The sequence below is a fragment of the Melitaea cinxia genome, chromosome 16, assembly GCF_905220565.1.
Source record: "Melitaea cinxia chromosome 16, ilMelCinx1.1, whole genome shotgun sequence".
Lineage (NCBI taxonomy): Eukaryota > Metazoa > Arthropoda > Insecta > Lepidoptera > Nymphalidae > Melitaea > Melitaea cinxia.
The window spans coordinates 16415574-16487662 of NC_059409.1; the positions used below are offsets into that span (position 1 = coordinate 16415574).

The window sequence follows — 72089 nt, forward strand, 5'->3', positions numbered from 1 at the left end:
AGAGCGCGCTTGACCTCTTAGTCGCCAAGGAGCACATGGAAGGCGTACCTGGTGCATGGCAGCGCCTTTACTTGGAACACTTACCTGCGGTACTGGTGCTGCATCTTAAGTGCTTCAAGCTTGACGCGAGAAGTTAAATATGTAAGATAGTTAAGAAAATTGATTTCTCCGTCGACCTGACTATCAATCCACGTATGTATAACAGGAATGGTCTCATCAACATCCACGTACGCCGAGCAACGCCAACGCCAGTACAAACTGCTTGCTGTTGTTCTTCACGCCGGGACAAAAGCAGGCAAAGGGCATTACCTCACAGATCCCTTTCACGGTCGAACTGGGTGGCTGAGGTGAGATAAATACTTTTTAATGAATCCCAATCAAAGTTTAGATATTTAAAGAGGCAACGTTTACTGCTTTATAATACTAGGATAACACTTTTAATAAAAGACTCAATGAAGTAGGTAATAAAAAATATGTTCCATTTTTCATCTAGGAATGTGTACAATTGTAATCACATTAGGCGTACCTATCTCTGTGGATGATCTCGACTGAGTAAACTAGGGGTCCGAATTTATAGTCCTTAAGTGAGTTGTAGAAACTTTAGTAATTGTTATTTAATAAAATATCTACCATTCCAGGTTCGATGACTCATCTGTAACTAGAGTGACACTCGCGCAAGTCCTGAGACCTCAAGCACCACGAGTGCCATATCTGTTAATTTACAGGCGTGGTGGATTAAGTAAGCTCTGATCCTTCTCCTACATGGGGAAAGAGGCCTATGCCCAGTAGTGGGACATTACAGGCTGAAGCGTAATTGTAACGGTAAGGAATTGAAAATACTTATACGTAAGCATTAGAATAAAATGAAAAAAGTTGTAATGAGTTTTATTAAATATTAAACAGATACACCCTGTTTTTCATTAAAATATACATTCGTCGGGAACCCACGCAGAGAATAAAAGATAATAAATTAATGAAAATTTTGCGGACCATTTGGCGCCCCTTTATGAGTAACGCCGGGCATGGTGTCCCCCTTGCCCCCCCTTACTACCCCAGTCAATTCATATATGGCCTGTGGTATAAAAAAAATATGAGGAGTAAAATCTACTGAACGAATGACCTCGTTACGTATCTCGTAACGCCATCTATCGGAACTCGATAGGATTCCGATAGACGACGACATTTTCTAATTATTTGATTCGTTTATTTATGATTTGATATAGTATTAATCTTTTTCTTAGATTAATAAGCCTTATCTGTGCCTATTTAGACAGTCGATGTTAAGGAGTAGGTAAACCTGAATCGTGTGTCGGAGCTGGCAAACACACTTTTTTTGTTGCAGTCGACTGATTGGGTGAGATTTCCGTTTCTTTGTGTAGCGCCCGACCGATAGCGTGTGAGAACAATAGGTAACGTAGGTAGGTAATTTATTGCGTACTATTTATCATTGCTTGGCATTTTACGAAAGGTATATAATATAAAGTTTTTATCTAAGAATGCAACGGAATATAAATTTTTGATCTCTTCCTCTAACACAAGTCTTAAATAAAACAAAAATATTGAAACCTTCTATTCAATTATCGACTTCCAAAAAGGAGGACGTTACTCAACTCGGAATTATCTTACTCCGACTACACGTAGGGGAGAGAGGGGCTTGTTGTAACACGGGTAAGTAGTAACAGGCTCTTTTCACTAGGATCTTAAACTTTATTAACGCATTTCTTTGACTCGATTTAACCTATAAACTGCGCTGCATCATGTTGCCATAGCCAGTGTCCCGCCAGCCGGCGCAATGAGCGAAATTGTGCACGCGCATCATTTTTGCCAGGTAATATAAAATTGTACTGTCGTAAAATTTTGGTTTGCATTATTAATATCGACTAATTTCAGACTATCTATATCTTATTTACATACAAATTTATCTATCTTTGATAATGTGTAACAGTTTTTAAGGTAGCTAAATTGTTTAAATAGTTATGTTGATAAATGTTAAAAATCATACCATGGGGTTAGTTGTAACAAAAACCTGGGGCTAGTTGTAACAAAATTCCAGGCTTGATGTAACGTGTTACAATATGCCCCGTTATGTTCTTCCAGAATGAGGGTGTATAAAAGAAAGTCAGAGCGGGCAACACAAAGCCAAGAAGTGTACGAGTTAGCGGCAGCTAAAGTTTTAGAAAAAAAATGCAGTATTCGGAAAGCTAGTCAGACTTTCGGATTATGTCACGTATCTCTTTATAGATACATATTGTCTGGTATGTGGTGAAGCTTACACAGATTCAAATAAAGAAGATTGGGTAGAGTGTATCATTTGTAAGATGTGGGCACATGTAGGATGTGTTACAGGAGACACTATTTCTTTTATTTGTATTGATTGTTGCTCAGATGAAGACTGAATTTAATTATAATGAAACCTACCAAATGTTGATTCTTATAAAAGTACAATACTTTGCTAGATAGATATTAAAAAGAGATAATTACGAAGCATACCTTACATATAAATAATTTAATTACTTACTGTGATATAAAAGTGCAATGATGATTATAAGTAGTGTTTAAGTACATAAAACAGTTAATTATTTCATTTTTAGGCGTTGATTACTTAAAAGTCTATTTGAGTTGATTTTTGATAAGAATTACATAATACCTACTTTAAAAAGGTGTCAATTTTGTTAAAAATAAACAAAGAATAAATGATTACAGGTATTAGTGTCGTTTTTTTTCTGTCGTTACTACTTGCCCCGGTAGATGTTACAACTTGCCCCAAGCACGAGGTAAGTTGTAACACCGCACTTCTTCTAGAAAATAATTGATTGTAAAATAATGACTAATAGTTATGGTATTATTTTTACTTTATTGGGTAGAGGAATAGTTACAGCATCCATCCATCTTTATTTAGTAGCAATATAATCAATAGATTTCAAGATATATTAGTTTTCATGAAAAATGTTACAACAAGCCCCTCTCTCCCCTACCTACTCTTATTTGCCCTAACTCTAGAGTGTGCTTTAAGGGCGTCACACACGGTGAAGATACTATCATATTTTATCTTAAGATATCTGGATATAAAATATTATAGTATCTTAAGGTATCACACACGGTTAAGTTACGATAATATATCCGCTTGAATCATTCTCTCGTCACTAGGGACGGAACGATATTTCGATACACAAATTGATTTTTCATAAATATTAATTAAGAATTTAATTGTTTTTATGATCGAACAATCATCAATAGTGGTCGGAAAAACGATAATTTATGAAAATGAATTAATCTGAACGACGGCCGACTTAAGGGTGAACATTTAATAAATAATAAACAAATAAAAGACGAACAAACAATTTTTACATTGGAACAATAACGAACAAACGACGAACAATTATTAAAAAAAAAAAAAAAAACAAAAATCGTAAAAAGTGGTGCCAGATTCAGTGAACCCTTTATCTCCATGTAGGATGATTGGAGCTTAATCCCTTTCGCAGCTCCAATGCGGTTATGTTTATTTATTTATTAATTTTGTGTACCAACGATTGTTTTAATGTTACTTACATCTAGAGTATAATATTTAATTTATTTGCGCTAATTGCGCAATCAGTCACAGGTATACACCACTTGCTTTCTTACATTATATATACATAAGAAATTTTACTACAAACTAAATTATGTGCTAAACACAAAGACTAATTAAAATAATTACAATGAAACCTCCAGACCCCACCGCGATCCACCAGGCCTCTCAGACGCCCGACGCTCCGAATACTTTACAGCAACCAAGTTGATCTATAAAAAACCCTATTTATATATCAATGAGCAACCATGGTAACGTTGGGCATCCAAAAAACCCAACAGATCGTTGGCGGATGTGTTTTTTTTTTTTTTTTTTATGTCACTAGGTCGGCAAACAAGCGTACGGCTCACCTGATGGTAAGCGATTACCGTAGCTTATAGACGCCTGCAACACTAGAAGCATCGCAAGCGCGTTGCCGACCCAATCCCCAATCCCCCCGGAGCTCTGGTCACCTTACTCACCAACAGGAACACAATACTGCTTGAAAACAGTATTATTTTGCTGTGATCTTCTGTAAGGTCGAGGTACTACCCCAGTCGGGCTGCTCCATATTTTGAGCAGGAAATTCCTGCTGTGCCCTACCTCAGTTGAATGAATGAATGTGTTTATATAAATTTATTTTTATTAGAGACCTACCTAACAAAAACTCGTCTTATGAATCAACTTTACAGCAAATTTTATCAAACTCCTTATTTGAAAGAGTTATGTTATTCAAATTCAAAAAATACAGAGGAATGTTTATACAAACATTTATACCTAGGTACCATTGCTGCCATTGCTGATTATCAACTTTTTTAAAAGTTTTAAATTCCTACTTGTTAAATTGAATTTTTACATTGCAATACTTACAAAATTGTCAAATTGTATAAAATATAAAGATAATGTTTAGTTTAACTAACTCTTACCAATAAAGCAAAAAAATTGCTGCATGACTGTGAACATTTTGTTCCATACATTGTTTTATGTATGGAATACTTCATAGAGTCGAGCGTGTTTTGTTTTTATTACAGTCGATTGGGCCAGGCTTGTTTCTTTGTACAGCTCCTGACCAACGGCGTGCGAGAACGACGACTATTCATCATTGCTTGAAACTGTACAAAAAACATATAATGTAAAGTTTTTGTTTACGAATACCTAACTCTGGTTTTGAGTGTGGTAAAAAAGATTGACATAAAACAAAAAATTTGATGGATTCAAATTATTTCTATTGTATTTTTTTTAAACAAATTTTGCACTTCCACTCTATTATAAAGGGTTGAGGATCATCATGATGATGACACCTGATAGCGTCGTTACTCATAGTAGGGGATATATCCACCAACCCGTATTGGAACAGCGTGGTAAATTAAGCTCTGATCCTTCTGCTATATTTTGAAAGAGGCCTATGCCCAGCTGTGGGATATTACAGGCTGAAGCGATTTACCCTACCTCAATAAAATCCCGATCTAATGCAGGTAGGTACTTCCCGAACCAACCGTGCCACTTACCAAGCTACTTGTATCAGTCTGAAGATCTGCGCCCCGTGCCGCCTTCTGAACCAGCGTTAAAGATCTATAGCCTCCACCGTCCGTGGGCCATGGGAACTCCAGGTTCTCCTCTCACCAGTCAATTAGGCCTCTGAGCCTGAGCAAGTGCTGAGTGCTGAGTTCAATGAGTTCGGTCCGCATTTAGTAGCCCCTCTCGAGCTTGGAGACTCGATCAATGTCGATACACTTCCACGAGCATCTGTGTCTGGGTAGCAATCAGTCCTGTGCCGTTAATAAATTACTTCTATAATACCTAATTATTTATTTATATGGCTATGATTTGTTACGCCATCTATTACGTTAATAGAACAATCGTTTATATTGTCACAAAACAAAATTATTTAAAAAAAACTCAAATAAAAATTTTAAATCCAACCTCATGAATCATTAAATGAAAACAAAATACTTTATAAGTTTATTTATGTGTTATGTTTGCATTTATACAACAAATAAATTTCATAATTATATTTTTGTGTAAGTCATCTAGCGTCAAAAAGCTAAACTACGAAGGTAATATAAATTACCTCGATGAATTAAAATATAAATTTAAAATACAGAAAAAAGCCACATTAAATGATAAATACTTAATAATAAACTTTTGAAAATTAAAAACGAGGGACGATTTTGATATTATACAAAGACAATCATGTATTCGTTTATGATTTATCTATGGTCGGCCATTTTGGTACTTGATAATTTGACTGTCCGTCGAATCACAGTGGATGTTATGTTTTTATCCTACCTTCATTATAAATAGAAAAATTGAATTTTTTACCACATCGGACGCGTGGCTCACCTATCGCCGCTGCTGCACACGAGCGAACTCCGCCATCCAATCCCTGTTTTGTGCAATACGATCAGCTGTCACGTATTTGACGTGTTGAACACAAACAAATCAGATAACCGAGGTGATATGCTGTTGGCAAGATGAACGGCACGTTTTACGACCAGCTGGGGGGTGTGGTTGGGTTGTTCGAGCAATGGGGCGCTTGTGAGCGGACGGTGGTAGCGTGTGCTCTTGCCCGAAGAGTCCCTTGGCCTGGCCTCAAGTTGGTTCAGAGGGCCGTCGAGGCGGCCCTGCAGAGCCATGTCGAGGACGAGCGGTCGGAGAGAGACGCCAATGATGAGACTTTCCTGGCGAGTCTCCTCGCCGCCCGAGCGGAAGATGATGACGAAGAAGGTAACATATAGCTAAAGAATGTATCTCTTATAATATTTACTAAATATAATAAACTAACTAATATATATAAATTACAGAGAAAAGTTTGTGTAATATTTATAATTATTCTTTGAATCAATTTCAAGTATACCTACTATATTTTATTAAAATAAAAATTCATAACTAAATAATTGTATTGTTTGGTAATACTAGAACATCTAATTTGTTAAACATTCATTTGAATCAATAAACTCAAAATTGAATATGTTTAATTACCCTATATTAGGCATTTTTTGTTTTTGTTAAATAAAAAGAAGGTATCAGAATGTATATTCTCCTTAAAAGCTATTATTGTTAGCAACCTGCTTATCATATTTTTATTTAGAAAAAACAATGTCTATATAATAAAAAATTGTTTTAAAATGTAACTGAGGTGGGGCACAGCTAGTAATATCCTGCTCAAAATCTGTAGCAGCCCGACTGGGGAGGAACTTCGACCTTACAGAAGATCACAGCTAAATAACACTATTTTCAAGCACTGTTGTGTTCTTGTGGTGAGTAAGGTGACCAAAGCTCCGGGAGAGGTTAGGGGTTTATTCGGCAATGTGCGATGCTTCTGTTGTTGCATGCGTCTATAAGCTACAGTAATTACCAACAAGGTGGTGAGCCGTATACTTGTTTTCCAACCTAGTGGTATTAAAGAAAAAATCCTATACTTTTATAAAGTCCAAGAAAATTTTCCATACAAAAATTTTCTAATCATGAATATGTTAATAAAAAAAGGAAAAGAAAAAATAATTAAACTATAAAAATATTCATTAATAACTGCTTCATACATAATAAATATCCATCGGAGAAATCTTACTACTATTATATATGCAAAGTTAGATGTTTATTTATTTAGAAGGCAAAGTATTTATTTACATAACATGTTTAAAATGAAATGAGAATATTACATACATCGTTTAAGACTATAATTTTTAAATACAATGAAAAGACGATGCAAGTTAGCTTATCAAACAAAACCTTATAATACTATTAAGATTTATTTATGTATGGGTTCTAAATGTTAAACTTTGAACTTAACTAAAAGTATTTTATTGAAGAACAAAGTAAAAAAAAACTATGTAATTATCGGCCAGTTTCAATACTCTATCTATCTCTGAATTTGCTTACTAGAGATGGAATTTCGAACTAGCCCAATCATACAAATTGTATCAAAAACCAGAGATAGATTATTTAAAACGGCTTTAAGTCACTAACTCACCAGTCAGATATTGCTTTGTCAAGTGTGTAAACTTTAAATAGAAAAATCTGGAAAACGAACCCCTAATAACCTACCTATATGAAATATTTAGCTATATTATGAGCTATTCTCATACCTACTAAAAAAGCAAAAAAATATTATAAAAAATCTGTCAAACGGTTTCAAAGGACTGCAGTCCCAAACACTGTGTTTGTATTAGATTTTGTATATTGAATTATGCCCTTTGCAAGAATGGTACATGAAGTTGTTATGTAAATTTACTTGTTATTAAAGTAATTTTTCAAAATATTAATGAAACTTTTTAACGTAATAAGGCGTTAATAAAGTTTACTTTTAATGTTGAAATGAATTCATTTGATATAGTAAATGTTACTCTATCAAAACCTTAAAACAATAATTCCTATAAAATCTAAAAAATGGCCTGAGAAACTGTTATTATTTGCATTTTGTAATTGCAGATAACATTAGTGCTGTTTTTGATTTCATAACTATACACTTATGATTTAAGTTCATAATGATTGAGTAACATGCTGATAGTTTTTAAATTGTAACTATCGAATTTCTGACAGATTCTTTGGAGAATCTATTAAACCAATGAGATCTTTATGTTAGCATTCAAATGGAATCTGTATATAGGAACTATTTGAGAAAAAAGTGTATGAAAAGTCTCCATAAATAATGAAACCACAAATAATATTAAGTAATAATTTTTAATAGAAACCACAAATAATATTAAGTAATAATTTTTAATAGAACCCTACTTATACTGTTTTTTTTTTTTTTTTTTTTTATTTTTAATTTGACATTTTAGTAATTTTATTGCTAGAGATCGAACTGAAAAACTGTTTCATCACATCAGTCTATCGCACCACACTCCACTGTCCACTACTGGACATAGACCTCCACAAGTTCGAGCCAAAAATGGCGTGAACTCATGTGTTTTGCCCATAGTCACCAACGCTGGGCAGGCGGGTTGGTGACCGCAGGGCTGGCTTTGTCACACCGAAGACGCTGCTGCCCATCTTCGGCCTGTGTATTTCAAAGCCAGCAGTTGGATGGTTATCCCGCCATCGGTCGGCTTTATAAGTTCCAAGGTGGAACTGTGTTATCCCTTAGTCGCCTCTTACGACCCTCACGGAAAGAGAGGGATGGCTATATTCTTTAATGTCGTAACCACACAGCATGAAAAACGGTTTATTTAATCATAATTATTATGCCATTCAGAATCTGTGTTATGTACAATAAAAAAAAAATTATATCTTGTGATCAAAGTCACAGAAGCAACTAGTTATAAAATAACATTGTTATTTTATAAGTACCTACTTAGTTTTGATAACATTAGTGTCAATTCTGTATTGATACAAAACAAACAGAACTAATTGACTTCTTTTTGTTTTAATAACAATATATTGATATCTTGAATGCCAGAATTTTAATATTCTATTTATATATTTGATAACGTTTCATTTTGCATCGTAGCCTTTGAGCTAGGAACATTTGTACTATATACAGGGTGTCTAGTAATTAATGGATAACCCCGCAGGTGCTTGTGGAGGGGCACGGGGCCAACCCAGAAAAAAATAAAAAATAAATCTATCTGCAACGGTCTAGGGGTAGGCACTAGCCCAAATTTTGAACAAAGGTGTCGAGATTTCGTACTTAATTTTTTTTTTTTTATAAATCCTAGACTGTTGCAGATAGATTTATTTTTTATTTTTTTCTGGGTTGGCACTGTGCCCCTCCATAATCACCTGCGGGGTTATCCATTAATTACCGGACATTCTGTATATATCAATATAATCTGTATATTATGTGTAGTTTTTTTTTTTAGTTATTTCACACTACAAAAATTTCTCGGTCACCTGTGTCATAATTTTTTTTTTAATTCAGTCATCGTTTGATAACATTAAAACGATAAGTCAATGCGATAACAAGTATTATATTCTGGATAAAATATGAATTTGTTCAGACGAGGAACGCCTCCGGCAACTGCTGACCCTGGTCCCGCTATTGCGTTCGGATAACGAGCGCGCGAAGAGCGTGTACGTGGGCGCCGTGCCCGCGCTCGTGCAGCGCTGCGTGGACGCGCCGCGCCGCACCGCCACGCCGGCGCTGTGCCGCCAGCTGCTCGTGTACCTGCTGGCGCACCCCGCGCTCGCGATGCACGACCAGAGGTATTGCGATTCGTTTTGGACAAAACCGTGTTCGCTTCAGCCTTAACTGGGGTAGGGCACGGCAGGAATTTCTTGCTCAAAATATGGAGCAGCCCGACTGGGGAAGTACCTTGACCTTACAGAAGATCAAGCTAAATAATACTGCTTTCAAGCAGTATTGTGTTTGTGTTGATGAGAGCTTAATCAACCACGCTGCTCCAATCGTCGGTTCTCCAACGGTCGTTATCAGGCGTACTTACATGATAACAACCGGGACCGACAGCTTAACGTGCTCTCAGAGGTGCGGTGGAGAGGCCCACTAGAACTAACAACCAGACCGGAAATAAATATTTGCATGAACACAAATATCCATTCGATTCTCCGAGCAGGAATCGAACCCGCGACTGTCGGTGTTAAAGCGCCACTAACACGGCACATACACCATTACACCAGAGCGGTCGTAAACAGTTTAATAACTTGGGGAAAGACGGTCGTGTGTTCTTAAGCTAAGCAGCCTAATGCTCTGGTCGTCTACCTGTTGGCTAACTCCGTGTCCGATCAGAGTTATCTGTCATGGTTATGGCAGATAAGCGATATGTTAGAGTGGTTTGTCTGCCTTAAGTCCGCACGCCGTTGACGTAGACAGTAAGGTTGGTTAAAATTTATAATATTAACCATTCCGTTTTCTTCTGTTGAAATATGGCCTATTACTCAGCGATAACATAGCAGTCTCTTGACTTTACAGGCAAACAATAAATTAAATCATTCCCTTTTGTGATATTGTTTACTTTACATACATACTTATAAATTTAAACTTAAACTATTCCAGTGCACTAACGCAATGGCTACGCTATTTAGAAAACCATATGTCAGGAAACAGAACGACGGAATCGGTGTGGCAGCAAAGGATAGACCCGTGCCTCCTACCAGACTCGAACATATGGGCGACCAACAACACTTTCAGACGGACCATCGGCAAGAACGTCGACTTTAGACGAATGCTAGACTCGGTAGACCAGACGCCTTATACGGATATTTTGCAAGAATCCTTCTCCAAGAACGGTAGAGATGTAGACCTTAGTATAGATGGAGATATCCTGAACTTTGACCCAGCGGTCGCCCAACCCAAGTCCCAAAGATCGAACAGTCTGACCCCGCCTTCGACTAATTTCACTCACATGTCATCATCCGCTGAGAATTTGAGTGATGAGCCCTTCGTCCAGAAACCTAGGAGCTTTTCTCTGTCCAGTGAGCACAGTTTGAGCCAGTTGCGACCGATCAGTATAATGTACGGTACGACGGGCAGCGAGACGAGGTTGGATGATCTCAGATCGAACAACTTTACGGAACATCCGGGTATGTCCACAGTGGCACAATGGCTCAAGAGCCTGAGGCTACATAAGTACGTGTGGCTGTTCACTAACATCACGTACGACCAAATGATGGCGATCGACGAGAAGTATCTAGAAAAATTAGGTAATAATCCTTTTAACCCGGTCCCTGTATTCAACAATCAATAAGTAAAGAAATCGCTTTTGACCGGACGTTCGTATAGGAACGGGCTTTTATTGAAGACGAATGACCCCAACTACCCATTATATTTCATTTGATAGCAACTGTTTTAATTTTCCTTAAACCATTGAATAAATAATGAATCAGCTACATCAGTTTTCTTATAAACATTACAAAAATAAATATATAAAGATTTTTCCTTATTGTGTCGTTAAAAACTTTGTTTGACGTCATTGGTCCTACTTGTAAACTAATTCACATTTTTTTGTAATTTGTAAATTTAGACAAAACTTTTTTTGTAATAAATAACATGATAATAATAAATTTACAGGTGTAACAAAAGGTGCTAGACACAAAATACTCTTATCAATAAAGAAGTTGAATGAACGGGGAGCCATATTGGAAGGTAATGTATTATAATAGTCCATAAGTGAGTCCATGTGAATGCGAGTGTGTGTGCTTGTACGTGTACGTGCGCGTGTGCGTGCGCGTGTGCGTGTGCATGCAAGTGGCCGTGAGTGCTTGCAAGTTCGTGTACGTACGCGTGCGAGTTTGTATGTGTGTACGCGTGTGGGTGTGCGTGCGCGTGTTATTGTACGTAGTCCGGTACCACATAACCAAGCCGAATGTACCTGTGTCCAGGTATCCAGGCGGAGTTGTCGTCGGGTGCGGGATGCGTGCTACGCGCGCTAGAGCGACTGCGCGGCGTACTGCTGTCGCCCATGCCGCCCGCCTCCGACCTGCCCGCCGCCGTAGTGGCCGCGCTCGACACTGGTAGCTACACCACACAACAACTGTCGCCAATGCTCGACACTGGTAGCTACACCACACAACACACAACATAACTGTCGCCCATGCTCGACACTGGTAGCTACACCACACAACACACAACATAACTGTCGCCCATGCTCGACACTGGTAGCTACACCACACAACAACTGTCGCCAATGCTCGACACTGGTAGCTACACCACACAACACACAACATAACTGTCGCCAATGCTCGACACTGGTAGCTACACCACACAACACACAACATAACTGTCGCCCATGCTCGACACTGGTAGCTACACCACACAATACACAACATAACTGTCGCCCATGCTCGACACTGGTAGCTACACCACACAACACACAACATAACTGTCGTCCATGCTCGACACTGGTAGCTACACCACACAACACACAACATAACTGTCGCCCATGCTCGACACTGGGAGCTACACCGCACAACACACAACATAACTGTCGCCCATGCTCGACACTGGTAGCTACACCACACAACATAACTGTCGCCCATGCTCGACACTGGTAGCTACACCACACAACACACAACATAACTGTCGCCCATGCTCGACACTGGTAGCTACACCGCACAACACACAACATAACTGTCGCCCATGCTCGACACTGGTAGCTACACCACACAACATAACTGTCGCCCATGCTCGACACTGGTAGCTACACCACACAATACACAACATAACTGTCGCCCATGCTCGACACTGGTAGCTACACCACACAACACACAACATAACTGTCGCCCATGCTCGACACTGGTAGCTATACCACACAACACACAACATAACTGTCGCCCATGCTCGACACTGGTAGCTACACCACACAACACACAACATAACTGTGTTTTACTGATCATAAGTTAACTGTGTTAAGAACAAAGGTTCTTGTAAGTTATTCGATTGACACAATTTCATCTATGTGGCGCGTCAGCTAATGAATGTATGCTTTACGTTTGCAAGTAGCGAGAGCGTCCCCGTCTCGCGTGTACTCCAGCGCGGCGCGCGTGGAGCCCGGTGCGCTCGACCCCGTGTCGCTGCACTGCTGGCTCATCGAGAAGGTCCGTACCCGCTGCACTACCTCTACTGCCTCACACTAACTGACAATGCCGTGTATTACCCCAAATTACCCTACATTGCCCCACATTACGCTACATTGTCCCACATTACCCCCACACTGCTCTACATTACCCCACACTACCCACATTACCCCACGCTACCACAAATTACCGCACCTTACCCCACCTTACACTACCTCTCACGGCCCCATACTACCCCCCACTACCCGAAACTACCCACACTGCCTGACTCTACCCCTTCTTTACTTCACCACTACCTCCGTACTACCCCATACTGCTACTGGGCCAGTGCTAAGTACCTTGGTAGTGCTGGGGTAAGTATTTCATACCTAAAATTCTACAACAGTCATCCCAAATGGAATGTAATGTGCGGTTGTGGCGCAGGCGCTGCACCACGAGTCGTTCAGCAGCCCCGAGCTGCAGGCGGCGCTCCGTCGGCTGCGGCACCGCCTGCCGCCGCGCCAGTTCTTCCACCTCGTGGGCGACGCGCCGCACCGCCGCCTCAAGCACAGGTCCGTGTGTGTGTTTGTATGTGTGACGCGTGTATTATCAGAGAAACAAACTATCTTGTCACTAGATTATAATGTTGTTCAATAATTTTATTTAGCGGAATAGTCTAACGACAAGAATGTTTCTTATCGTTAGACCATTCCGCTGCATTCCTATTGTGTAATTTGAACTCGCCCACCATGTTTCCACGGTACAATAATAATAAATAATAAATAAATAAATATTTACACAATACACACACCGTCGTCTGTTCTTAAAGTAAGCAACTTAATGCTTGTGTTATAGGTAACAGCCGACTGGTATATAGCTACATATTTTTTTTTTTTCGATAAACATACTTATAAATAATACATATATAAATATATAAATAAATATTTATATTACACCCAGACTCGGGGTGGGAATCGAACCCACAACCCTCGGAGCAGAAAGCAGGGTCACTACAAACTGCGCCAACGGGCTAGTCAATCTATATATACAATATGTCCGCCAGATGGCGCGCGCCGCAGGGCCCACTGCGCCGCTCGTGGGCGCCGCCCCCGCGCGGCAAGTCCCACTCGTACCCACCCTTCCCGCCCGCCCACGCGCTGCCCCGCCCGCCCCCGCCGCCCTCCGCCGACGACTACTCCGGCCTCGACGCGCTCTGCCTGCAGATGACCGAGCAGGCGATCAACTAGTGACCGCGGCGCCGGTGACGTGACCGCGGCGTTAAGTGACGTGACGTGACAGTGATACGGTGACGTGATGCTCAGTCGACGGTGACGCGCTGGTACTTGTTACGATAATGATGTGACGCACTGGCTTCTGTTACGTTGCACGTTAGCGATAGTGACGTGACGCGCTGTTAGGAAACTTTGTCGTGTCGATACTGTATCCGATGTATGATCCTCGTCGAGCGTCTTTCGTACCGATGACATGTTACGCAGAATGTCAATTATTTTACGTAAATGTAATTTATAAATCTCTCGTGTGAGAGGTTCGTACGATTTACCTATTTACTAGGTAATACCCGTGTTCCGACATTGTAACTTTGTTGAAAGTAACGAATTTTAAGTGAGCTTATTATTTACTGGATGGTGTGAGAAATATTTAAATTTAATGCACAGTTTGAGTGTTTTTCTTGATTGTAAAGATAATCTAACAACACTTGCAATATTTCTCCCATATCTAAACAATGACGGATTTGCAATATGTTGTTTTAAAGAGTCAAAATATATTAAATAATAATTTAATAGTAATACTGCAATAAAGCATCATATTTATGGCATGAATTATGAATATATACAATTTTAATTTAATTTAAATTAATTGCTATTTAATTATGATAATTTATAAATTATAAGGTTTGATGTTTTTTATTTATAAGTCTACGAGTACATTAAATGCAAAAACAATTTTTGTAAAATGAAATGTTTGTTAAAGCACATTCATTATCTGTGACATAACATAGACATAAGCATCTATTGATTAAGTTAAAGATAGTAAGAAACAATTACATCGACTGTATCCGCCTCGTGTCGAAATAGTTTAACGTGAAGATAATAACATGAACAATACACTTAAGTCTTCATATGATTGAAGAGATATTATAATTCACTTTTTACGTGAATTTTATGTAAATATCATGAAGTTTTTTTTATTAAAAAATATATTAGCTAAATGTATAAATGCTATATCCTAATTTCTTTGGTGCTACTCTGCAAGTTTATTTTTCAGTTAGTCATTAGTAATTACTTAGCTAGGGCTAGATACTGTTAATTTATAATTATGTTTAGTGACACTGGGTAATATAGCGGAGCTTATATTAGAATAACGGGCACAAAATGGCCTAAAATGATGTGAAAGGAGGTCGTTTGGATGTAGATTTTACGATATTTGTTGTCTGTGGAGTGTTTGTTGACATTTATTATCTGTTACAACTTGCACATTCGCACACGCGCTATTGTGCAGAACATAGAAATAGGCATATAAGTAATTGTTGACTGACTGCATAATTTATAAAGCTCATTTCCATAGATTATTAATTTTATTTCGTTTTTAATGACATATTTATACATTTGACTGGATCAAAAAGTTTGATTGGATTTTGTGCAATTTTTTTTTTACATTAGTCTAAAATATATTAATCATTGTAATGTTATTTTATTTAAGAGTATAAAAATTGTGTTGACAAATGTAATTATTGCAATAGTGAAATGAAATAACAATTCACTGGAAAGAACTTGTTTTATTTATTTAACTTTTTATTTAACAATATATTTACATTTGGCTATTGCTTGTTTTCTCGCTTTGTAACTTATTCTTCTGTGATAATGTACTGTAACAACATCAGTACTAATAAATATATAGATGGGAGATTGTGATCTTTTATTAGCTCCGGTTTTTATTACTATTCAGAAAGCTTCTCTTTATGCGTTCCTATCTTGTGTCTTGCCAAATCACTTTTTCTGTAGAACCCTCTGGAACATTTATCGCACTGAAAAGGTACAGTGTTACCGTGATGCTTCAAGACGTGAAAGTCTAACATTTGTTTTGAAGGGAACTTGACCGTACAGCCGTGGAGCATGCATTTGTATTTGTCTGTGTATTTATGTCTATAATTGATGTGTCTGACTAGAGTCTTTTGTTCTGCAAAACTTCTTGGACAAAAGTCACATTTAAGTGGACGCTCCCCCGTATGTTTCCACGTGTGCACTTCAATATTTGGAACATCTTTTAAACATATGTTGCAATATCCTGATTTTGATGAATGCAGTCGCTTGATGTGTAGAGTTAAACTGCCTTTGATTGTAAATTCCCGGCCACAGTAATTGCACGTGAACTTAATCATATCTGAATGTTTTTTAATATGCTTTCTGAGATTGTTTTTATATTTAAACGGTGCATTGCACGTTGGACATTTATATTTTTTAGTGCTAGTGTGTGATACACTGTGTTTTTTTACTTCTTCTTTACTACAAAATCTTTTATGGCATAAAGAGCATTGGTGTGGCTTCTCTCCTGTGTGACGTACTTGATGCCTATGGAGTGAGTTTATCTGTGTAAACCTCGCCGGACACTCTGAGCATGCATACGGAGTGTCTCCAGTATGAACCCGCATATGAACTTTAATATCATTCTTAGAATAGAAACTTTTACCGCAAACTTCACATGTAAATTTTCTCTCCCTTCCGTCTTTAATATGATTTCTTTCAGTGTGTCTTTTAAGACTACCGGTGTCTTTGTATTTCTTATCACAGAACCGACAACAGTACGGTCTTTCGTTTGTATGAGTTCTCATGTGAATTAAAAGAGTTGAAGGGTTTGGGCACTGACGACCACAGACGCGGCAAGAACACGATTGGGAATCTTTACTTTTCTTCCTTGTCTTACAAACTATATCAATATTTTCATTTTTATTTTTTAATTCCAAATTTGATTCACCATCTTCTTGTTTTATAACGGTATTTGACTCGTATAACTCGACTTCAACGTCAGGCATTGAATCGGCGTCTGGTTCTTCCTTTATTTCAATTTTGCTTTCTTTTTTCAAATATTTAGAATCAAATGATCTTAATTTTTTGTCTGTTTCTTCACATTTAAGAATAAAAGAGTAAGACGACTCCAGCTCCTTTTCGCAACATGTACAAATGTGTACAGGTAAGTCTTCTTCTTCAGAGATGTGAATATTTTTGCAACAGTGCATTATTTTTGCGCTTATTTGTGTACCCGAACTGTACTCGTATATGGAAGTAATACCTGTATTGATAAAGCATAGCCGACATATATTGTTCATTCTGCGAAACAGTTATTGATCTTTTTATTAAACCAATTAATTAAATTGGTTTAACAGATAAAAGTTAAAGAGATTTAGAGCTAGACACTTTTATTTACACGTTTCTAATTCTGAGTTATAATTTATATTTCTATGATTTGTGTAGTTACTCCAATTAGTAATAAAAATATCAGGACCCAAACCACAGAGTATAGTAATACTTAACATAGTTAATTGTACCTACCTATCTCTATGCTATCTCTTCTCTTGACAAGAGCATTTACTGATCAAAATCAAATTGACAATAAGAATAAAATGCCATGATTGAATAATAATCATATAAAACTAAGAATTACTTTTCGATGTTGTGTAGTATTATTTATTAAAATAAGTTTCAAACTGTTTTCTTTCGTAAGTAAATTGTTATGTTTGATATAATATGTACTCAGTACTGTTTTGCAATCAGAATAATAAATTAAATATTGATTATTTTTATTCAGTTTCAATCTATTTTAAGAAAAAAATAAAAGTAATAATAAATCATTAAATTAGATCAGTTACATAATAAAGAATAAATAGGTTTTAAATTTTAATACCAAAAATAAACAACGTATTACTGGCGATACTGACGATATACTTGACCACAGAATACAAATACCCCAAAATACCCTAACTACTTGACAATTGAACTTTTTTAAACGTCAAAAAATGTATCATGTTTGTTTATTTTCTTGAATTTTGTTTATTACTATTATTGTACCATAATCACAATAATTTTATGGAGTCTGTTTCAACGAGAGTTACTTAACTGAGTGTGCAGGCTCAATGGATTCTTTAATTTGTAGGATCTGTCTCGACAAGACCGGCACAATATCTGTTTTCGATAAAGAGGGTGATGATATTCAATACAGTGCGAAATTAATGCGATTAGTTAACAATATAATATCTGAAGATGACGGCTTACCGAGTATGATGTGTGACAGTTGTACACAAGATCTCTCTTTAGCCTATCAATTTGTACAAAAATGTGAAGCTTCCGACAAAGCGTTGCGTTGCCTCAGCGCACCGATCGAACTATATTCGGATTTGCAAACGAATATTGAACTGAATGTCAAAGAAGAAGATGTTAAAAACGAAATCGATGACTGCGACGACCGGGAAGATAGTTTATCTAATAGTTTTTTATTAGAAAACTGTTCTAAAGCGCTCTTTCAACAAGAAAAAGATTCACGTAAAGATGTTCAAATTAATATCGAAAGAAACGTAACTGTAGAATTTGAAAAGATGACAGACAATCAAGGTAGCAAGTGTAAAAGTTCTCTGCAAGAAGAAAATTATCAAAATGAAAACGATTCCAAGAATAATTCAGGCAAATGTAGGCGCAGGAAAATTAAAAGAGGTAAATTAGGCCCACTACAGTGTGTAATATGTGGGCTGATGACTAATGGTCCGTCTGCAATGGAGATCCATATGCGCTCTCATACTGGTGAGAGACCATTTGTTTGTACGTCTTGTGGGGCAAAATACAGTTCTAAAGGTTCATTAAAAAGACATATTGAAACGTCTCACTCAACAAGGGAAAGAAAATTCACTTGTGAAACCTGCGGTAGTAGCTTTTTTAGAAAAAATGATATTATTTCACATTTAAGAGTTCATACTGATGAGAGACCCTATGTATGTCCATTTTGCTCAAAAAGATTCCGACAAATAGCTACAAGAAATCGTCATCAGAAAATTCACACGGGGGAAAAACCATTTTCTTGCCATATTTGTAATAAAAAGTTTGCTTACAGGAGTCTAGTTAATAAACATCAAAGTGTTCACAGCGATGAAAGAAAATACTCGTGTCACTTGTGCAACAAATGTTTTAAATCAAGGACGGCACTAAATGTGCACATTGGCTTGCATTCTAATGAAAGACAAAATGTATGTAGTTTTTGTGGCATGGCATTTTCTGTCAAAGGTAATTTACAGACTCATATCCGACGAATACATTCCGAGAAATCTGGTCAGTGTACAATATGCCTCAAGACATTTTCAGACTTAGAAGTCCATATGCGCAAACATACAGGGGAAAAGCCCTACGTATGTGGGACGTGCAATGCAACTTTTGCCGTCAAAGGTAGTCTAACTCACCACATTATATTCAAACATGAAAACGCAGGGAAATTCAAATGTTCTATAGGAGATTGTACAAAGACATTTCCCACGGCAACTATGCTAGAATTCCATTTGTTGAAGCAGCATACAAACCACACACCGTACATCTGCCAGCATTGTCCGAGAAGATTTTTCCGTAACAGTGATCTCACGCGACATTTAAGGGCTAGTCATATGGATATTAACTTTAAACCATCTTTGAAAACCATTGTTACTAAACCTATTGTGTATAGTTAAGATCCTTTAAGACTGAGTGGACAAACTAAATACTAGTCAAGTGTATCTATGTATTGTTTAAACAATATTTGTAATGGGAAACATGAGTATTAGGTATTTTAAGTATTTATAATTATGTTATTTTTTTTCTCTCTTCCAAGGGCAATATTAGAAAATTATTTGTACAATTAGAAGTAGGGTAGGGTTAAATTTATATTACGCTAACAAGTAATTAATTTTTTTAAGGTATCTCATTGCATAAAAAAAACTTTTCAATGAAACATTTGTGGTAATAGATATGGTCAGGTAAAATCAAGAATTATCTTATTCAAGTAGGCTTCAGAAACACTTGAATCGTCATGTTCCAAATTTAAATTGTATTTTTTTAATTAATTCCACCAATAAGAAGCTATCACCGATTTTCCAGTTTTTTTTTTTTTTTTGTAGGTTCTTCAAATAAAAATTGGCAAGAAACTCCGATGTTACTCTATGAACTTTGTTTTATTACAAATTTATTCGTATCTTGCATGGAATACAGCACCACTAAACCCACACACCTTTGTCTTTAACTTTTAAATTCCTTTAAGTTTTAGCTTCAAATATATTTTCTGGCGACTGAGTCGAAATTTTATAATCGCGAATGCTGTGGAGCAATCAAGTCCGAATAGTCCAGTCAAGGAAGAATTGGAAATTTCGAATATAAAATCTCTAAGAAATCTGTAGTGTCACTGTGTTATTTACTTATGTTTATAAACATGGAAATAAAACATTCCCAGTACGCATGTTTTATTTGAAAATTAATTATCCCGAAACAGCCCTCTTCCTGTCTTCCAGACACGAGCCCCTCCAAATTCATTGGCGCGGAAATCCGCGCTCGAGTTTCAAACTGGCGTCAAAAATTTAACATCAGTAAAACAGTACGCGTCGGTATTGCAGCGCTAGACCAGGTGTATGTCCCTTTCTTTCTTTTTTCTACAGGTAACAATCGCCCTCTCACTCGCTCCAATTAAGCATACGCGAGGTGATACGACCGACGGCCAGAGGACGTTAGCCCGCGACCGGCCGCCGACGCGTCGACTCGCTTCGTCAATCGTTCCGCAACCGTGGCAGGTGTCGGTGCCGTGATGTGTGTACTGTGAAGTTTAGTGCCGAACTTTTTACTTCCATCCAACTCATATCGGATTGCACTTTGTGTTTCACCATGGGCGAAGTGAGTATCACCGTCGTCTGGAGTGTATTGTTTGAGAGTGTACGCTCATGTTTCTTGGTCCTGCGATTCTAATCGCGAGTTCGTAGGTCGTCGCCTCGGGATATGGTCCATGCCCCATAGCGTATGCGTGGTAGTAGAACGCCGCTCGTGCGTCCGATTTAATTGCACTTTCGTACGACTTATAATTGTGCAAGTTTTGGAATGTGTGCCGGGTCCAGACAGTAGAAAGCTTTATTACGAGGTCTTAAGTTATGTGGCGCTCGCTCGCATCGCATCCGCAGAGATTAACCGTGTACTGTTATACATCTGATAAGGCAGCGCGGCGATACATTATCTTCGATATTATTCCGTTTTTTATTTTGCGATCGAATAGCTCTTGTAATAAAAAATAATGGATACTTATCTCTTCCAAGTATTAATGACGATAATAACGTGACTATTGATTGTTTTCATTAAATTTATCAAGACCGCTTAGCAACTAAAACTGATTATTTAATAAAACACTTTTTTCGGATTTTATCGCGGTTTATTGTTAACTTTTGATTCCCGACGTTTCGGATACTTTACAGCAACCATGGTCACGGGAGGACTGGTTGCTGTAAAGTATCCGAAACGTCGGGAATCAAAAGTTAACAATAAACCGCGATAAAATCCGAAAAAAGTGTTTTATTAAATGAGTAAAATTCGCGTAAACATTAGAAAACAATATGTAAAACTGATTAATTACGCTTCCTAACGTAGAAGTATTATTTTGTATTATTCATGAATGAACCACTTTGAAACTACGTAAAGGTTTTGTTTTCGCAAAAAGGGCAGCCTATGCCCTTTTGCAGAGTCAGAATTATCCGTACCAAAATTAATCTAAACTGGTTCGGAGGCTTGAGGCAAGGCAGATATTAAAACGTAACGAACAGACATACTTACAGATTACCTTTGAGATTTACCGTATAAAGTTTCTTATTGATTACATACTGTCCCATAAAACATTTATCACGTACCTATCTATACAAGTAAAACTACGGCTAGTGACAAGGTTATTCAAAATTTCGAGTTGATAATTTTTTACTTACTAAATATTATTATAAAACCATAGACAAGGAAAACCGTTTACTTACATATGAAATAAATAATACGGGTTAAGGTTGTTACTGTATCTAATCTGTTATCACTTAAATACTTAAAACGTCTTAAATAAATACTAGTACCTACTTTACTATATTTATATTCAGTAGCTAGATAGGTACCCACCAGCACTTTTTTTTCTATATACTTAGAGCTGAAGTAAGGAAGAACACAGATTTCATAAACACAAAAAAAAATCAACACACAATAACCTTGGAACACAATGTTATCATTAGTAAATCATAAAGCTAATCCTATATTTCCAGAATATATTTCGTCTTGTTTTTAAAGTTGGTTATAATATTTTTTTTTATTATATGAAAGTGGTCTTGATAAAACAGTCGTGTTGTGTCTCCTTTTCATGATAATTAACAGAATAATAAATATTTCATAATATTTTTTTATTAAACATTATTTGTTCTAGAAAAGAAAACGACACGATTTCATGATTAACATTATGATGACTCATTATTTCAATGTTAAGCACTCGTTTTTACCGCTTACGATTTTTATTGCTTTGTACAGACATTCATTAAAAATAAGTAAGTTTCGTTTCTAAAGTTATATAAGCCGTGCGATTGAGAGTCGCATAATACTTCTCATGTGTGTCACATCGTAAGGTCACTACAACCAGTACGCCGCTATCGATAAAGACCCAGACAACGTGTATAAAAATGTTACATACTTGGCGACATTGCTTAACTAGGTTAGAGTCACGTTCGCGGAGATGTTGTCAATCTGATTAATACGATCTTATACAGTAATTGAGTTTTCGTTTTTGCAGTCAATGCTGAAAGAGGATCCGCTTTCGAGAATCCAACGGGAGATCATAGAAGTAACGGAGAGGGAGCGTGAGTTCAAAGAGGGTCACTTTAGAATTAATAGACTCATGTCCGAATCAACGCTTGACATGAGTAGTCAGAATGGGCATGTCAATGGAAATACTGAAAAATCAAAAACTCTCAACAGAGCGGTCTCAACGTCGCATCTTCTTGGGCCCATCGCACCCTCTCCGCCGCCGACACCAACGGTTTTAAACACGAACGGCTACACTCGCCGATTCACACCACAAACTGGAACTAAAGGAATAATGCAAAGGTTTATAGCTAATAAGGGCAAGTTACCAGCCTCATCACCTGTTTCAACGACGCCTCCCGCTGCAATAGCAGCTCCACTTGCACTCACTTCGGTCACCGTTGCGCCCCTCGTTGCTCCGGATCCAGCTGTGATCAACCGTACTCCTGAAGGAAAGCCTGTACGTAAAGGCTATGTACCTGTAGAAGAGAAAATTCAGAAGGAACTAAGAGAAATGAAAGATAGGGAGCACGAACTAAAGAAAATGAGGAAGAAACAAAAACCGTTCGATATTGAGTTGAGTGACAATGAGACTACTTCAGAGTCGGAGGATGAGGAAATTCCTATGCCTGGGAAATTGAAAGCTACTAAATCTATAGGTGAATTATACGAGGCCCTTAATGAAGACCTAAGATCTCCATCTCCAAGAAATAGTTCCGGACACGAATCCTTGGGTAGTTTAAAACCGGCCAAATCATTGGCGGAACTATGTGACCTCGGGCCCGGCCAAGAGTTCCTGGCACCGAGTTCGACACGCCTCATAGCGCAATGGGAGTCTATTATACAACAGAAGCAAGAAGCTGGAGCGGCCTAAACCTAACCTAAGCTAAAAAATAACGGAATAAATGCATAATATTAGGGCGTGTGACGCCAAATTTGTGTCGTAAATCAAGATCGCTAGCGAGCGGAACCGTGAGCGTTGAGTGTGTCCGACAGCCGGTTCATACGTTGTGTATAACGCGTCATCTGGTGGATAGTGTAACGGAGTGACTGCAGGTAATACAACCGCTTTGTACGCCAGACAATCGTCTATCGATAAATTTAGGTAACGGTCAAAAAATCTTACATCGAGAGTTCGAACGGAGCAATATCTCATGTCGATTAATTTCACAATTCGATCGAATGTGGAACGATTAATTTTCTCCAGAGCGCGAACAATGCAAATGATGGTTATCCGTAAGAATAATTATCTCGTACCTCCGCGCTGGAAAGCAGGCGATACACGACGCGGGTCGACGTGAGTAAGACAATTTCTTCCTATTGTTCGATTATTACAGGCGACTGAAAAAAAAGGTTATAGATTTTTTGTAGCGCTTTCCCGCAATATAGTGTAGCTAATAGTCTGTCACACGTAGCACCTTATGAGGTTCCAATCGACACCGTGGGAATATCGCGGGACGCGATAGGCGATAGTTGAAATTTAGTTTGATTCACTCGCATTTTCCCATTTATTTTGCTTTCTCCATCATTCCCGTATACGCTATCACCGTTGTGACAAAGTGTGTAAATAACGTGTTATGTTCTATTGTTCAAGTCATTTTCTAAAATTATTTCTGACTGAATTTATAATAAGATATGTTAATTATTATTATACAGCCGACATTTACTTTACGTCGACTTATTATTGTTTTTCTGTATTGTAAATGATTGCGACAATTACTTCGATCGCTGCAATTAATCGTAATCAACTGCCGGCTCGTTATTTGTATTAAATTAAGAAATACTTTCACTACATACATTAATACTATTAGATCGATTTTGATGAGGTGATCTAAAGTAGCATTTCGTATACGGTAGATGTTAAATGATTATTATTATTTTTCCATTTTGAATATATTTCAAAATACAATCCACTGACATAGCCATTCTGACATACCTATATCGACGGGTGCAAAGTAAAAAGAGTTATATACAAAACAGCAACTTTTCAGGAGAGCGCAAAATAGGAAAAAGTGCTCCTATTTTGTCAATTTCAAACCAAATTTGTTGAAATTTTCATCACTGCTATATTTTTTAGAAAGACAAACAATTGTATATTTCATTTCTTCTAATTATGTTTAATTTACGAGATATTGCAGTTGTCTGCCTCTACATTGTGCTTAAAAATATGACAACTGAGTTAACTACCACTTGGTCGTTTCTACATAGGAATTAATAAATCTGGGTTTAATAAAGATGTTTCATATATTTATAAGTATGACTTTTCCAATTCCAAAAATTTCCAAAAACGTATTTCCATGTCTATTGTGATCTATTCAAATGGTTTATTATTATGATAACACTTTCACACAAACCTTAATACGTAAAATACCAAAACAAACAAACATTGTTGCCGGCCGGCGAAGAACATGACATCTGACTGATGACACAATAGGAATGAACGTGCGCCCCCCGTGCGGACTGCGTAAAAGCGGCCAGCCGGCCTAGCATGCATACAACGAGATATCTCTTGACGAGAGAGAGAGATAATGTCTACATCGAGTATTTTCTCGATTACCCTAACATGCGCACTACGAGAGACAAAATTCTCTTCCGAAGACTTCGCCTTGTCGAGTAGAGAAACATTATCAACCATAATCACAACTGAATATCATTCTTATTTCTTATGTCGTAAAGTTGAATTTACAAGGTTATTGACCAATCGTGCCAAACCGGGATGAGCCAACGTTTGTATAATTTCAAACGAGTGACACATGTTTTATTTAACAATGTTCTCGGCCTTTTGGCTAAGATAAAAAGTGTATATCTAATTTAAAAAATCTAATATGGAAAATAAAACGGCGTAAGTAAATGAATTTAATTATATATGTAAAACAATATGCTCGTGTTGTGCTTTATATCTTGTCGCACATTAGATAATTGTAATTCTATCACGCATTGTTTTTTTTTTTTTAATTTTTAAAATTTTTTGAATTTTTGAATATTTTTTTTTTGATTATTGATTTTACTTTTATTCTATTTAATTTTATTTTATTTATTGATTTTTTTAATATAATTTTGTTTTGTTTTTTATTCTGAATGTTGTCTTGTCTTGTTGTACTAACCCAATATGGACTTATACTTTGTCTGAAATAAAGTATTATTATTATTATTATTTAGAATAAGAAGCAACAGGGCGCAAATACGTTTTTTGTGTCATTATATGGCACACTTCACTCGACTTTTCGCATTTCCCGCTCTTCGTATACCGAAATTATATAATTATAATAGGGAAACGCCATGGTATACAAAAAATAGGCACCCGGTTTTATTTATTTTTTATTTATCGTCTTTCTCGTCGATAATATTGAAGACGAGAAGTTTCTCTTCCTAAAACGACAAAATTCGACAAAATTACGATGTCATGTTAGCTTCCGTAGAGATAAATATCACAGATCACTAAAATTTAATGATTATCTCTTCTTGACGTAACGAGAAGAGTATCGGGTGCACGCATGTTAGCTACTGTAGACATAGAGAGATAATACGAGAAAAGGGGTAGACAAAATTTTGTCGTGGCGCGCATGCTAGGCCTGCAGGTGGTAGTTGAACGCATGTACGTCGTGTAATTTTACAAAACAGCAGTAGTTGTCTTCTTTTACTTGACAAAAGTACAAGAAATGAGGTGATATTTGTATTTTTTATTTAGCCATGTTGTAAAATATAAAGTTTTTAGTTAGTTACTGCAATAAAAAAAAAATCTCAAAATTTTAGTTAACTTTTTTTACTTTGCACCCGTCGATATGAAAACTTATTATTAGTCGTTAAACGACGAAGTTGAGTAATGATTAATTAATGATGATTCAAGATGTTAAAAGAGCTTATCGGAAATTTGGATTGTATTTAGGAACATTTTTTTTGTTTTTTAAGGAACCGAAAACTTTTAAATTATGTAAACGGCGACACAGCAGGACTGTTTAGGAGAATATTTAAAAAGGGGATATTTAAATTATTTAATGTTTTTATTTAAATTTAATCAAATGCATTTCCCGATGTACTTATCTTTTTTATATTAAAATTTACATATTTTAATCGTAAGCGATGTTTTTATAATATTTTTTTATCTGTAACAAGCTTCTATAGAAACATGGCTTTGCACTTAGTACTGAGATAGAATTTTACAATGTACTTAAAAATATAATATATAACTTAATTATATCTATAGTAGAATTTATTGTAGATTAATACGTGTTCAAATATAGAAATTAGTGTCAATAGTATGTGCCTTATTATAAAAAAGTACGTAATATTACTGCACAATTTAGTCATCGTATTAATAGTAATAACGTCTTTGTTTTGATTTTGATGGGAGATTTTACTTCGGAATTTTATGATGGAGGTACCACGGACGTAAACATCTAGTCATATACATGACAATCGCATTATGACAATTCCTTTTAATAAAAATATGATGTTGTCACTATTAATAAATATAATTTTTATTCAGTGTTTTTTAAATAAGTACAAAAAAAAATACTTTTTTTTTTTAAATACCTGTACTCGGCGTTATTTATCCTTCATTTAGCGTAAAACCTCCCATTAAACCAAAATACAGATTACCATATATTACAAATGTGAATAAATAATTGTGTCTTTATATATAATGTTTACCTTTTCAACGATAATGACAAACCGATGACAATTTATATAATACTTAGTAAAATAAAATTTGTGTTGATGTTATTGTCTTAAACTGCCTTAACAAATAAAATATTACGGGTGTGTTCTGAAATAATATTAAGCATATAGGAGTACTTTGTTTTAAACATCAACTTATTTTATTGGAACTAAATACTATTTCTTCAACCTTCAAAGATCAACGAAGATATTCATAGCACTGTTATATATTCATCGTGTACTCTCTAGTTCACATGACATAGACAAATATTTATTTTTATGTCAAGAGTATAAATATTGTAGCCAAATAATTAAATAAAAATAAATTACAAAAGAACTGTCGACTATAGTATTATTTTAAAACACACTCAAAATAGTTAATTTAAACGTACTTAGATAAAAAATAGTAAAATAATTATTGAGATTGTTAGATATAACGCGGTTGCCAATTTAAGTTACAGAATTTTCTGTCTGTGCCAGGTACACCTCACTTAATGCCTTATCACTATTTATTTATATAAAAAGTATTTACATACAAAAAAAATTGTTGATAATTTATTTGGTTACATATTCTCGAAACGCAGTTTCAATATGTTCAATTTATAATATTGCTGTTCTTAGACTAAAAAGCCATTACGTGTAAAATATATTTTGTGAGAAAACGCCTTTTTTTAGAAAAGCACAAACGATGCTTTCGTTCGTTTTTTCAAAGTTATTTTAACAATCTTTACAATTGTAAAATGCATTAATTATTATATTGTTTAATTTTTTTCTAAAGTATTTTGACGTTTCCTACGTCATTCAATCGTTAAGTGGAAAACAAATTTCAAATAATTAATAATTTAAAAAATTGTTACTTACTGTCCTTTTAAGTTTTCATACTTCTTAAGAATATTCTATTCTATAAAATTTAGAATAATATTGTTTGTGTTTAAAACTTGGAACTGAAAGTAATTTTTTTTTGGTTTACGTCTTTTTCGTCGAAGAACGTCAGAATAGATAAGTCAGCGAGAGTGTAACCTCCCAAAACCCGCGATGTGATAAAATTGCCTTACTGTTAAAAATGTAATTGAATATTTCGTAATGTTTCCTATTTATAATAAATATATCTTAACTTACAAAGTAATTATTTATAATTTATATTGTGCATAATAGATGGAATGTTAATTTATATTAAGATTTTCGCAATAAACACATGGTCAATCAAACTGTCGTCTCTTATTACACGCATCTTGTCTTTCAGATTGTCGCAATAGTTCTCGTGTCACCCAATATTTCAGACTGTAACGCACACCGCCGATGCGATAAAACACCCTAGGTCTAATTAGATCAAATTTACACGCGTATTTTATGTCGCAATTATTTGTGATGTAAATAAATTCATTGTTTTTCAACTAAAATTTTTTTCAAAGTAAATATTTAATACTGGTTGACGAGAATTTTTATTTCTGGAACTTTTCTATGATTTATAAAAAGATATTTTAAAAATAGAAATCAAGAAAATTAAAAAACAAAAGGATTTATAGGTGAACTTTTTATATTTCATAGGCATAAAATATATTTCATAGGCATATAATATATATTCATAAATATTATAATAGTTTTACGTGTGCTAAGGTACCCATTTGAAATGAAATGAATTTTATTATTAAACAGAATCAGATTTATATATTTTATAAGTATTGCTATCCTTCAGAAATATAAATTGAAATAAAGTGATGTCAAAGTCAAATAAAACCTACTCCAAACTACAACAAGATAATAATTTTTAGGTAATGAAAATAGTCACCTCTCCATAGATACTATCCGTGCATTGAACGCTGTTTCTTTTACATTCCAAAAAAAAAAAATAACACGAATTTATTAGTATTTTATTAATATTTCAATAGCCCTTAAAGACAAAGCACAATCTGTTTCAATAAGGCAACATCAAAAACTAACCATCTCTCTGCGTTAGGTGCTAAATGTTTCACAGGGCATTCAACCATGAAGCATGATTGTTTGAGCTTACACTTAAAGCCTTGTTTCGTGCAGATTGTGTCACGAAGTGGTCGCGTTATGACAATGAACCATGGAACTAAACGGAATGTAGACGATATGCGTTTCCATGCACTTACCAGTGTGTTAATACTATTCCGGTTACAGGTCCGTTTTAAACTGGTTCAAATACGCATTAAAATTCGCAAGCCTTTCTACCTTAATAGGCTTTTTTTTACTAACTTAATATTCAGTCTGTATATACTTATTTTAAGATCTATTCGATAATGAAGATAAAAATGTGTTTTGCCCATAATCACCATGCTGGGCAGGCGGGATGGTGACCGCAGGGCTAGCTTTATTGCACCGAAGACGCTCCTGCCCGTCTTCACCCTGTGTATTTCAAAGCCAGTAGTTGGATGGTTATCCCGCCATCCGTGGATGGAAAAAAATTAAATTAAAAATGAATAATCTCGAAATAAAATCGAACAAAAATGCGGGTACAGACTGTAATAAATATTTATTGTGTGTTGTTCTCAAACAAAAAAAGATATCAATTTACCGATGTAAATTAAGAACCAAGTACCTACAGTAGAATTCGCATTACTGGGGATAAAACTTCAACACACGAGAATCATAACAGGCTTTCGAAAAAAAAAAAACATCAAAATCGATACACCCGTAAAAAGTTATAAGTTAATACAGATAAAAAATACAGTGAAATTGAAAACCTCTTCCATTTTTAAGTTAGTTAAACGTAAAACTAACAAACGATATTTCGACAGACCTGATTAATGTTACCGGTTATTTCATATTTAAATTTTTAACTAACAATTAAATTTGCGTAGGCATTGAAATGATTATTGCATTTTTTTTTCAGGAAGGAAGACTGTTTAGGAGGAAGGAGATAATTTGTAGTTTCGACAATAATGTAATGCATTTAATATAATTACCTTTACATATAATAATTACTTAAAGATAATAAATAATAATTTGTGCACGCTATATATCGTTTTATAATGTTGAATTTTTATTTTAGATTTGTACAGGATAACGTCACCGAATGAGACTTATTATTTTTATCCACAGCTGTTCAGTAAAAATATTTATTTTTTTGGTAATTTATTTATTAATTATTAGCTGACAAATATTTCAAATACAACAGATACACATATATTTATTTATTTAGTCCAAAGCTAATGTCAGGTAATTAATATTATTTATTTTATCTCTTTTAAGTAAATATAAGCATCATCTCACTATCTAAATAACTATTACTACTTGCATTATTCAAACAGGCAACTTATAATTAACATTTTAATTATTTTTAAAAGTGAATCTACCGGAAGTACCAGAAACTCGGCAATAACTGTTTTAAATCTTATATAACTATATAAAATTCTCGTGTCACAATGTTAGTAACTATACTCCTCTGAAACGGCTGGACCGATTTTTATGAAATTTTGTGTGCATATCGGGTAGGTCTGAGAATCGGAAAACATCTATTTTCCATATCTCTAAATTATAAGGGGGGGGGTGGTTAATGGGGCTAATAACATATATGGCAAAACAACGTTTGCGGGGTCAGTTAGTATATAATATAAGCTCCATCTAACTTATCTTTTCCTCTTAACTTCCGTTCGCCTCGCCTGATAACACTTTTCGTAACGCTCCGTCACGCATTCACTAGCTTACTCAATAACTCAAGCGTGCATATAGAAGTTTTATTTCAAAAACCGGGTCCAAGCTAATACGGATAAATCACAAGACATAGCTTGTAATAAAATTGTTTTACTTACGTTTAGCTGGGCGCACGTTTTTTCACTCGAGTGAAACCGTATTAATTTGAGAAAGTACTAAAATTATATAACGTACATATTTCGAACGCAATGTCCTTGAAAAGAACTGCAACGGGCACGCGGCTCTCTTAACCTTGTCTAATGTGGGGGAAAACTTAGGGCTAGAGGAATAAAACTGCATTTTATTTAACTAATTTTTTTCTTTTTTAAGATTTATTTTTTTGTAGCCTGAGTGATAACTCATAATAAAAGTTTGTATATTAATCATACAATTTTTTTCATACTGTTAAATCAAGTGTGACGTAAATTTAGTCTGTGGACTTGTCTCATGTATATGATAGCTACCGCTGTGTTAGAACAGCTGTTACTACAGTTTCTATAAAAAATTAATAACTTTTGGGAAGGCACTGGCCGCTAAGTTAAGTTATTTTAAGATAAACCGCGTCGGGCCTATAGAGTCTGGCGCCCCGAAATTTCAGGCTGAACTTTTTTTTAACCGACTTCAAAAAAGGAGGAGGTTACTCAATTCGACCGTATATATATATTTTTTTATGTATGTTCGGGGATAACTCCGTCGTTTATGAACCGATTTTGGTAATTATTTTTTTGTTAGAAAGGAGATATCCCTTGTTTGGTACCGTGATAAGGAAATCAGGATCTGATGATGGTATCCCAGAGAAATCGAGGAAAAATCTCGAAAATCCGCATAGGGGAAGAAATCGAGGGGGAATTACTGGGTGTACTGATTTTAATGATTTTTAATTTAATCGAAAGCTAATGTTTATCATGTGGTCACATTTAAATTTCATTGAGATCTGATTACAACTTTTGGAGTAATCTTTGATAATGCGTATTTACTTGACTATTTTTTCGTCTAACTACGTTGTATTACATGTCGATATAATTGAAGTCGGTTTTTCTTCGTTTGCCTGCAAACACAATTATAAGGCCGCCTATTCCATAAATTCACAATTGATTACATCCCTAGTTCGGCTTGCGCCGATTCGAAAGTGCTTTTGAAGTCTGTTTGAATAAAGTTGTTTTTGATATTGAGATAAAAAAGAAGTAAATATATAAATAAAAATACGTAACAAGTAATATAATAATAAAGAAAACAATGGTAACTTTAAGCAATAAATATATAATAGAATGATTACAGCTTCACATTGTTAATAATATTTGAGCAAAAATTACAAAAAAGATGTTCATGTGGTGCCGTTTAAATTGAATCAAGATCTGACAAATACTTCTTTCAATCGCTTCAGCCTGTAATATCCCACTGATGGGCATAGGTCTCTTTCCCCATGTAGAAGGAGGATCAGAACTTAATCAACCACTCTGCTCCAACGCAGGTTGGCGGATATATTCCCTACTATGAGTAACGATCGCTATCAGGTGTATATGATAACAACCGGGACCGACGGCTTAACGTGCACGACACGGCGGCGTAACAAGCACGGTGGGGAGACCCACAAGGTCTGCACATACACCCAGACCACGGCAAACATCTGCATGGAAAATACAAACGTTTGTCATGTGCGGGGATCGAACCCGCAAACGCCAGCGCAACAGCCACAAACCAGTGTTGTGACCGTTGCGTCAACACGGCGTTCTTTTAATCAACCTTTTTAAAATTCTTATTTCATTTATGAAGGTAGTATAAACTTTTTATAATAACACAAAAAGAAGTTGAAACAACTAGTCATGCCACAGATTAAAACAATAAATTATTACCTCATTACTGATAATGAAACAGATAAAAAAATTATTACAATAGTGTTTCCTTTGTAAATTCCGCTTTTAATAATTTCTATTCTGCTCCGATGATCACCAACTTTGATATCTTTTAAAAGTATGTTTTAAGGAATTAAACGAAAATAACATTAAACATTCTTTAATGCTTATGATTTTTTTGTAGTCTTTTTTCATGTATACATCTGTTATTAACTTTATTAAATTATTTAATTATCTCGTAAGTAAATTAAATAAAACATTTAATTATTAGCCGTGCGTTTGCACAGTGATACCATCAGCTCACTCGAAGAAGAAGTCATTTCCTGGGCAATGTAGGAGTAGCGTCAGCACTCACTCACAGATGTGGTGAGTAAGTTGACCAGAGGGACCAGGGATTCTTTGGGGGGTCAGTGGAAAGGTTTGCAAGGTCCATGCGGCGTTTCTTGTACTACGGTAATCGGTTACCATCAAGTGCACCGTACGTGTGTTGACTTCCCAAGAGGTATAAAAAATAGAAGTAATTAATCATTATTAATTCAAAAATACATATATGAAAAAAATTAATATGCAATTTGTATTTTAAGAATAATTTAAACTTGTTTCTAAATATGAATCCCTACCATTAGAACATTAATTTATCACATTAAATTAAAATCATTAATGGAACCAGTTTAATTAATAATATTATACAAGTATTTTTGGAGGACATTGACCCGATATTGCAATAGTGTGTCATAAATGTACTGAGCGAGTGAGCTAGAATTATAAGACTGCTAAAATTTTCAAAAATAATCTTGATGAAACCAACGATCTCTGTAATGTATTGTATTGAACTTTCTGATAATTATGTTTTAAAGGTATACTAAAGGTTTCTTAGGCCATTATCGCACGTCAATGCAACAGACCGGAATATCTACCAAAACCCAGTGAAGCCGACGGCGACGTCATAAGACGCCATGGGATTACTTGCGCATACAACCACAACGCTCCGATGTTGGCCTAGCAGCCCCATTGGAAGAGCTACCCGACCGCTCTTCTCTATCTGCAGAGGATTAGGAGCACCCGCTACCGTAAAGCTGGGTCTTCGACTAGCTTTCTTCCGCATAACTAAGGAGTTTAGGTGCGGAGCGGCCCGTCTTCCGCCGCCGTCCACGAGAACCCCTGGAAGGTGTTTAAAAATATTAATAAACGCCTCACACTCAACGGTTTACTAGGATTTACTTTTGCGTCCAGAAACGCAAAGAATACATGAGCAAAAACGCTCAGACCACGGCAAACATTTGTATGGCCAATACAAAACTGTATGTTATGTGCGGTAATCAAACCCGCAACCGCCAGCGCAACAGGCACAATCCATGGCTGTGACCGTTGCGCCAACGCGTTGTCAAAATGAAAATATTATATTAAATATAAATATTATAATTATAAGCTTTCGCGGCCATCGCTATGTTTATTAAAATAATATAATACGAAATTATCGGAATTATCAAAATGACAATCGCGTATAAGTAAAAATAAGTATACATAAATAAGGGTATCGCGTTAGACGCCATATAACACAAATACTTATCTGGTCTGGACGATCGTACCTACGCTATGTAGTTCCATCCTATAGGACTGGATTTCATCCTAGTAACGAGCAATTGAATGTCTATTCACATATGATATACTTATACAATGATACTGTTTGCGCCACACGATTTCAATTGCTTAATTTCCGATCCCGAGGAAACGCCGGGATTAAAAGTACCCTTGTGCTATTCTGGACCGCCAGCCATCTACGTATCAAGTTTAATTTCAATTAGTACAGAAAGTTTTCCGTGAAAGTAACAAACATCCTCCTCAGAAACTTACTACAATATATAATTAACATATTTTCACTCTTTCACAACAAAGATAGGACTTTCATGTTTCAATATTTATATAGAAGCTAACTGACCCCGCAAACGTTGTTTTGCCATATATATTATTTACCCCCTTAATCCCCACCCTATGACTTAGGGGTATAAAAAATAGATTTTGGCCGATTCTCAGATCTACCCGATATGCACACAAAATTTCATGAAAATCAATTCAGCCGTTTTGGAGGAGTATTGTAACTAACATTGTGACACGAGAATTTTATATACAAAATTTCGCGGAGAAGTAATCTATCCAAAATGAAATGAAATGAAAGTTTATTTCGCATAATCCCTCCAAAATAAAATGAAATGAAAATTTATTTCGCAATAACTTCGTTAAGTGTACATATATAACGTCAAAAAAAGAGGTAAAAAAATGTCTTACAAAAAAATAAATACCTATCATATTGAATCATCATCATCGTTGAATAAATAAAGATAACTAATCAAATTTCCACAAATGAATTAAGTACTTGATAAATAATTAAAATATCGTTTCATTGGATATTTAAAATTTATTTCATATTTTCATTTTGTTAACCGACTTCCAAAAAAGGAGGAGGTTCTCAATTCGACTGTATTTTTTTTTTTTTTTTTTTTTTTTTTTATGTATGTTACATCAGAACTTTTGACCGTGTGGACCGATTTCGACAAATTTTGTTTTAATCGAAAGGTAGTGTGTGCCAATTGGTCCCATTTAAATTTATTTGAGATCTAAGAACTACTTTTCGAGTTATATCTAATAATGCGTTTTTACTTGACGCTTTTTTCGTCGACCTGCGTTGTATTATACCGCATAACTTTCTACTGGATGTACCGATTTTGATAATTCTTTTTTTGTTGGAAAAGGGATATCCCTAGTTTGGTTCCGTGATAAGGAAACCAGGATCTGATGATGGGATCCCAGAGAAATCGAGGGAAACTCTCGAAAATCCGTAATAACTTTTTACTGGGTGTATCGATTTTGATAATTTTTAATTTAATCGAAAGCTGATGTTTATCATGTGGTCACATATAAGTTTTATCGAGATCTGATAACTACTTTTTGAGTAATCTTTGATAACGCGTAGTTGCTTGACTATTTTTTCGTCGATCTACGTTGTATTACTTGTCGATGTAATTGAAGTCGGTTTTTTTTTCGTTTGCGAGCAAACACAATTTTTATACTATACTTATAGCACGCTCCCGCCCCGCCCCGGCCGGCCGGAACCACCGCAAACGCTACGTCCCGCAATTTTTAAATCTGTATTATCTTCGAAAATATTAATTTAAATCATATGCTGTAAAGGACCATATAGATCTATATTAAATGAACAATGTATTTAAGGTATTTAATTAGACAAGGATTAATGCTGTATTGGTTAAAATCGCTTCGAAAATTAGCCATTATTTGTCGTATAAAGTAAATGACAAAAAAATGTTATTGTGGGATATCCAAAAGAGATAGACATATACCATAGCGGAGTTTTCTGTAGACCTTTTTAATGTGTACAATACTTAGTACATTATTTTGATAACTCTCGTAGGGTTCAGCCTGCGTTTGCAATGTAAGCGGAAAAAATGTATTTATTTACGACATCACATTAGAAACCTCAAAAATAACAGTATTTCTCCACTATTTAATGGATGTTATTATACATATAAACCTTCCTCTTTAATCACTCTATCTACATAAAAAAACTGCATCAAAATCCGTTGCGTAGTTTTAAAGATTTAAGCACACATAGGGACATAGGGACAGAGAAAGCGACTTTGTTTTATACTATGTAGTGATGATGATAATGCGTTTTTACTTGACTATTTTTTCGTCGACCTACGTTGTATTATACCGCATAACTTTTTACTGGGTGTACCGATTTTGATGATTTTTAATTTAACCGAAAGCTGATATTTATCGTGTGGTCACATTTAAATTTCATCGAGATCTGACTGCAACTTTTTGAGTAATCTCTAATAACGCGTAGTTACTTGACTATTTTTTCGTCTCCCTACGTCGAATTACTTGTCGATGTAATTGAAGTCGGTTTTTTTCGTTTGCGAGCAAATACAATTATTATAGAGTAAGATCCCTTTCAGCAGTCTCCACTTCGAATAGCGGTAACCTCAGAATATCTATAACTAAATATAATTTAAAAATATTGAAGTGGCGATTGTAACGTACTTTTTAAGCCTCGTAAGAAAAGAGGTTTTGTTTTTAATTGATTTATTCATATAAATAATTTTCTTACCATTTTTACACCAGTCATTACATCTGCTACATTTTCTGGTGAAATACAAACTTTAAAATATGTTATTAATATAAATACTTACCTACTCGTATATAATCGGTAACTATCCCTTTAGGTCATTAAAAAATATTTAAGTTTCTTCTCCATAACTTTTCCTACAACTTTGAAAGGTATTTGTTAAGTTATTTGTTAAATGTAGGCTATCCTTATAAACAGGGGTAAAAATAGAAAAATATTTTTGGGAATTTGTCATTCGATTTGTTTTCAAAAGATTTGTTCAAACAATTTGGAGTTGATTACTTTTGAAAGATAGCTATCGTCGCTAGAACATAGAAAAATTTATATAAAGTTTTAAAAAAGTGTGTGTGTGTGTGTGTGTGTGTGTGTGTGTGTGTGCTTATGTACGCACGTAAGAAGTTATGTTTCATTGGCTAGCTAACTTCACGTTGCTAACTTCTACTTCGTTGACTAGCTAACTTCAGGGTGTTGGTTTTTTGTGATGGTGTGCGTGCGCATTGTAAAAATTTACTGTCATCGTTTTTCACTAACGCCCAAAAAGAAATTTAACCTCAAAAACATAATTGTATTTGCTCGCAAACGAAAAAAACCGACTTCAATTACATCGACAAGTAATTCGACGTAGGGAGACGAAAAAATAGTCAAGTAACTACGCGTTATTAGAGATTACTCAAAAAGTTGCAGTCAGATCTCGATGAAATTTAAATGTGACCACACGATAAATATCAGCTTTCGGTTAAATTAAAAATCATCAAAATCGGTACACCCAGTAAAAAGTTATGCGGTATAATACAACGTAGGTCGACGAAAAAATAGTCAAGTAAAAACGCATTATCATCATCACTACATAGTATAAAACAAAGTCGCTTTCTCTGTCCCTATGTCCCTATGTGTGCTTAAATCTTTAAAACTACGCAACGGATTTTGATGCAGTTTTTTTATGTAGATAGAGTGATTAAAGAGGAAGGTTTATATGTATAATAACATCCATTAAATAGTGGAGAAATACTGTTATTTTTGAGGTTTCTAATGTGATGTCGTAAATAAATACATTTTTTCCGCTTACATTGCAAACGCAGGCTGAACCCTACGAGAGTTATCAAAATAATGTACTAAGTATTGTACACATTAAAAAGGTCTACAGAAAACTCCGCTATGGTATATGTCTATCTCTTTTGGATATCCCACAATAACATTTTTTTGTCATTTACTTTATACGACAAATAATGGCTAATTTTCGAAGCGATTTTAACCAATACAGCATTAATCCTTGTCTAATTAAATACCTTAAATACATTGTTCATTTAATATAGATCTATATGGTCCTTTACAGCATATGATTTAAATTAATATTTTCGAAGATAATACAGATTTAAAAATTGCGGGACGTAGCGTTTGCGGTGGTTCCGGCCGGCCGGGGCGGGGCGGGAGCGTGCTATAAGTATAGTATAAAAATTGTGTTTGCTCGCAAACGAAAAAAAAACCGACTTCAATTACATCGACAAGTAATACAACGTAGATCGACGAAAAAATAGTCAAGCAACTACGCGTTATCAAAGATTACTCAAAAAGTAGTTATCAGATCTCGATAAAACTTATATGTGACCACATGATAAACATCAGCTTTCGATTAAATTAAAAATTATCAAAATCGATACACCCAGTAAAAAGTTATTACGGATTTTCGAGAGTTTCCCTCGATTTCTCTGGGATCCCATCATCAGATCCTGGTTTCCTTATCACGGAACCAAACTAGGGATATCCCTTTTCCAACAAAAAAAGAATTATCAAAATCGGTACATCCAGTAGAAAGTTATGCGGTATAATACAACGCAGGTCGACGAAAAAAGCGTCAAGTAAAAACGCATTATTAGATATAACTCGAAAAGTAGTTCTTAGATCTCAAATAAATTTAAATGGGACCAATTGGCACACACTACCTTTCGATTAAAACAAAATTTGTCGAAATCGGTCCACACGGTCAAAAGTTCTGATGTAACATACATAAAAAAAAAAAAAAAAAAAAAAAAATACAGTCGAATTGAGAACCTCCTCCTTTTTTGGAAGTCGGTTAAAAACGCTGGCATTTCTTACGATTGAACATATTTGTGTAGATACGTGTTATATTAAAATTCTTATAAAAACGTGATAAATTTTATCAAATAAATTAATCGGATAAGACAGCGATTGCATTCAGTTCTAACTCAAATTTTAGCTGATTGGAAAACGTATTAAATGATTAAATATAAAGATGGCCCTCTGTAGTTCTTTGTAAAAATTTCCGTTTCCAGGATCTGAAAACACGTATAAAACAAACGCTCAGATATCTATATGTATCTGTATTTATTATTTTTACTTTTAATTTTATTTTAATTTTGTTTTATAATAATAATTTGTTTCTTGTGAGAATTTTGACGCCGCGTTGGTGCAACGGTCACAGCCATGGATTGTGCCTGTTGCGCTGCCGGTTGCGGGTTCGATCCCCGCACATGACAAACATTTGTATTGGCCATACATGTGTTTGCCGTGGTCTGGGTGTTTGTGCAATCCTTGTGGGTCTCCCCACCGTTCCTCGAAGAGCACGTTAAGCCGTCGGTCCCGGTTGTTATCATGTACACCTGATAGTAATCGTTACTGATAATAGGGAATATATCCGCCAACCCGCATCGGAGCAGCGTGGTGGATTAAGCTTTGATCCTTCTCCTACATGAGGAAAGAGGCCAGAGAGTATTTTGTCTTACAATTTAAGTAATTTCGTAATACTTTATAGTCAGTCTGACGATCAGATCCTGATTATAGTATATATTTACAAGTACATACATATTACAACGCGATGTTTTATGGCCTACTAACCTGCCATACCTTTAGTAGTACCTTTAATAGTTAAATATATTATGTAAAAAAAATAACCTTCCAATTTAAATGTTTAAAGTTAGTGTTATCAAGTATTCAATAGTCGCTCAACGATTATGATGTAGTTAATATTAATTGTTATGGTATAGCTTAGTAATTACATATTGTATTAATTTCTTAAATCAATAATTATTATTCTTATTTATAATTATATTCGTTTAACATTATAAATGTAAGTTAATCAATAATTAGCTTTGATTTGACACATCGATAAAATTGTATAAAAAGGGTAGATAATCATTTTAATTTTTAAGCATTCATTATTATTCGACTTGTTAACAACGTTACGCTGTTCAAAAATATAGACAGATTGTGGAAATCGCCTTGGCTATTTAATTTAGAAACCCACCAGTGTTTTACATCTCAGAAGTGGGATTGTGCTCAAAAAATGTCTGGACCTTACTTAGATGGTTTGGGCCAACGCAAACGAAAAAATAATGAATCAAGCAGCTCGGAAGATGAAAACAGTGATTTTTTTTTCTCTGACGGTGGTTGTAAAAAGAAACTGTACAAAAAACGACACGTTGCTCCCAGTGATGCGGAAGTGATCTCTAAATTTCGACCGGAGGACACTAATAGCAATATTATAGGTTGGCTGCACAAAATAGATCAATTGGGCGACGTTTATGGCTGGGATCACACCGATCGAACATTTATTATGCAATTACGACTACGTGGCTCCGCCCGAGAATGGTACGACGATCTCGATAATTATGACCTGACATGGGATGAATGGAAGGAGATGCTGCAGACTGCCTTTCCACGATCGACTGATTACGTGGACAAATTAGAACGGATGTTGGCGAGGACAAAAGAAGACAAAGAGACTATGACGAAGTATTATCATGAGAAATTGTCTTTAGTTAAGAGATGTAACATCACCGGCGAAGATGCTATCTCGTGTATAATTCGTGGACTACCTTATGAACTGAGAGCCAACGCTAAAGCATATACTTGTAATACTCCTGAACAATTATATTATGGCTATTTATCATCATTAGAAAATTTCAAACGAATGGAAACACAAACTGTGCGGAAATCAACGTGGAAAAGAGGAACCAATAATGGTGCGCTAGGTTCAACATCAAGCCATCAGCTCCAGCCGAAGATATGCTACATGTGTCGGCGGCCGGGTCACGAAGCACGAGACTGTAGACAACAACAGCACTGCGAAAAATGTCGCCGTAACGGACATACTACTGCAGCCTGTTGGTTTGGTGCTGGGACATCGCGACCGCAATTAAATCAGGTTAGTCAGGTGTTACATATTACTTACGATATTTATGCTGATATTTACAAACGAATAGTGATAGTAAATGGACGACAGTTAAGAGCATTCATAGACACTGGCAGTAAAATTAATTTGCTTTGTATGTCACAAGCTAAGAACTTACAAATTAAAATTAATCCAAGCACCACTGTTATGAAAGGTTTCGGAGGAGCCTGTGTAAACTCACTCGGTTCGTGTTACTTAAGTATTTTAATAGATAATGTCCAATTGAATGGAATTGTTGAATTAACTAATTATATAACATCGGATATTGATTTATTAATTGGACAAACAATGATTAATAGTAAAAACGTTAGTTTAGTCACTTCTGATTCATCTATATGTTTCGTTCAAAGTAACTTTGTGCAGGATCTGTTTACGAACATTAATCTACAGGCATCTGATTTTGTTGTAAAGTTTCCAGTTTATTTGAAAGATAAAGTTGTAATACCAAAACATAATCAATTATATGTAGAAGTTTACGTTGACTGCTTTAAGAATATTGGAAAAGAGCACACATTTTTAACAAATACAGTATGGATGCAGTTAGGAAATGTTTCTTATATGATATCATCAGCTGTTATTAAACAATTTAGTTCTCATTTGAAAGTTGTCAATTTAGGAAATACAGATATAGTATGGGAGGCTCATAGACTGATAGCTAGAGCGGAGGTGGTAACGATACCAATTTGCGATGAGGGGTCTAGAATACTGGCTATAGAAAGTTCAGAAACTACCGACATGCGAATTAACTTATCTGACATTAAGAAAGGTCAGCTTAGTGATTTGGAAAATAAACAATTATTATCACTTTTAAATAGGTATAGTCACTCATTTGCTAGAAGTACAAAAGATTTAGGTTGCACCGATCTTATTAAGATGCACATCCATACAATTAGTAACCAACCTGTTTGTCGTAAGCCCTATAGATTATCGCATAAAGAAAACGAAATTGTTAACGGAAAAATCAAGGATTTATTAGAGGTAGGTATCATAAGGGAGTCAATCTCAGATTATGCTAGCCCCGTAGTCCTGGTTAAGAAGAAGGGTGGGGATTATAGACTTTGTGTTGACTATAGAGCGCTAAATGCTAATACTATTAAAGATCGATATCCCTTACCACATATCGAAGATCAGGTCAATAAGCTGTCCGGTAAATTGTTTTTCACAACCCTTGACCTTGCTCAAGGGTATTACCAAATCAGCCTACACGAAGATTCTATACCGAAGACTGCATTTGTCACTTCATCGGGTCAGTATGAATTTTTGAAGATGCCCTTCGGTTTAGCCAATGCCCCAGCTGTATTCTCTCGATTAATACAAATGACACTAGGCAGAGTGGATCAAAATATAGCTCTTTATCTTGATGACGTGATGTTGCCAACAACTACTGTACAGGAAGGCTTAGTACTATTAGAAAAGGTTCTTCAATTATTAACACAGGCAAATTTAAAATTAAATCTTGGTAAATGTTCTTTTCTAAAGCGTACAGCAACGTACTTAGGTCACGAAATCTCAGCCGGAACTATACAGCCAGGGCAAGCTAAAATAAAATGTGTAGCAGATTATAACAGGCCACGTAACGTACATGAGATTAGACAGTTTGTGGGTTTAACGTCATATTTTAGGAAATTCGTTCAAAATTTTGCCCAAATTGCTCGCCCTCTTACTTTACTTACGAAAAAGGATGCTAAATGGTATTGGGGTCCAGACCAAGAAAATGCATTTCAAACTCTTAAGCAACGGTTGATTGAAAAGCCAGTTCTAGCTATTTATAACTCTGATGCAAAGACAGAATTACATACCGACGCTAGCAAAGTAGGTTTAGGCGGGATTTTAATGCAGTATCAAACTGATAATAGTCTAAAACCAATAGCTTATTTTAGTAGGGTAACAAGTAACGAAGAGAAACTCTATCATAGCTATGAACTCGAAACACTCGCTGTTGTTGAATCTCTTAAAAGGTTTCGAATTTATTTAACAGGTATTAAAGTTAAAGTTGTAACAGATTGCTCAGCTTTGAGAACGACTCTTGTAAAACGTGATTTGATTCCACGAATAGCTCGTTGGTGGCTTACGATACAAGAATTTGATCTTGAAATTGAATATAGGCCAGGCGAGCGCATAAGGCACGTGGATGCGCTGAGTAGAAATCCCGTGACTTATACGATATGTATGATTGATAACTCCGACTGGTTGATGACTTTACAATTGCAAGATGATAATATTAAAAGCATTATTTCTAGACTTCATGATAATTCTGATACAAAGTTATCTGCAAATTACATTGTTAAAGACGATATACTATATAGAAAAACTGTTGCAGGTGAGCGATTTGTGATCCCTAAACTAGCCAAATACGGTCTGCTACAAAAACTTCACGATGAAATAGGTCATCCCGGTTTCGAAAAATGCGAAAGTGCCATTAAAGCTCAGTTTTGGTTTGAAGGTATGACAAGATTTATAAGAAAATATGTAAACTCTTGTTTACAATGCGCGTTTAATAAGGGTAACTACGGTAGATTAGAGGGTGAATTACACCCAATTAACAAGCCAGCCATACCTATGCATACGTTGCATGCGGATCACTTAGGTCCTTTTGCTAAAACTCGTAAGGGTAACACTTATATTCTAGTAGTTATCGACGCTTTTACTAAATTTGTATTCGCCCGACCTGCCAAAAATTGTAGTTCAGTAGAGACAATTAGGTTATTAAAAGATATTATTATGCAGTTTGGTTATCCAGTTCGAATAATTACAGATAGGGGCAAAGCTTTTACGAGTAGATATTTTAAGCAATTCTCCGAAGAAAATCAATTTAAACACGTTTTAAATGCGATTGCCAGTCCTCGCTCAAATGGACAAGTTGAACGAGTTAATCGCACATTGCTTAATGGTCTCAATACTATGTCAGAAAGCGAATGCACATGGGACAATAAGTTAAACGATATTGTCTGGGGAATAAATAATACACCAAATGCGACAACTAATTTTTCGCCATTCAATCTTATGTTTGGTCACAAAAACTCTAGATATCCATCCTTTCCTTCAAATGCACCCACAAACTCTGAAACCCAACAAAATGAACTTCAGGCTAATAGAGAAACTGCTAAGCTTCGTATCGACAGAAACATGACTACTATGAAAAGACAATTCGATAAAAATCATAAGAAGTGTCTCAAGTATACCGTAGGCCAATTAGTTCTCTGGAAAGGTGGTGTAACTAGGGATGTAGCTACTGGCGTTACTAAAAAGTTAAACGGGCTTTACACAGGCCCCTATAAAGTACATAAAGCGGAGAGCTCATTAGACCGATACACGATTTCGAGTATTAAGGGCATGAAAGGTTACAAAAAATTCAGTGCTGTTGTTCGTGGAGATACCTTAAGACCATACAAACCAACCATGTCCGAAGATGATAGTTCAGGCAGTGACCGAGAAGTAGATAGAGACGATTTGATTGATCTTCTTGAAAGTTAATTAAGATTTAGAATAATATAATTTTCTTTCTACTATATTAGATTAGTTACCGGTTGTTACATGTGTGTGACTCTTCATTAGTTGTACTATAGTTACAGTAAAAAAAAAATAGATGTGTTTAGCGTTACAGTTTATTAGTTGATTAAGTTGCAAGAGTATGTACAGTATATAATTGTTTTCATATATTATTTACAACTCAATATACATATTTACAAATGATGAGACTTCTTTTTCAAAACAATTACCTTATGATGATTGCTATTTGACGAGTCCATATACGATTTAGTAAAGACTGCTGTGTGATCAAGTCTAAATAAATAGAGACGGCTATGTGATCAAGTCTACATATTTTATGACAGCTTTGTAATCAAGTCAATATAAGTTATACTACTGTGTGATCAAGATTAAATAAACTGAGACGGCTATGTGATCAAGTCTATATGTATGTTATATATACTGACAGCTTTGTGATCAAGTCAATATAAGTTTATAGTACTGTGTGATCAAGATTAAATAAACTGAGACGGCTATGTGATCAAGTCTATATGTATGTTATATATACTGACAGCTTTGTGATCAAGTCAATATAAGTTTATAGTACTGTGTGATCAAGATTAAATAAACTGAGACGGCTATGTGATCAAGTCTATATGTATATTATATATACTGACAGCTTTGTGATCAAGTCAATATAAGTATATACTAATGTGTGATTAAGATTAAATAAACAGAGACGGTTATGTGATCAAGTCTATACGTATATTATATATAATGACAGCTTTGTGATCAAGTCAATATAAATAATATATACTAATGTGTGATCAGTTCTACATTAATAATGACGGGTATATGATCGATATCAATCCATATAAATAGAGATAACTTATACGAGTATGATCAAGTCTAAGTAAGGAAAATATGTTATCTTAACATATATAAACCGACTACAAGCTGTGTGACGCAATAATTTATTAGATAATACATTCAAAACTAAATACGTTTCAAACTGTGGTTATTACAAACGACATATTACTGCCGTACAATATTTTCGTTCCAGAATTTGGGGATCAGCACTGGAGAACAGCAAAACAAGGACCGTGGGACACGGCCTACACAGGATGGCCGAGTGTTATCAAGTATTCAATAGTCGCTCAACGATTATGATGTAGTTAATATTAATTGTTATGATATAGCTTAGTAATTACATATTGTATTAATTTCTTAAATCAATAATTATTATTCTTATTTATAATTATATTCGTTTAACATTATAAATGTAAGTTAATCAATAATTAGCTTTGATTTGACACATCGATAAAATTGTATAAAAAGGGTAGATAATCATTTTAATTTTTAAGCATTCATTATTATTCGACTTGTTAACAACGTTACGCTGTTCAAAAATATAGACAGATTGTGGAAATCGCCTTGGCTATTTAATTTAGAAACCCACCAGTGTTTTACATTAGCGAATTTGTACAAATGTCTATGTGTAAATATATGTGATAAGTATGTCGATATAATTACGTAGGTACTTGTGACATCATAGACAATTCTTTCTCCGTTTGTAGGGAATCACACAATGCATTAGCTAATGTCAAGTTTCTATAGGAACTAATCAGGGCCAGTTTTAACTAATAAGGCATGTTTTGTGATGTTTTTCGACAATATTGCGTTGTGAAGTACTTATTTATCGCTGTAATAATTATTACTTCGCCTGCTTTTAATATCCATAATAAAATGCAAAAAGTGTCGGTTTCGATGAGAGATTGTTAACTGCATTTATGACTTACATCTATTATTAGGAGTTTGGGTTTTATGTCTTATTTTAATATGTTTCTTATCATATAATTTAATTGCGATGGACTTTCAAACGTCACTAATACTTATTGTGTTTGTTCGCTAACAAAAAAACCGACTTCAATTACATGGACAAGTAATACAATGTAAGTAGACGAATAGAAAAAAAACAAACGCACTAGTCGTCACTACGACTTTCGAGGGTTTCCCTCAATTTCTCTGAGATTCTATCATCAGATCCTGGTTTCCTTATCATTGTACCACACTTGAGATATCTCCTTTCCAACAAAAAAATAATTATCAAAATCGGTTCATAAACATCGAAGTTATCCACGAATATACATAAAAAAATATTTACGGTCGAATTGAGTAACCTCCTCCTTTTTTGAAGTCGGTTAATAAAACGTCTGCTAATTACTTTGTAATCTAAACAAATAAATAAAATTGGAGTGTCTGTTTGTAATATTAAAATAACGGATTTTTACTAAATGCATACCTATGGATAGACACGGATACATAGGTATACAAAAGTAACATTTTTTATAATGTTTGTCTCTCTGTCTATCTGTCTGTTTGTTACGGCCAATGTCTGAAACGGCTGGGCCGAATTTCACGGGACTTTCGCTGGCAAAAAGTTGATAAAATAAGAAGTAACTTGGTTACTTTTATTTTAGATTTATTTTATAGCTCTGCAAACTAGACAATAACTTTTTTGTTAAATTCCTCGCGGACGAAGTCGCGGGCACAGCTAGTAGAACTATAAAGTTATCAACGTAGTCAAAAGATTATTTTATAATTGATTCTCGGACACGATAGCAATCGATCGATTAAGACACTTTCCGCTCCGATGACATTGCCATTGCTTACATTAAATGCTTCGTTTACGTAGTAACTATTTAGTAATCTGTGGTTCTTATTAAACCTATTTATTTGCATTAGTATAACATAATAAAACTTACATTATTAAATTTCTTACTTACTTCAACTTTTACTTAGCCAAATGAACTGTTGCTACTCGTTTGATAATATGAAGATTGCGTATTTAGATTATTTTGAGAAGAATCGGCAAGAATTTCAGTATTTACTTACTTTGATATGTCAAAAATTGTAACTACTTACGGCATTGGACATTAAGCTAACAGCCGTTGTTTATATATTTTTAGTTATATACTAGCTGCTGCCCGCGACGTCGTCTGCGTGAAAGCTATACAGCACCAAAAATACCTACGATTATACCTTTTAAAATAACATTAATTTACCCGTTTCTTTTTTACATTTCATATTGACAGAAAAATCTCATAGATGGCGCTGCTTTAAAATTGTCTTGTCTACTTATATTCATTTAATTATGTTTATCGGCTTAGTTACTTATATTGCGTGATTTTTATAGTGTAAAGCTAGCTTATAGCATGGTTATTAACATACTAACAACAACATTCAAATATGCGTCGTTAGATTACACGTTGTTACAGAATGCGTTGAGGAAATAAAGGTTCACTGCTCGTTCCCGGTAGGTGATAGCATGATAATATGTAGCCTATATGTTGACCCGACTTCTTAATAATATTCGTGCCAAATTTGAAGTAAATCCATGCGGTACTTTTTGAGTTTATCCCGGACATACACACAGACACACAGACAAACAGACAAAAATTCTAAAAACTATATTTTTGGCTTCGGTATCGATTATAGATCACACCCCAAGTATTCTTTAAAAAAAATATTCAATGTACAGTTTTGACTTTCCTACCATTTTATTATATGTATATATATATAGATTCTTGAAATATATTCCCGCTCATTGCTAACTTTTACAATGATTTTACCAAGTCTAGGCGTTTGTGTTTGTTTATTGTGTATGTGGTCCTCCAACACAGGAGTAAAGGCTAGTAGTATATAAGTAAATTAATAAACTATATACATACGATATAGCTTTCAGAAACGCTGCAATAGACATATACAACAATCGTATACCGTACGAATTGTTCAAAAACAATTAGTGATCAGTCTATACTGATCTCATTGCTGGACTAATGCCTCTTTTCATGTAGGTAATAGGGGTAGTGTTTAACGTAGACCCACACTCTCTTTCACTGCTGGATTAGCTGATAATCATAACACACTAACACATAAACTTTTCATAATTAAAAATGATAAAATGTCTAAGATTATTCCTAATATCAAACGACCTTTACACAATATAATAATCAGTAAAACAAGACAGTAGGTCAGGTGAATGACGCAACACTCGTGACGCCCTTACTCGTATACTAAGCGGGTTCGAGCGTAGACCTCTGCATGCATAATACTGACAGCTATCATATGCGTGGCTCGTTGCATGTAATAACTTCAATTGAATAATAAATACTGGTGTTGTTTAATATAAAGATACAACCAATTTTGTATTAAAACACAGTTTTAATTCGAATTTCGAATTCGAAAATTTCGATTCATCTCTGCAGAATTTAAATTCCGAATCGGTGATGACTTCACTTTTAGCAATAATCATTAAAATGTGTAAGATGGCGATTCGAAGGTACTTTTAAAGCCTAATTTAATAAAGCTATTCCTAATTTATTAACTTTGTTTTAAACACTTTTATATCTCACAGATATAACCCTGCTAATATTTATTATAACTCTACCTAGATATTGAAGAATCTTGCGTGCTCAGTACAATAGTATTTTTACGCAAATCAGGCAGCGTTGTCTATTGCGAAACTTCACTGTGTGCTGACACCATTGTTTTGTAAAATAGTTTATACTTATTCATTTTATTAATCGACGCCAAAAAAAGGGAAGTTACTCAATTCGGCCGTATACATATATATATATATATATGTGTGTGTGTGTATGTTCGGGGATAACTTCGTCGTCTATGAACCGATTTTGATAACTCTTTTTTTTTTGGAAAGAAGATATTTTAAGTGTGGTACCATGATAAGAAAACCAGGATCTGATGATAGGGTCCCAGAGGAATCGAGGGAAACCCTCGAAAATCCGCATAACTTTTTACTGGGTGTTCCGATTTTGATTATTTTTAATTTAATCGAAAGCCGATGTTTATCATGTGGTCACGTTAAAATTTCATCGAGATCTGACTACAACTTTTGAAGTAGTCTTTAATAATGCGTATTTACTTGACTATTGTTTCGTCTACCTACGTTGTATTACTTGTCGATGTAATTGAAGTCAGTTTCTTTTTCGTTTGCCAGCAAACACAATTACATCTATTGCAACTGGACATGTTGATCTAGGTTGGTCGATATTTTATGTATGGTTGTAGTGTATAAGTTATAGTGTAAGGTTTTATAACCAATGATCTTTACTCAATAAATAAAAATACTGAAGTACAAAAAAATCATAAATATTCATTCATTCAGATTAATGGCTTCCAAAAATCATAAATACTTAAGTAGTATTAACACTAGGGTGGTAAATAAGCGTACTGTCTGCGTTATAGTGCGGGACTACCTTCGCCTATGGACACTCGTAATGCCAGGACCAAAACAAATTCATTGCTAGCCCTGCCCCCGATGTAAATGCAGTGTAAATACAGCGTATGACAAGTTAGTCAGTTACTCACCACAGGAAAATGAACACTATTTTAGTGCATTGTTATTTGGCTGTGACCGTCAAGGTATAAGTACCTTCCCAGTCAGACTGCAACAGTTATTGAGCATGATAATACGCATTATTAGATATAACTAAAAAAGTACTTCATCACATCAGCCTATCGCAGTCCACTACTAGACATAGGCCTCCACAAGTTCGAGCCAAAAATGACGTGAACTCATGTGTTTCGCCCATAGTCACCACGTTGGGCAGGCGGGTTGGTGACCGCAGGGTTGGCTTTGTCGCACCGAAGACGCTGCTACCCGTCCTCGGCTTGTGTATTTCAAAGCAAGCAGTTGGATGGTTATCGCGCCATCGGTTGACTTTATAAGTTCCAAGGTGGTAGCGGAACTGTGTTATCCCTTAGTCGCCTTTTACGACACCCACGGGAAGAGAGGGGGTGGCTATATTCTTTAATGCCGTAGCCACACAGCAAAAAAGTACTTGTTGGATCCCCAACAAACTTAATTGGGACCAAATAAAACACACCACCTTTCGATTAAAAAAAGCTCATCGAAATCGGTCCACCCAGTTAAAAGTACCACAAAAATTGATACATAAAAAAATACAATCGAATTGAGAGCCTCCTCCGTTTTTAGAAGTCAGTTAAAAAGTTGCACGTAACGAAAGATAATGATTGAAACTTTTCGTACAACTATATCCGCAAATGAGACAAATTCCTCATTTTTAGAAAGGCATGTGACTCATTTCACATTTGCATGTCTCGATAGTTTTCGGTATTTCTCGGATTTAAAAAAGTAGTACCTGGGTGACCGAGCCTAGCTCGGTATTTTTAGTAAATCGTGTTTTTTGGAATTCATATTTAAATTCGAATTACATATTTATAAAATATGAATAATATTTTTTTTTAAATAACGAGTGCAATTAAAAAAAAAGGAAAAAAATAATTGTTCAGGGACATTGGGATTTGAACCATGATCTCCTCGGTTAATCCCGACTGGCCGATTTCCCACCGAGCTATTACAACTTTAATGACAGTTGCGAAATTTACATTCGTATTCTAACGATATTGTAGCTATTTTTTTACTCCCTAAAAACAGGGATAAAACGTCATTTTCTAAAAATGAATCCTAGTTAGATGGATTTATCTCCCCCGAAACCTCCTATATACTAAATTTTATGGAAATCGTTGGAGCCGTTTCCGAGATTCAGATTATATATATGTATATATATATATATATATATATATATATATATATACATATATATAATAAGAATTGCTCGTTTAATAGTATAAGATTAATAAAAAAGTATTAATATTAATCAATAAGTGTTTACCTCGCAATCGGGGAAAACCTGCAACGTGATTTCAAGATAAGGATGAAGTTCCTTGTTGAGAAGTGGACGCGGGGAGTTTTTGAGCAACTTTAATTTATTTTTTCATTTTCTGTTAAAAAGAAATCACGAGTTCTGTGTAATATTAAACAAGATTTTTTTTTATTTCACTAGGTTGGCAAACAAGCGTACGGCTCACCTGATGGTAAGAGATTACCGTAGCTCATAGACGCCTGCAACACTGGAAGCATCGCAGGCACGTTGCAGGCCCAATCCCCAATCCCCCCAGGAGCTCTGGTCACCTCACTCACCAACAGGAACACAATACTGCTTGAAAAAAGTGATAGAGTAATAGTAAGTAGTAAATTTGAAACATTTGAATTGTTTTCATATTTAATCGCTAATATCTAAAAATAACCTCATTAAAATTAATTCCTCATTAATTTTTAGTTCAATTTCATTCATACAAAATTAAAAATAATTAATAAAATTCAATTTATAAATTAATATTTGAAAAAAAAGTACCACCGAATTGAGATTCTCCTCATTTTTTAGAAGTCATTTAACAAACAATGTATTGATACAATCAATGGTATTAACCAATTGTTATTGTCATTTTTCTTCACTAACTTATATCTCCTCTCAACTTCCATTCGTCTCGCCCGATCACACTTTTCATAACACTCTCGTCACGCATTAACAACGTAATCAAAAATGAACGCGTTTAAACAAAAAAACAAAATTTTCAGATTTATAATATATATACCTAAATTTTGTTTAAGTTTTCAATAGGTATGACCTGATAACAGGAATTGAAATATAGATTAAAAATTAACAATTAATCATTTTACCGTAAAACATTAATGATTCAAATATGATTCAAATGTAATGATTCATATCAGAGCAATAATAAATAAATGATTTCTCTCAAAGCTGTAATGATATAAGGTTTCGTGTTACAAGCTCGGTTCGGTCACGTTTAAGAACATCTACTCAACGATGGAGTGAAATGTTCGAATTGCAACGAGCTTTCACCAATTTGCGATAAGCAAACACTGCTGTGACCGACCGTTAAAAATTATACGGATATTGTATTATACAAATTCACTTCATTGCGAATTTAAGTACACAAGGATGTTACATTTTGAACAGTTACAAGCTGTATTCTGCCGAGTGGCGTGCTATGCCGTAATTTTTTTAAGTCACATGTATTATACAATTTTTAACCTAAGATACGATTACTACAATCTACTTTTATTTATTAAAATTATTTTTTTATGGAAACGACAGTTCAACTGGTGAATGTTATGAGGTAGAGACCAAAAAGGCTACATAGACACTTGTCCATCGTCCACAGATAACACGTTTGAACCTAGATGTTTATATACAGAGACTAATGTTGATAATGATGGGTGAAAGACTTAGACAAGATATTACTGACCCATAACAACCTATTTACAAAAAGCAAGTATGTATCGTATTATATGTAAGATGAAGGAAGTGCTGTGTGGCTACGGCACTAAAGAATTTAGCCACCCCCTCTCTTCCCGTGGGTGTCGTAAGAGGCGACTAAGGGATAACAAGGTTCCACAATCACCTTGGAACTTAAGAAGCCGACCGATGGCGGGATAACCATCCAACTGCTGGCTTTGAAATACACAGTCCGAAGACGGGCAGCAGCGTCTTCGGTGCGACAAAGCCAGTACTGCGGTCACCAACCCGCCTACCCAGCGTGGTGACTATGGCAAAACACATGAGTTCACGTTATTTTTGGCGTAAACTTGTGGAGGCCTATGTCCAGCAGTGGACTGTATAGGCTGTAATGATAATAATGAAGGAAGTAGGATAGTTCGTTCAAGCGGTAATAGTAGGTACAGAATTTTTGTGTGAACACTTCAGCCTGTAATATCCCACTACTAGGCATAGGCCTCTTTCTCATGTAGGTGCTGCTCCAATGCGGGTTAGCGGATATATTCCCTACTACGAGTAATGATCGCTATCAGGTGTACATGATAACAACCGGGAACGACGGTTTAACGTGCTCTCCGAGGCACGGTGGGGAGACCCACAAGGACTGCACAAACACCCAGACCACGGCAAACACCTGTATGACCAATACAAATGTTTGTCATGTGCGGGGATCGAACCCGCAACCGCCAACGGAACAGGTATAATACAGTATAATACAGTCGTATAATACAGTTTTGTGTGAAACATTTATATCTTTTATTTCACACTTCGTACTAGTAATTATACTTAAACAAAGATTTTTTTTTCTATTTTTACTTTAATTAAACAATTGATGTATGTCATATACCCTTATCGGTCATATTCTAACCCCCATATACATATATATTACCGGGTCAGTCACGACGATGTTTGCCTCAACAAGCTCGGTGCGATGACAGCGCCGAATGTCAACCAATAAGACAATACTCATTGAATCAACGGGTTGGTGCACTTTTACCAGCTGCATCGCTCATACGCTTTTTTTTGGAAAACGTGTATTAACTGACGTATGTCTATATGTCTGCCTATATGTTTAAATCGTATAGATATATTATGAATGCATTAAAAACCTATATAAAGCAAATTGTGGTAACGATAACAAGGTTTTCAGAAAATAAATAATCAATTAAATAAGCTCCACGCGCGCTATGTTTATGGGGGTGCCTTTTGATATGGAGGTTTCGGACGTTGTTCAGAGTACTCAGTAAATCAGAAGGCTCTAACAGTCTAAAGGGTCTATCAACAGCTATTTCTTGGTATTTTCTGTTACTCCGTGATCCCCAATCGAGATAAATATGAGCTAAAGTCCAAAATTCCATACATTTCTCCTGCACAAAAGAAACCAAGCTTTAAAAACAAGTTGCTTATACTTTATTGTATAAATTTCTTATAATTCTTTTAAAGAAAGTGTTATAGAAAGCTATACGGCAAAATAAAACCTGTCTCGTGTTATACTTGTTTAATAAAAGCGATTCTCGAATTATTTTTATCGAATAAAAAGTTTGTTGCATCACATTTTAATACTGACTCGCTACTTTCATTTTTTTTATACCCATTACTAAGGTTACGAACAAACATATGGTTTTCCTGATGGTAAGCAGTTTGACTCTAGACGCCTGCTAAACGCCAGGAGCATCGCAAACACGTTGCTGATCTTACCCGGCAGCACGAATTCGAAATTACCTAAACCTTGAAGATAAAAATTAATAATAGTGGTTCTAAAAATGTTTTTAATATTATTTTATTAAATATGATTTTATATTCAGTCTAAGCGACCATGGCGATATTAAAAAATATTTAGAATTTTTTAATGTGTGGGTAACACAAAAATAAAATCGTACAAATTAATAATAGTCCTCTCAAATCATGTCGAATTTCTGCGGGAAGTAGAAAGCACCTTGGGATGTGAAATGTTGAAAACAGGACAAAATCAGGAAGTAGGTAAAAAATAGAAAAACAAAAGAAAACATACGAAATTATTAAAGAAATTATTACAAAATAAACATACACATTAATCTTATATATAAAATTCTCGTGTCACAATGTTAGTTGTTAGTTATCATACTCCTCCGAAACGGTTGGACGGATTTTTATGAAATTTTGTGTGCATATCGGGTAGGTCTGAGAATCGGCTAACATATTTTTTTCATATCCCTAAGTTATAAGTGGTGGGGAGGATTAAGGGGGTTAATAACATTTATGGCAAAACAAGTTTTGTGGGGTCAGCTAGTTATAATATGTTGCAGATGTACTGAAAAGCAGCTCGTTTGGCGAAATAATATTTAATTTATGAAAAATAGCACCCATTTGAGAAAAATAAATCAAAAGTAATATTTCGTTGTTTTTGATCAATATCAATTTCATTAGCTTCATAAAATCTGAATATTATAGATTTTGAAGGACTTACAATATGTGGCTAGTTGTCAACATTACTGACATAGTTCATCATTTCAAAAGCAGATTGAAACAATTTTTAAATGAAATATTATATTTATACGTATTTTTAATAATTATAATATAATTTTTATCCAAAATATGTTTCGTTATATTATAATATCCTACTTATTAATAGATAATTTGTACAGAAGTGCTTTAGTTCAGAGTAATTATGCAGACCATCGCTAAAGAATCTCGTCGCCAATTATTGAATAACTAGCGACCCACCCGGCTTCGCAAGGTTGCAAATACTATCAGTGTTCCTCTACTATACTATGCATGTATTACATATAAACCTTCCTCAGGAATCACCCTATTTACTAAAGAAAACCGCATCAAAATCCGTTGCGTAGTTTTAAAGACCTAAGCATACATACAGCGGAAAGCGACTTTGTGTTATAGTATGTAATGATGTCTAAGACATCCTTGAGCCAAGTGACCCAGTTCCGACCTTACATAAATAATGTGTGTTTGAACTCTCCGAAGAGAGCGTTTACACGTGTACCGTTATTGATACGTATGAGAACGTTACCTGCGTGCTGTTGTAACGTTTAATGCATAGACATATTAATTTAACAACCGCTCTGGTACAGTTGTTCGTGTAGGCGCATAAATACCAAAGGTTTGTTGGTTCGATTCTCGCTCAGGATGGATATTTCTATTTGTACAAATAATCTTTTCCAGTTTAGATGTCTGTCCTAGTGTGTCTCCTGCTGGGTACTTCGGAGACCACGTTATGCTGTCGATCCCAGTTATTCACATATATCTGACAGCGATCATTATTCAATGTATGTAATACGCCAATCCACAGTGGAGCAGCGTGGTAGATTAAGCTTCTTCTACGTGGAGAAAGAGGCCTATGCCCAGCAGTGGGAACTTGCAGGCTGAATAGTTGTAAAAAGCTAAGTCAATACATGAATGTCCACCACAATGCTTCAATCATCACTAATTGTAGCAGTAAAAATTAATTGCAACAAAAACAATGCAATATGTTATAAAAATACTAAGAGTGATGTTCACTTGAGTTGAGTACTTGAAGTCAATAGCACATTTAACGAACAATGAGCGATTACGCTGGACCAAGGCGTCTGGAATCTGGTCTCGGTCATAACTGCATTCTAAAAGCCGTATACACACGAATATATTTGTAAATTTGTAAAAACAAAGACAAATATTGAACATTTGTCAATATTTATTAACATATTAGGCAAACTTTGCTTATCATTTATGAGTCAATTATTTTCATATTTTACATGACGATGACATGATTGTACGCACAAAAAAGTGTCACGTTCCGCCTGAGCCTGAGCGTGCAAGCGAGAGCGCGGAACAAGCGATAGAAAGGCACGTTCGGCCCAAGCGTGGGATGTGATATATTAACCTCTCTTCTCGCGTGACGTCAGAGCTAGCAGTTCAAAATAATTCAGTGTTAACAATTCAATTCAACGTAAAACTATCGTCCGTAAACCGACTTTGACAAAAAAAGTGTATACACGGACATACAGATAATTGCTACTTTCAATTATGTTATTACGATTAAAAAGTGCTTTTATGACTAATTGAATAAAGTGATTAAAGGAAACTACACCGGAACAGTACAGAGGGTATAGACATAGGTAGGTATAGCGCGCGTTTCTGCGGAGTTTTTTGCCGATTCTTCTCTGCAAAATCTACATTCCGAATCGGTGGTAGCTTCACTTTTAACCATAATTATTAATTTTATTTGTAGAGTGACCATTCGAAGGGCTTTGAAGCCTATTTGAATCGAGTTATTTTTGATTTTGATAGAGAAACGTATTCGACAAATAGTGCTCGAAGTTCCTTGATGATACTATTACTAGATAAATAATGAGAAGGTGATCCGTGCGTGAGTACTCCTCTTAAGGCCGCCAATGTTTCCGCAAACATTGGATTAACTGCGCCTCTGTTGACTGCGTTTATGAACCAACCTTATACCTCGATACGTTTACCGACAACGGGTCCGTACTGAGGTCACGGCTACTGGTTATACAGCAGCAATGGGTTCGATACCCGTTCATTTGTTTTTTGAAACATTTGTCATATCTGTTTGAGTTTGAAATAACTTTTCCAAAATGAACTGACACCTCAGACCCTCGTAAGGCATTTACTTTAAAAATCCTGTATTTAGCGTTTTTCTTATTGATACAATATACCTAACTTCAAATTTGAAAACTCCAACCTTGTCAGAAATTCGACCCCATAAAACCACCACCACTTTGGGAATCCCTGCGCATAGAGCGTTAAGATATTTGTCATGGACGTCTTTTGTTGTGTGTGTTTTTATTTCGAAGCTTATCCCATGACTTCGTTTGCAGTTATATCCCTTAAATTGTATTCTTAATTTTTATTGCCTTTTAATCGTTGCGAATTTGGAGACAAAATGTGACAAGTTTCCGGGCTCCGCAAAATAACGAGGAATTCATTTACATCCTACATTTTATTACGTTTTGTAATTGTGAAAAAAATCTACTTATTTAATATAATACAATTAAATATTTTCATAATGGTTATTTTTATAGAACAGGAAGGATGGTCTCAAATATATTATGAAAGAACCAGTTAATCTCCGAGCACTTCTTAGAGTTCAGTAAGTTGTTAAAGTAACCGATTTATAAATCAGTTCCTGCTGTAGGAATATTTATTGTACATCAAAAACAGAAGTATTGCAGTGCAAAAAAATAACAACAAAGTATTATACGGTACAAAAATGTTATGTTATTTTGTCAGTATAGATGTACAAATTGGAATAAAAATATTATTAATATTTTAGAATAACAATAATACTCTTTATTGTACACAACAACAATGAACACAATAACATATTACAAATAAAAAACAGTGTACAAATGCGGTCTTATCGCTAAAAGAGCGATCTCTTCCAGACAACCTTTGGGCATAGGACACAGCGTAGTGAAAGCGGTAGGGAAGTGTACACAGAGAAGTGACAATTAGTGTCACCTAGAACAATATCAACTATCGAGTACAAATACACATACATATACAGCACAATAGATACATACAAACATATATACATATAAACATAGAATTATAATGTATTACACATACATATATTTCGAAAATTCTGAAAAACTATTACAAACGATGTGCAACCGAGTGCAACAGCTCTGCGATCGATCAAATGAAAGTGTCTTACATGTTTCGTAACACGTGTAACGTCATGTACATGTACGAGACATGCGATTTCGTCGTTAAGTGAGCGGTAACGTGCTCAGTTCAATTGACATAACTTATTATATTTTATTAAGTAATTTATGATAAGCATCAAGCAACGTAACAAACGTTCACTATTTTTCAGCGTAACTTATTTTACTAATAGGAAAATCTTTAATAAGGAAAAGGAGGTAAGGAAGTAAGACTAGTAATTTTGAAACTAACTCCCTGACTAGCTTTGCGTCTGGCGTCTGTTATCTGCTCTGGATTTAAAAAAAAAAATACACAAATGAGAATGCATATCAGATGGCCGTTGGCTAAAATACATTTTTCATAATTTACTTTTTTAAACGAAGAAATGTTTAAATTAAGAACTGTTGCCTTTCCTCATAAAATTTGTCACATCATGAAGTATTCAACTCGAAAAGAACACTACCTACTACGCTGTGCTAGAGCACAGAATGTTGTGAGAGAGATTTTTATACGTCATAGACACAGCAATATAATAATTACGATCTAGCGATAATATAGAAACAAAATGGATAACTAAAAAGCTAAATTGGACAACAATTAGTTATTTTCATGACAAGTTTAATAGAAAAGAAAATAGACAGACGACATGTCTACGAAAATATAATATAGCGCTAGGACGATCGTCGCTAGTAGACTATTATTATTCAGTCAGTATCATCTCGGTTCTGAGCATATCTCTCTCCATTTATATTATTATAATAACGGAAATATAAAAAAAGCAATCATTCAATCCTTATATTACTGTAAAGTAGCACTTTAACAAGATAATGACGTCAATCAAAACACCGACGACCTTTCACGTTTACGGATCATTTGTATGATCGTCAGACGGTGAAAGATTATATGAATAGTCATGTTTCGTGACGGAAGCGCTCATGATTTGGAGAAATTCTGACATTCTAATGATTCTATTATTCGTTTTTTAAAACAATGTTTATGTTAACATACTCCTCCGAAACGGCTGGACCGATTTTTTTTTAGTAGTTCCGATAACAGGTGCACTTTAATTGTGAATACATTTATTTATATCACCTTAATTGTAAAAGTGTGAATTGTACCTTTATTTGTTACCAATAAAATACTTTTTTTATGAAACTGTGTATATCGGGTAGGTCTGAGAATCGGCCAACATCTATTTTTCATACCCCTAAGTTATAAGGAGAGGATTAGGGGGTTAATAACATATATGGCAACAACAAAGTTTGCGGGGTCAACTAGTATTCTTATATAATTATTGTGTCATGTACAAAGGTCTTATACACACAAGACAACAACATTTAGTTACAAACAAGAGTTCTGTAAAATTAACATGTAAATATTCTAACTTCATTATAAACCATTCATTTTATACATTTCTGGTAAATTAGTATGTCATGTGTACACCAAAGGGAAGAATAATAAAGTGTTGTTAATCTCCTGTGTTACACTAATTTGCCAAAACTCCTATTTCTAAATAAGGTAGTAATAATTGTGTTTGCTAGCAAACGAAAAAAATCTACTTCAAATTATATTATCATCGACAAGTATTTAAACGCAAGTAGACGAAAAAAATTAACAAACACACTAGTCTTAACTACGATTTTCGAGGGTTACCCTCGATTTCTCTGGAATTTCATCATCAGATCCTGGTTTCCTTATCACGGTACAACCCTTAGGCTATCTATCTCCTTTCCAACAAAAAGAGAATTATCAAAATCGGTTCATAAACGACCAAGTTATTCCCGAAGATACATTAAAAAATATATACGGTCGATTAACCTCCTCCTTTTTTGAAGTCAGTTAAAAAGATCGTAATGTCAACTTAGAAATAATGATAATTATTGAAAAAGCAAAAAATCCGCTGCACAAATATCCACTAAAAAGGGGAAAACAAGCTTTACAGTTTAGTGTGAAGTGTATTTAGTACGCCGTGTATTACATTCCATTCAGTTCCATTCGATACTTTCATAAACTACATATATTTTAATATATTAACAATTTAGTCATATACTTCAAATTATGCTCACGGGGACAAAAGAGTATTACAAAACTCTGATTATACCAGCAATAGAACATTACCAAAACCTAAGTAAATTACTATCAATTGAATTTATTTGGGTTATTAGTTTGTCGCGTCATTTTGAATTTTCATTTTTTTATTGTACTCGGGCCATCAAGACGAATCCAACGACAACTCAAGCATTAAAACCTTTTAAGCCGTTTAGGCTGTAGTAGAAAACATAGTAATCTACATACAAACATACATTCATACATATATATATATAAACACACTTGAAAAACATTACCTTCATTCTGCACTCGGGTAAAATTATTATAAAAACGAAATTTTGTAAGCGTGTGTGTTTTTCTATAGACCTTTTTATATTAAAAGCTTCAGCTAATAATTTACGACTAATTTATCAAACGGTTCAATAAAAATCAGTAATTTCTTTTATGTTATTACCTTCGATCTGTTCCCAGGTTTATATTTAACAATAATATAAAAACTGGAACTACAACAGATTTTCCTTAGAACTGAGACATTAGCAGCGTTTACGCAGCTGTTCACGACCATATTTGTTCCATACAACATACCTTCTGGGTCTTATAACCACCATATTTTATACTAAACTAAATTAAACTCAATAGTTTTAGAAATAAGGTATACTGTTGTATGTGTTGTTTTGACTTATAAGAGCGCAACTATGATCTGTTTTTGAAATTGCTCGAACTAGAAATTCCTTTGCGAGTAAGGAGAGTTGTACTTGGCGTGTTTGTTTATATGACAAAGGTGAGATTATTAGCGGTATTTAACAGGTATTGATTCATATAAACGTGTTAATTACTGCGGAATAAAATCGTATTTATAAAAATCATCATTACATAGTATAAAAGTCGCTCTCCGCCTCTGTCTGTATATTTCTACGCGTTCTTCTTTTAAATCACGCAACAGATTTTGATGCGGTTTTCACTGTTATTTAGGGGGTCAAAAAGTTACAGTTAAGTAACTAGGGCACGGCAGGAAATTTCCTGCTAAAAAAACTGGAGTAGTAGACTGGAGTAGACTCGATCTTACAGAAAATCCCAGCTAAATAATACTGTTTTCAAGCAGTGTTGTGTTCCTGCTGGTGAGTAAGGTGACCAGAGCTCTTGGGGGAATTGGGGTTAGAGTCGGCAACGCGCTTGCGATGCTTCTGGTGTCGCAGACGTCTATAAGCTACGGTGATCGCTTACCATCAGGTGAGCCGTACGCTTGTTTGGCGACCTAGTTATATATATAAAAAAACCTATGATGATTAATGAACGACAAACAATGTTTTTGCTTGTTAGAAAAAAAAATCTTGATGAATTATGTATTCATTTTGTACAATTAGTACATTTTAATCAATGATCCTTATTACACCAGGCATGCGATATGTCCACGTTATGTAAGACGTGTAACGTTATACAGCCTACAATCGAGCCTTGAGCCACTCGCAACTATCACTCGCGTAATCCATACGTGCTGAGAAACGGTAAGGGATCTCAGCTGTTGGCGTAATACTTGTACTATGAGAAATTTAAAGTTTTTTAGGGTAATTTTTTTTTAAAATACAAAGTCTGAAAAATATTAAACATATAAATCATAAATATATAAATAAAAATATTTTACACCCAGACTTGGGGTGGGAATCGAACCCACAACCCTCGGAGCAGGGTTAGTACAAACTGCGCCAACGGGCTAGTCAAAATGGTATAGATGTTTTTTAAGCTATTCAAAATTCAACTCAAACGTGTTATATTTTTTACAAATAATTTGATATTTGAATAAAACAAAAGGTAAAAAACATAAAACTATCATCAGCTAACACATAAATAGCAAATGAATAAAAAATCAAATCAACTAATATCAATCAAATCTAAGTGATAAATCTCATATCTCAAATTGGGCGCATCCCTAGCGCTTAGTCATTAATCCGTTCTCTACACGCCGTTGTCAAGTATAGACGACACCCTGATGACGTCATAAGCGAATAGAGAGAAAACTAGTGCAGTGCAAAATGAGCGATACCTTTGAACAGTTATCACAGAGGCTAATTAGTCTTTAATAAAACATCGTTCTGGTGTAGTGATCCGTGAACGCGCTTAAACACCGACGTTTGTGGGCTCGATTCCCACTCGGGATGTCTATTTATAATTGTACAAGTATTTCTTTACGGGTTGATGTCTATCCTTATGGGTCTCCCCACCGTGCCTCGGCGAGCATGTTAAGCCGCCACTATTGTTATCATAAATACCTGACAGCGATCGTTACGCATAGTAGAGAATATATTCGCAAACCCATAGTGAAGCAGCGTAGCGGATTGAGCTGCAATCCTTCTCCCACATTGAGACACAGGTCTGTGCCCAGTAGTGGGATGTTACAGCCTGTATCGTCGATAAATATTTAGTTATAGGTATATATTTACTATATTGACAGTGTATGTATTATATAATAGATTATTTTGTCGTTTTTTTTTTTGTTTCCTCGCACTTCCGTACCCCGCGATAACACCAGCATTCACTCCCATGGAGAAACTGGTAGAGATATCTTTTAGAGATAAGTTCGCCCTTGTCAACTGCCATTGAATTAATATTTTTGTATGTGTTTCTAAGTGCAATAAAGAATATATAATATATATTTATAGTTTTAAATGTTCAATGTTCATGGAACGATGAGTCGATTGAAGTTCATCCCTTCTCCTATACGACGGAAGAACGATTTTTAAATTTGTTTACATGATCGTTGCAATAGGTTATTTAAAGAATTATCAATGCGTAAATAACTGATTTAATAATAATGTTAATTTCTTTATTTCAGGTAAAAATTGACCCATAAAACAATTCTTCTTAAACAATTCTTATAACACGAATACAAGTAGAAAAATTAATGAATGTCACGACAATTTGAAAAATACAATAATAAAATAATAAAATCACATTAATAATTAATAATACGAAATACAAATAAATAATTTTAACAATAATTTAATTATATTAAAACTAAAACAACTAGTTACAACAACACAATGTCAAATATGAATAAAAATAATAATAATAATTAATATTTAAAGCTTTCGCTCCGGCATTTGTATCGTAAGGTGTCTATTGCAGCAATGCCGGAGGTAGAAGCAGTCAAAACTCCGCGATCATCTTCAGCACACTGCTTTGGCTGCCCCTTACTCTACGCACAAAAGATGCGCATCGCTTACGTATGGTGGTGTGGAAGCAGTCGGTTGATTTAAGATGGTAAGCGATTACCGTTGCCTATAGACGGCTGCAACATCGGAAACATCGAAAGCGCGTTGCCGACTCTACTCCCGACGACAACCAGGAGCTCACTACTCTACTCACCACAAGAACACAACACTGCTTGGAAGCAGTATCATTTAGCTGTGATCTTCTGTAAGGTCGAGATACTACCCAGTCGAACTGCTTCAGACTTTGAGCAGGGTATTTCCTGCTGCGTCCTACCTCAGTTATTTATAAAGGTATTCTAAACCTTTTTGAATATCATATCAAAAATTGACCGTTCCAGCGGGGTTCGAACCCGCGTCTCCGACGTACCGTGTCGGCGCTCTAGCCAGTTAAGCTATGGAACGATGTACCCGTTAGATCGAAATTTCTGATATGATGATTTTATTTTCGGCTTAAGTGAACCTTTGAAGCGAATTTTTGATATGATATTCAAAAATGTTTAAAATTCCTAATGTGTGGGTAACACAAAAATAAAATCGTACATATATAGGTATTATTGTTATTTTATAATAATACAGGCAGTAGTAGCATAATACTAGCTATAATCCGTGGGAGAAAATTTTATCTTTCACGTGTTTGGTATTTTTTCGTTATTATACACTTGCATTAGCGCTTAACAATATTGCTTTTTGTTTGATACCTCTTTATACTAGTATTCTTTGCCGAGTCAATATGTAAAATATTAGGTAACTTTTCTACGAATTTTTAATTTTTTTAAATATCTCTAGTTAAGAAAATAAGCATACCGCCAAACGGTAAGTTCCCGTCGTCATTGGATGTGTGCATTATCAAGAGCATCGGAAGTGCATTACTGAGCCTAACCTCGTTGTCGACACACCACAACCCCAGGGTTACTGTTATAGTAAAAAATAATAATAATAATTCGAACATGAAGTGAAATAAAAAAACATGTCTTTATTTATTTTTGTCGACAGTATAAAATTACATAAATAATTTAAAAAAAGTTTACTAGTAATATTTTAGTTTTACAAACGTCATATTATACAGTCGTGTGACTGATATTACGTCACTTCCGTTATATACTTTTCTTACGGTTTTAGTATCACATTTTTTTCAGTTCGGTCGCCCAGCCAAATGTCAAGTCTACCGTAAGGAACATCGTTCTAAAAAATTCAGCATGATAATTATCCTTAGGTGACTTGTTCACCACAGGAACATTTCATTACTTGAAAGCAGCATTTGGCTGTGGTCTACCGTGGTTGAGATACTTCCACAGCCGGACTGCTCCAGATACCTTCGAGTAACATCTATGTAATATCATCACATTAACCAAAACCTTTATTTTTTTGTATAAATACAAAACAAAACGATAAAATTCTTTATCAAGGTCTACTAATCAGCCACGTCGATCTAAAACTAGTCGAGAAGCATACATGCATGGCTTCAAATTTATTTACACAAATGCTAAAGAGATTATATGATTGCGTGCTTTATAATTTGAAACATTTATTCCATTAAATGAAATTGTTAGTGTTCTGTAAGGAAAAGGAAAAGACAGAGGAACTCGTTTATGCTCACTAAAGATATAGCTAATCCTGACTATATTGTTTACTGTAATATCATGCAAAAACCTGTTTTCCTAAACCTCTCTATTTCAGGCCATGTCCGTGTTTTCTTTAATCAGCACCAAATATCCGACCAATTACCCAATTTTCGACAAATATTTGACATTTAATAATAATAAATAAATAAATATCTACACAATACACACACGGTCGTCTGTTCCTAAAGTAAACAACTTAATGTTTGTGTTATAGGTAACAGTCGACTGGTATAGCTATATTTTTTTGTCGATACACGTACTTATAAATAATATATATATATATATATATAGTCACAAGTTCGGATGTAACATACAATAAAAAAATTAAAAAATAAACCCCCTTCCTTTTTTGGAAGTCGGTTAAAAAACCGACCAATAGCGGGATAATCATCCAAGTGTTGGTTTTAAAATGGTCGTCGGTGCGACAAGCTAGCCCTGCTTTCACCAACCCGCCTGCCCAGCGTGGTGACTATGGGCAACACACATGTACTTGTGGATGCCTATGTCCAGAAGTGGACTGCAATAGGCTGAAATTTGATGATGATGAATAATAAATGACATGCACCACCTTTCAATTAAAAAAAATCATCGAAGGCCGTCCACTCAGAGACTTGAGAACCTCCTCCTTTTTTGGAAGTCAGTTAAAAAGCCCCGGGGAGTAATAATTATAATAACAAATACATATTAAGTTTGTTACGACTGTTTAGCACGATATATCGCCTCGACCTTGACCATGAACTTTACTGTACTTTAACGACCTACCGAGGCCTAAACAATTCGGCGACATTAGCCTGGATCGATTACACGTGGAAAACAGGAACTGTGCCATTTTGAGCACATTATTCTTTATGAAAAAATCACCAACGGAAAGTACACCACAATTTAATAATAAATAACATTTAAAATACCTTCCCAATTCTAGGCGATTACAGCTAAATATTAAAAGAAAAACACAACAAATTATACAAAAAAGACGGAAAACGCTCAATAAATAGGATTTAAATAATGAGAAAGAAAAAAGAAATAAACAAAAAGAAACAAGGATCAGATGAATTAAATACAAAAAAGTCAATGAAAACAGATACAATATAGATATACCTAGTGGATCAGATTGTCTAGTCCAGTTATTCTTGACATTTATATATATATATATATATATATATACTTATTTACTGATACTTAGTAATACTATTTATTTATTTATTGCTACTTTATTGAACTATACATTAATTAATTGTACAAAAAAGCATTCTCTACCAGCCAACCTTAGGAAGTTAGGACGCACAAGAACGGGGTGTCTGTACAGGTGTGCAGAATTGAGAATTATTTACTAAAATTAACATTAAGCGTAAAAAAAGGGACGGAAAGGTAAGGTAAAGTTATTGACAATCGTTATATCACACGAGCAAATAATTCATACACATACACACATAAACAGATACAAACATACATACATAGATATACACATACATACATAATACTTAATTCTTAATAAGCTGACGACAATAAAAAAAAAAACACAATAATTATATGTATATGCTAGTTCAATGATTTGGGATATATATATAGATGGTATAGATAATTATATAACCTAAAAAACAAACAAAGCTATCAAATATATTGATTGTTTGCCAGAGGTCCACTTGCAAGCCGATAGTATTGAGTGGTGGCATTGCTCATCGACATTCCCTATCAGGTGCGTTATCGGAGTCTGCGATTCGTTGCCTTATCTCATATCATTCGATATCGAGCGCTCGATGATATCATTGTCCGTTTTATGTACCTATTTGTTATTTATTTTAATAAATAATGGTCAGCTTCTAGCAATTTCTATATCAAATGTTTATTAACTAATTGCGTCACTTTATTGTAAGCTTTTTTTAAATTTAAAATCATCAGTCTAGTCAGTATCCATGAGTTCTAAACTGCCCCTGCCTTTTTCAAACATCATGCATTAATAGGTAAGCCTACAAATCGACAGTCCAACGACTGCACAGTAGTATAAGACTTGAGCCGACGTTGATGGTCATGAGTCTTTTAGAATTATTTTTAATTACTGTTTCCTGAGATTTTATTAAGCTTTGTGATTACAGACCCACTTAAGATGTAAGAATTGTTACATTAAATATATTAGGGTTATTGTTTTAAATGTAATATGTACTTATCCAATTATTTTCTTAAACCACGACTTCGAAATGTAAGCAGTTCGTAACAGTCATAAAAAGATACAATAATATAATTGCGTCATTTTTAGTTTCCGTAACAAAGAAGTGAAGTACATTTGTAGATAGTAGGTATAGGCACTGCAGATATTGCAAAGTTCGCTAAAATAGGTCGAGGTCGTCTGCCCTTCAGCCGAGCCCTTTCTCGACCCTATTCCCCGCCCTACCATTGTGAGCTGACCTTATTGTTAATGCACCAACTCTACCTTCGGTATTTTATAGTATATTTCATTCTTATATGATGTATGTACCTAATTCTTAGTGAATACGTATGTTTAAGTATGACAATTATTCTGGTGTAGTAGTCAGAATAATTGTCTTAACGGCGACATTGCGGTTTCGTTTTCCACTTGGGGCATCATATTTGTTTTATCTATACAAATATTTATATTTGGTCTGAGGTTATAACCTTGGGGGTTATGGTTATGAGACCGTTTCGGTTATTATAATAAAAACCTAATCAAGTCTGAACTATCAATACATGTATATATTAAATACATATATTCGAAAATCTTATTAAAGAATTATTTGATCCAAAATAGCCTACAAACATCCCACTAAGAATTTTCGCAGATGGCAAATATTTTTGTCTACGCTTTAGCCTTTAATATCCCACTGCTGGGCAAAGGCCTTTTTCCAAAGGTCTTTTCTACAAAGGATACTTAACAATTTGTATCTCGTATCTATAATATATAGTTATCTATAATATATCTATATAGTTGTTAAACTGATAGTGCCAGCTCTCTGAGACACTCAAACACAATCCAGGTAAATATTTGTAAAAGCAAAAATTCCCCCGAAGGATCACGTCTCCAAAAAACCCAACCTTTAATTATTATTAATATTATGTCGACTTGTTGCAATCATAAAATATATTATGTTTTCTTAAAAAGGTTTTATTAGACGCGTAACCGTGGTAAGCCTATGTTAGGTAATTAGGTGATGGTCTTTTTATTACTGTTTGGGATGTGAAAAAGAAATTTTTACTATTATCATCTCGGTTTACATTTTAAAATGACGAAAAAAAAACGAATTTTAGCATTTTTTCATGTGTGACTAGTATTAGGAATGAGTCGTCTGTCTCGAAATTTGGCAAGCAGTATTCCCTTAAGAAAAGGAATTTAGTTCAAAATGTGTACTTTGTTATAATTCATTAACTTGTAGTCCGATGTCATTTATTTCTTTATATTTATTAATTTTTAACCGACTTCAAAAAAGGAGGAGGTTACTCAATTCAACCGTATGTATAACTATATATATAATTTGATCTTGAAGCCAACGTATGAACTATATTTATTTATTTAGTCATTCATATTTCCCTAATGTATAAAATTCTCGTGTCGCGGTGTTTGTTACCAAACTCCTCCGAATCGGCTGGACCGATTTTTATGAAGTTTCGTGTGCATATCGGGCAGGTCTGAGAATCGGTTAAAATTTATTTTTCATACCCCTAAATCATAAGGGTGACCCACCCTTAAATATACGAGTATATATTTTTATTTTCTGACTTTTTTTATGTAACTAGATCGCCAAACAAGCGGACGGGTCACCTGATGGTAAGCGATTACCGTAGCTACGAGGGAGCGTTTTTATGTTCGCGGAATGAAGGGTAAGGGGTTGAAATAAAAAAACCAAATTATTTTTCCTTTTTAATATATTCACCTGCAAGACGGACACATTTTTCAGATCTTTCAATTAATTTATTTATACCCTCATAAAAAATGTTTTGTCTTTGTCCTCAAAATACGCTGAAACTGCCTCTTTAACTTCATCATCGGTGGTAATTTTTTTACTCCGCAGCTCTTTTTTTCATTTTTGGAAAGAGGTAATAATCACTCGGGGCCAGGTCTGGGCTGTAGGGTGGGTGGTTCAAAATGTCGAAGCCTACTTTAAGCAGGGCAGCCAACGCAACGCGTCTCTTGTGGACGGGCGCATTGTCGTGCAAAAGCAGCACACCTTTCGTCAATTTTCCCCGTCTTTTCTGTTTAATGGCTTCTTTTAATCGCTCTAATATTAAAACGTAGTATTCTCCGGTTATAGAAACACCTTTATCTTTATAATCGATCAATAATATTCCTTCTGAGTCCCAAAATACCGTTGCCATGAGTTTCCCAGCCGACTGTGACACCTTAAACTTCTTGGGGGGTGATGTGCCCTTTTTATGCCACTGCATAGAGTCTTGTTTCGACTCAGATTTATAATGATGAACCCAAGTTTCGTCTTCAGTAACAATTCGACTCAATACACCATCCTTGTCTTCATTGCAGAGGTCCAAAAATGCACGTGAACACTCTACGCGTTGTTGTTTTTGAGGCGGCGTGAGCATTCTCGGTACCCATCTTGTGCTGACCTTAGTCATGCCAAGATGATCGTGCAGGATTTTAAAACTGGTTGTATCGGATACGCCAACCATTTCTGCGAGTTGTTTCTTCTTTAGTCGAGCATCGTTGAGTACAAGTTTTTCGACTTTTTGGATAAGTTCTGGCGTGGTCACCTCGATGCTCCTGCCCGGCCTCGGGTCGTCTTCAAGGGATTCCCTTCCTTTTTTAAACAAACTGTGTCACTTGTACACCATGGGTTTTCCTAGACAAGAGTCACCGTAAACCGATGACATCTCATCCATTATGGTCGCAACTGATTTTCCTTACTCGGTAAGCAACTTTATAACAGCACGATATTCGATTTTTCCCATATTTAATAATAATAATAATAAACATTTATTCATACTCACACACATACATCGATATACAGTAAAGACAAAAAAATAGAAATCACAATATAACAATTCTATTACAATATAACTATATAGATATTATGACAAATAGCTAAATTCGAAACAATGAACACAATATACAACCGAAATAAAAGACAATGAAATTAAAAAACAATAATAATAGGTACTACCCACACAGAATCAACAATAACAATTAAAAAAGCAAAAAAAAAAAACAAAATAATGAAAAATAAGCAAAATGTATATAAAAAAAAAAGAAAGCGGCAATCTATATTTAACTTTTCACTCCTGATTATGTTGCTTGGTTGGCGATAGTTCAAAGACTAATAGTCTAATAACAATGAAATCTCGTATTTATACTAATTATGAGTCACTAAACACGTTACGGTCCTAATGAACCTAATCACCCCCCTCCAACCCTCTCATTCCGCGAACTTAAAAACGCACCCTTGTAGTAACGTCTATAACGTTTGCAATACCAGAAGCATCGCAAGCGCGTTGCCTACCCTACCCCCAATTCCCCTAGAAGCTCTGGTCACCTTACTCACCATCAGGAACACAACACTGTTTGAAAGTTGTATTATTTAGCTGTGATCTTTTGTAAGGTCGAGGGTATTTCTTTCCCCATGTAGGAGAAGGATCAGAGCTTAATCCACCATGCTGCTCCAATGCGGGTTGGCGGATATATTCCCTACTATGAGTAACGATCGCTATCAGGTGTACATGACAACAACCGGGACCGACGACTTAACGTGCTCTCCGAGGCACGGTGGGGAGACTCACTAGGACTGCACAAACACCCAGACCACGGCAAACACCTGTATGGCCAATACAAATGTTTGTCATGTGCGGGGATCGAACCCGCAACCGCCAGCGCAACATATAAAATCCATGGCTGTAACCGTTGCGCCAACGCGGCGTCAATGGATATAAGGGGTCTGCTAATACGCATTGTATGCAAGTAATGCCATAAGGCACTCATCGTATATATTACGCGTATATATACTATATACGCTAAGTAAGATGTTTGCCTCCCTTTTTAGAAAAAACCTCACAATTACTCCACATAAATTTTACATCATTTTATAGATAATTGCTTGCTCTACCGCATGCACAACTTAAAACTTATTATTGCTTTTGTTTTTGTAATTAATTATTAAAATTATATATGTGACGGCGTTAATTTTGAAACAACGTCAACATGATTGACGGTTTGTGATTTTATTACTTGATTTTTTTATTTTTGAGCGAATTATTCAAACAAAACAATATTAATTATAATAAATTGATTGATAACTAAACATCAAGATTTAGTTAAATACGTTTCGTTGTACTTCATATCGTTAATATCTTAATGGAATTTTCTGTATCGATATGATAAAATGAAATGCATTATCGATGACTTAGGTTTAAGTGCTTATTATATATAAATACTAAGTTTGTTTTTTATAATTGTATCTATGATATATTTACAATGTTTAAGATTTTTGAAGTGATACTTCTTTAAGCGCAGGAGGGTAAAATTTTTATGGATGAAACGGCAACGGATTTGTTGAAACGACAATGTTTTGTTGAAACGGCAACGTTTTTGTCATACTTAAAAATTAGTTGTCACTTCTGACACAAAGAT

The 72089-nt window shown here is 35.0% G+C and overlaps 5 protein-coding genes across 5 annotated transcripts; 3 read left to right on the top strand and 2 right to left on the bottom strand.

Moving 5' to 3' along the window:
- The first annotated feature begins 6021 nt into the window (after positions 1 to 6021).
- Positions 6022 to 14227, top strand: LOC123660993 (protein Smaug). The gene is given in 9 exon segments (XM_045596009.1): positions 6022 to 6274; positions 9490 to 9694; positions 10503 to 11149; positions 11517 to 11591; positions 11828 to 11990; positions 12952 to 13042; positions 13445 to 13572; positions 14064 to 14141; positions 14143 to 14227. Coding segments are annotated over 9 exon segments (1725 nt in total).
- Positions 14228 to 15777: 1550 nt separating this feature from the next.
- On the bottom strand, positions 15778 to 17528 carry LOC123660778 (gastrula zinc finger protein XlCGF57.1-like). Its single transcript, XM_045595813.1, has one exon. It carries the CDS (start codon positions 17343 to 17345, stop codon positions 15960 to 15962), a length of 1386 nt encoding a protein of 461 aa, XP_045451769.1. The 5' UTR covers positions 17346 to 17528; the 3' UTR covers positions 15778 to 15959.
- Positions 17529 to 18026: 498 nt separating this feature from the next.
- On the top strand, positions 18027 to 19833 carry LOC123660777 (gastrula zinc finger protein XlCGF57.1-like). Its single transcript, XM_045595812.1, has 2 exons — positions 18027 to 18555; positions 18694 to 19833. Exons 1-2 carry the CDS (start codon positions 18150 to 18152, stop codon positions 19719 to 19721), a joined length of 1434 nt encoding a protein of 477 aa, XP_045451768.1. The 5' UTR covers positions 18027 to 18149; the 3' UTR covers positions 19722 to 19833.
- Positions 19834 to 20793: 960 nt separating this feature from the next.
- LOC123660779 lies at positions 20794 to 23713 on the top strand. Its single transcript, XM_045595814.1, has 2 exons — positions 20794 to 20910; positions 22817 to 23713. The coding sequence occupies exons 1-2, from the start codon at positions 20902 to 20904 to the stop codon at positions 23699 to 23701; spliced, it is 894 nt and encodes a 297-aa protein (XP_045451770.1). The 5' UTR covers positions 20794 to 20901; the 3' UTR covers positions 23702 to 23713.
- A 45801-nt stretch (positions 23714 to 69514) lies between these two features.
- LOC123660995 (histone-lysine N-methyltransferase SETMAR-like) lies at positions 69515 to 70138 on the bottom strand. The gene has a single exon (XM_045596010.1). It carries the CDS (start codon positions 70136 to 70138, stop codon positions 69515 to 69517), a length of 624 nt encoding a protein of 207 aa, XP_045451966.1.
- Positions 70139 to 72089: the final 1951 nt, after the last annotated feature.

Coding starts and splice junctions, on each gene's coding strand:
- LOC123660778 (XM_045595813.1), bottom strand. CDS start 17,345: ATGAACAATATATGTCGGCTATGCTTTATCAATACAGGTATTACTTCC.
- LOC123660777 (XM_045595812.1), top strand. CDS start 18,150: ATGGATTCTTTAATTTGTAGGATCTGTCTCGACAAGACCGGCACAATA. Junction 18,556..18,693: donor TCAACAAGAAAAAGATTCAC/GTAAAGATGTTC, acceptor AGAATAATTCAG/GCAAATGTAGGCGCAGGAAA.
- LOC123660995 (XM_045596010.1), bottom strand. CDS start 70,138: ATGGTTGGCGTATCCGATACAACCAGTTTTAAAATCCTGCACGATCAT.